Below are 72,089 nucleotides of genomic sequence, written 5' to 3' on the forward strand. Positions count from 1 at the left end.
AAAGTATAAAAAGTATTGTATATCACTATTTTAATAATATTTGAAATTAAATTATATGCAGATATTGATTCGAATATTATTCTTCAACCTATATATGTATCTGCATCAAACTATCTGGATACAGACATGAATTCGAATCTCCAGATGAATAGAAAAATCTCAACCCATATCCAAAAAATCTCGGATATGGAATCACATTGGGATAGATATAATTTGACCCATTCTCGCCCCTACTTTTTGGGTAAAAAAATCAACAATTCAGAAAATCAGAAGCACCAATAGATGGTGAAGCACTAATCAATATTTTATGAAGCAAACTTCATAATCAAGATTTCACTAGGTAAGGCAATGAAGGCGTAGACAACAGAAAAATGAACAATAGCCAGCAAACTAAATGAACATTGAACCAAAGCTCAGAGTTTGGTTTCGTGTTTGGTCTTGGTCTCAGTGTATGAAAAAACTGAAACATTTGAAGTTTCGGTCAGTTTATGTATATTCCATATTGGTTTGACAGCTTCAGTTTTGGTCTTCTTTTTCTATTTAGAAAGATGAAAATAGATTCAGAAAAATCAGAACAAGCCTGGATCATGTAGAGTAGTTAACTATCAATGAATGCAATATTGGCTGACAGAATATCAATAGCACCCAAAAAAGATTTTGCCAAAGCGACATAAAACAGCAAGAAAATTAAAAGTGAAATCTGTAAAATTATATTTCAAGATATGAAGCATGGTCACTTCAAATAGCATGTTGTGTCCGGGTCCATGTCCATGTCCGACACTTGTCGAACACTCGTTGGATACGTGTCAGACAATTCTACAACATATCCAATATTTAAGAAATTATGGAATAAATTCGGACACTCCTTAGACACTTTTAGAGACACTCGAGAAATTTTTTGGACATAAAATTTATCATATGGTATAAAAGTTGATAATATAAATTATCTATTTTAGGAATTTCCTGCATATGCTATAGAAATATAATGCAACAATCACAAGTTAATACATAAAAGAAAATCAATATTAACAAATTATTGTAAAATCATAGATTCGCCTATGCATCTACTATAGTTAAGTAATGGTAGTTAGTTATTTATTCTCAAAATATGAAATTGTATTGTCACATATTAGCATTATCATTTTTGGCTTTCTAGTATTGTGTACATTTTGTTTTTCTCATAAATAATTTATGCATGCTAGTGTATTTATACTATAAGTTTAGGAAAATTTTCTTTAAACATATTGATAACATATATAATGCTTTTATTTATTTATTTTGCCGTGTCCTAAATATGTCGTGTTCGTGTTCCGTATTCGTGTCTGTACTTCTCAGATTCCAAGACAATATGCACAGCATTTTAGTTGGCACAACAATATAGCTACCATCGTTCTTCATTGATTTGGGATGTAAGAGAGTCGATCATTCATTTTGTGGTCCATATTTGGTTGGATTCATGTAAAGAGAACCAAAATCCAACTTAATAAACAAAAATGGACCTAAAATCATTATTTCAGTTGCTTTGACAGATTCAACCAAAAATACCAACACTACAAAAACTGGCAATAAAACAAGCAATTGAGACTTGAAGCCGGCTAAAACCAACAAAAGCCATCCCGAAAGCAATGAATTTACCATATTCAAGGTGAGTTCCCATCAACTATTGATGAAACAGATCTGTTCATTTCTGCTGAAACTCGACGTCATGCATTGAACAAATGAATGAATAGAAGTTTCACCCAAGTGTACTTGTCGGAAACTAAGGCCGAGATTCACCGATCACCAGAATCAAAAAGATTTCTGGTTTTCACTTTGGTTTTGGACCATTTGCGGTTGAAACTGATCCATTTTGGTCTTATTTTTTTGTTTTTCCTAATGGTAAAATCTGAAACCAAAACTTTCAACCATGAATTAACCAGTAGGAACTTCACAAGGGACAACAGAAAGGCTTCATGAGAATAAATTCAAAATTGATAAGGAAATCTACAAAGCTTATATATATGACTATATGGGCATCTTTGGCAAGACCAAAAACAAAAATGGGTTAGATATACATGTATTTTAAGTCATATATGCATACAAAATTAATTAGCACTGGTGCACAACAGGGTTGGGGTGCGCAACGTCTATGTAGCCTTATCGCATAGCTAGAGAGATTTATTCCCTCGCTTAAACCTGCACTACTAAGATATGTAGTAGCAAGGTATACAGTCACTACAAGTTATGCTCTCTAAAAGTAGATTCACAACCATACTATTTCCTCTATGAGAAACAGCAGATACTGACATCCAAATGTGAATAGAGAATCAATTCAGCAACATCCAAATTGAGAAACCACAACCAGCAAAAGAATGCTATCAATTTTAAAATTAGTTTGAAGAAATTGTACAAGAAAAATCAATCTTTCAATCGAACCATCAAAATGGTAATAACCAACCTAATTATGGATACCTTAAAGAAAGCTGATTAGCAGTAAAACATATCAATCAAGGCAGCCTTGTACAAATCAGAAGCTGTGGAGGAGTTAAAAGAAAACAACACATATAGACTAAACGGACCTCTTTCTCGTCTTTCCACAGCTTTTATGCGAACCATTATATGTGCATCCCTTGAAACAGATTCTAGAAGCTCCTCATATGTGCTATATAGCTGAGCTCGGCATTCCTCAAAAAGCAAAGGCTCAAACACTCTGACATACTCCTCGACAGACTCAAAACTTCCAGGAACACACTGAAGTTCTGTCTCCTCTGGTAAAACACAAATTCTTGTATTATATTTCTATCACAAAACAGAAAGGTTGAACAATAATTCCACAATGTAGGGAAAAACACAAATGGAATAATATAAATTTCAGTGATTATCCCCGTCGAGTAGCTGTTACTGCACAAACTAGGAAGTAAAGATGCGCAGCACGATAAAAATGTCAAAACAACTGTCAATTTGACACAAACGAATCCAATGAAGGGAGACAGCTTAGTTCTTCCTCCATAACAGGTGGATAGTACACCAGGAAAGGATTCTTAACTACAAGGCCAAGTTGCTTGCAAAGAACGACGTCATTACAAGGTGATCCAAATATTGATTAGTGGATTACATGACAATATATTGCTTAGGAAACAGGTTAAAATTTCTTTTTTCTTCATAGAAACAGACTTAATGAGTATTTGCTTAGTTGTAATCCAATATGATGAATTCAAATTCTGATCATCATAACCATGATAAAGATTGTGCAGATGCTAGTAGAAAATTGAATGTCAAATTCTGCACAACGTACCATATGAGATACTAAAACTTTTGCCTGGTTACCACAAAAATTCAAAAACGTTATTACAAGTAACTTAATGATAATTACAAGATGGCTACCAAGTGACACTGAAAACTAGGAATCCTATAATCTAAAAAGGAGTAACAGACCCCATTATTTCAAAGAAGTGCTAACCTGGATGGTGCCAGAATTTATCGTTTGTCACCTCCCGCAGCAGCCGTTCCACTGATGTATCTTGATATTGTAAGTTGCTTGGAGCTTGCTTTTTAGCAGGAAGATGCTTTTTATTTCCCAATTTCTGATCTGCATTACTTTGACCTGCTACCACTTGTTTCCGTGAAGTAAATGGAGGATTCTTGAACTGTCTAGAGTCTACTGGCTGCTTCCATGAACCCTGTCTTGGTATCGGTGGTGGGTACCCTTCAGAAGTAAATTCATTATTGTTTACCTTCTTGGAGCGAGTTTGGGATCCAGAATCAATATAATCACCATTTGATTCAGCTTTTTGTTCAATAGGATCTGGCAAACTACTTCCATCAGACTCCTTGCTTATTGGTTGACTCTGCCTTTCTGCAAAACGTTCAACAGCAGCAGCACTAGCACGAGAAGCATCTTTTACAGTACGTGTGATAATGGGGGCAGGAAATGATGTTGGCCTCCTTGGCATTGAAGTTTTCATAGTGCCTGCTTGTTTAGCATCCTCAACATTAATAAAAAGTGTCTGCCTAGCTCTTTTCTTCCCCAGCATTGCTTCCTTGTGCTCATCAAGTTTAGGCCTCTTTGCAGGATTATGTCCAACTTTTAATGCATAACTAGCTTCAACCCCTTTCACATCTTTAAACTTTGTGGTTGAAGGATGTTCCTCTAGGCCATCTGCAGATAGACCTTTAAATTCACACTCTAAATTTCTGTTGCTCTCTGATCCTGATGGGCCATAAACTTTCTCATCTGTATAAGTATCCAAAACTTCACTGTTGGTAGGTCCAAGAAGAGTATTGTCATCCTTATCAATATCATCAGACTTAACTAAACCAGTTTCACTCTCTTCAGTTGCTTTTTGCTCCTGAGCAGCTTCAGTGCTATCTATCTCATCTTTATCGCTAGGATCAGTCCCCACAGTGTCAGAATTGTCGGCCACATCAGACCATTCACCTTCTTCTCTTTCAACAGCTTGGACATCCTGCCCTGCAGGCGGAAGTCGTGCACCTTTAGTATCATCTGTGTAATTAGCAATTATAGATGTAGAGGCTCTATTAGCATTCAAGTCAACTCCCTCCATCTTGCATTCCTTTAAGTTCTGTGAATCTTTATTCCTAACAAAAGGTTGAAAGACTGAACCAGAAGAAGCATGTGTAAATGCATTTATTATTCGTTGACAACCTTCAGGTGGTGGAAGTAAATTGGAGGTCCGATTACTCAAAATAGGAAGAGACTTTTGGGGCTGTGATACGACAACAGTATTTTTCTCATCTTCCTCCTCTGTCGGCAGTTCATTAAGGTCAAATAATAGCTTTCCACGAGATCCCATTTCATATGTAAATGCATATAAGATGAATAATTCTATTATAGTATCCTGAGGGCCTTTCGCAATTTTCTTTCAGATAGAAAAAGAGCATGTGATATCAATACGCCAGGTCAACATTGATAACTTGAATAGACTCTCAAGACTTTCCAAGCAACTGATTTCTGCAACTATTTTCACCAGCATGATCAATCAATGAGAGAAACGAAATATACCAACAAAAATAAAAATAAAAATAAGGGATGTTTGGATGCTCCATTCCATAGGCTGTAACCTTTGGAAAAGTGAGAAGGTTTAAAGAATAAAAAAAGAGAGAGGGAGAAGTGAGCCGGAAAGGAGAACTGCTAGAGCAGAATCCTGAGAAAGCGACTCGGATAAAACCATTTCAATCAGGTATATTATCCCCAAAGATCTTGAATAGAGAAACTAGTCATCGCTTCTAGCCCTGCCCACTTCTTCCTCTCCCAGTCCACTTCTTAGGCATGAGGATGTACAAATCGTATGGGACTCGGCATCCAGACAGGCCCCTTAATAAATAAAGGAAATAAGTAACTTAGGAGCAACACATCAACCTTTGTCCACAGATCCAAAACGAAAAGAAAATAGAGAGGCAGAGGAGAAGGAAAGCTCGATCCAAAAAGAAGAAAAGAAAAGAGAACATTGACACTTACTTATAGCTCCTTCCCCCGGCCTTGGATCGTCGGCTTTCTTCTTCCAAGAACCGCCTAAAAGAGCTGCCCTCGATCTTTTCCTGGCAAAGATTCCGCACCTAAACGAGCACTCTCCTTCGCAGGATCCGACCCTAATCTACGACCGCAAATACTCTGCTCCTCATCGACGACACCCCGATCTGACGCAAGAAGAGAAAAATAAAAATCCTCCTCTCTCCCAGTTCGCATCAGACCAGAATTGGGGAAGTAAAAGATTTGGAACCCTAACATCTGTGTGACATATTTATTAACTTTGTAATGGGTCGGGTTTTATTCGTTCAAATACGATCCGCTTCGTACGAACTAATTGAAGAGATATAAGCTGACCCGGTATCCGAGTCAGACCTGCAAACTCGAACTCCGCCACGCGTCCTACTCTCGACGCACTAAAGCAACTTTAACAGGAAAATTCTGAAAAACCCGATTCAAATAATACTCTGGGATCCAAATTCTAAAACCCCAGTTCTCGAAAGCTCGACGCCGAGAGGAAGATTCAATTTTAACGATAACTTGGCTGGGTGGCGAGTGGCCTAGGGAGGGTGAGAATCTCCCAAGCAGCGAAGGAATTTTATTCTTTCTATTATTATTTAATTTGTTTGGCAATTATGAAAAAGCTGTACTGGTGTTAATTTTGATTCTCCTTCGGTTACATTGTACGCATGTTGGCATAACATATAGTCACCACGACTATAGACTACTTTAAACATTCTATGGAAAGTATTCAAGAAAACCATGTTCCTCCCCTCCTTATTGGGTGTTCACCCTGATACAGTTGGATTAAATTAAACTGTGACGACCTGACGGGTCATTTATTCAGGGAGGAGGAGGCTAGCTTTTTAGAGATGCTGACTCTAATATTTTGCTGGTAGGTAGTGCCCCAGTCCAATATGGTACGGCATTATTTACGAAATCCTAGGCTGAAATGCCCCTATTCAGCACGGGCACGTGTAGGCCCATACGCCCACACGGCACACGTGGCACATGCGACAGGTCGGACGGGCCCGTCACGCATAGATACCTGCCCATATTATTATGACATCATCAAATAAAACCTACTAATATATCCATCACCAAATAAATCATACTATCAATCAGATAAATTTGTTAACATATAAATATCCAAGTCCATAATAATATACATTAGACCACTACATAAGTATAATATTATCCGACTAGTATTATACAAATCATCAAGATACGACTTATAACCACTAACACATAAGTATAATATTATCCGACTAGTATTATACAAATCATCGTTTGGTACAATAAAGTATAAATATAGAAAACAACGATACAACTTAATTTCTATACAAATTATCATCTATACCGTCTCGCACTTATAACTCACCTCATTATTCTAGAAATATCTTCTCAGAATACCTCAAGTCGCTATTATGCACCACATATCTGATAGGGTTAAAAAAGAAATAAAGAGAGTCATGAGCAAAAGTCTTAGTGAATAGATCTTACCCCAAATTAGTGATGCTAAACAAAGAGTAAATTATGTACTGGATAATATAAATCACATAGGATTATGCCATGAATGAGTACATAAATGTATCCTCAATAATAATATATAAATGAAATTTAGATATCATATCATAATTAATCACATATATAATTCTCGACAATGTATAAATAAATCTCCATATCATACTATCATCATAACTCTCTCTCTCTCTCAATATGATGCATGCCGATCATGACCATACTATGATATCAAATGCAACAACATATGATACATATTGACCACTCGATAATCACGTATATCAGGATAATAAAATCATATGCATTTCTCAACATCACAATCATCAATGTCATTATTATATTAGACCACTATGCACAATCAACACCTAGTATCCGGTCTCAACATCTTGCTCGTAGGCTCAAAGCATACAATATCATATGCTAAAGTTATTTTAGTCATAATCATACATTGTCATACGCTAAGGGTATATCAAAATTCATCCAGATCGAGTACCCCACCAGTTAATAGAAATCACATAAAGGTAACTCGCCAACACACATGCCCTAGCGAATAGTAGGTGTTCGATTGTTTGTGCACACAAACTCAACTGACCTCGGATATGTGCCACGAGATATTACATATTAGCGACCATAATTATCAATCCAATGACCCTTGACCCCAGCGCCTACTCGGGTACCCACATGCCTTTTCTATTAATTTTCTTATTAATGAGATTTAAGCATTTCCTTATATATGATATATCACATGTATATATCTAGTACTATAATAAGTCATGCATATCAAGAATTTAGATGGTAAGAAAGTCAAGAGGAAAATAATGTAATGCAATTTTGAATCATATATCTAACACATACATATCCCTACTAGTTTATCACATGCATACTTATGCTAGGGATCATCTCGACATAAAGTCATAACAATAAAATTATCTCCAATTATCTCTATATATATCACCAACATACTCATATCCAAGATCAATCTAATCAAATGAATGATAAAATATGCTTGACTGATATCATCTCTAGATAAGATCATATAATCATGATGAAAGTTAAAATATCATATACATAATTATATAATATATCATAATTGAGAAAGACGTCTAGGAGATAAGACTACTCATATCTAATAAGAAGACATAACCACATATCCTTTGTAACAACCCAATCTATAAAAAAATTAAAAAAAATAAAAAAAAATTTCTGGGCACGACGCGACCGGCCACACTGTGGCCGGCCTCGTGCCCATGCAAGCTGCGCATGCAGCTTGCGTGGTGGGGGCGCCACGTGCCCGCTGCCGCTGCCGCAGCCAATGGGCTGCGACCAGCTGACCGCGGCGGGCCCCGGCGCCGCCGCAAACCGCCCCCCCTCACCGCCTTCCCTCTTTATCTTTAAATCTCTCTCTCTCTCTCTCTCTCTCTCTCTCTCTCTCTCTCTCTCTCTCTCTCTCTCCCGGTTGGTCTCTCTCTAAACCTCTCTCTCTCTCTCTCGCCGAGGCCGGACTATCGCCACCGCCGCCACCTCCACGAGCGCCGGTGAGCTCTTTTCTCCTCCTCTCTCTTCTTCTCTCTTCTCTCTCTCTCTCTTTCTCTTTTTCTTACCTTGGGCTCGGGCCCGTCGCAGTCGAGCCGCCGGCGAGAGGCCGGCAGCTGGCTGGCCACCAGCTGCCGGTGCCCTCCCCGCCGGCCCGGGTCCACACCTCCCTCACCTCCTTTCTTCTCTTTCTCTTCTGTTCTTCTTCTTCTTCTTCCTCTTCTTCTTCTTCTTCTTTCTTTCCTTCTTTCTTTCTTTCTTTCTTTTTCTCCTTCTTCCTCAGCTCCTTCTCTTTCTTTCTGCACAGTGTTGGGCTCGGCCCAGCACTGATGGCAGATGTGATTAATTTATTAATTAATTAGTTTATTTAGGTTATTTATTTAGGTATTTTTCTTCTTAATTAATGTAAATAGATTATTTAGACATGAACTATTTTAATAATATTATATATCCTTCAATATAATTTTATTAATGATAATTTTTATCATTAATGATTAATTAGGTATAAATATATGTAATACTTATATTTATTTATTTATTTACATATCTATTAGATTAATAGATAGATTTGTAAATTATAATTATTAGATTTATATTCTAATATTCTTATGATCTACATTTTAAGTAATTCTATTAATTTATTATACATTATTATTTTGTAACAAATAAGATAATGACTACATAGTCCCTAATTAATCAAGATATAATTTAATTATAATTAGGTTTTTATCTATATTTATATTTTATTTATAATTAAAATCTAGTCAATCATAAAAATAAGTAGAAATTCTAAAATCTAATAAATCATCATATTTTACTCGAACGGATTATAATGGGATAAACAACTAACTTTATGTTACTTAAACATTTTCAGATCCCGAACCCCTTATTTGAGACCCCGTTGTCCTTGCTAGCGAGAAGTGTCACACGGTTGATGGGCGGATGTAAGGGATACGTGGTTTGTATCTTCTGATCAGTGTGAGTAGTCTTATCCCCTAGATCTCTTTCTCAAATTAGGTTATATTATATATTATGTACATGCATGTTTTGGCCTCCAGCATGATTATATGACTTTATATAGAGATGATTTCAGTCGAGCATATATTTTATCATGCATTTGATTAGACTGATCTGGGATATGAGTACATTGGTGATATATAGAGATGATTGGAGATGATTATGCTATTATGGTTTTATGTCGGGATGATCTCTATCATGAGTATGCATGTGATAGATTAGCATGAGTATGCATGTGTTAGATACATGGTTGGAGTTTGCATTACATCATTTTTCTCTCGGCTTCTTTACCACCTAAATTCCTGAGTTGTATGATCTGTTGTCGTACTGAATATATGCATATGATTTATCATGTATAGGAAATCATAAAAGTACATGTGTATATGATGTGATGTGATGTGATGGCTGGAACGGTATCTGATCCGGACTGGTACTGGACATACTCTTAGCGTATGGCAGAGTATGGTGATGGCTGATAGTTGTACTCTTAGCGTATGATAGGGTACAACTATCATTGATATACCCTTAGCGTATGGCAGGGTATGATTACTTTCTTCAGAGATACCCTTAGCGTATGACAGGGTATGATTTATCTACAGAGATACTCTTAGCGTATGACAGGGTATGCTCTGAGCTTGTGACATGATGTGTATCGAGTTTGGGGCCGGGTACCGTAGTCCAGCATGGTGGATGATATTCAGAGTTGAGACGGATTATTGTGATAGTGAGAGATATGTGAATTATATCTGGCTCTGACATATATGATTATCTAGTAGTTGGCATGCATCATGCATCATCATTGTTATGACTAGTATCATTGGATCATAATTGTTATACATGATATGGTGTTATAGTCGGTGATGTTATATGGTAATTTCATCATGTTATATAATTTCGGTTGAGGATATAATATGGTCATTCATGAGAACTGATTTCATTCATATATATGTCATTGGGGATACATATATATATATATATATGTGTTCATACATGACATCATACTGTCTTCTGATTCATATTATCCAGTACATGATTTACTCTCTGTTTGGCATCACTGATTCGGGGTAAGGTCTATTCACTGAGCCTTTTGCTCATGACTCTCTTTATTTCTTTTCTAACCCCTCAGATTTGTGGTACGTGATAGCGACTTGAGAAGATATTTTAGAGCGATGATGAGGTGAGCTATAGATGCGAGATGGTATAGATAATAGTTTATATAGAAATCAAGTTGTACCAATATTTGATATTTGTACTCTTTTGTATTAGACAATGATTTGTATAATACAGGTCGAATCATAGTGTACCCTTGTATTAGTTATTTTAGTTGTATCTTGATGGTTTGTTGTGGCCTGTGTGGGTCCTGCCAGATTATGTGGCGGTCTAGTGTATATTATTGTGGACTTTGATATTCATATACTAACAGGTTTATTTGGTTAAGAGTATGATTTATTTGGTGATGGATTATGTGATCATGGATATGTTAGCAGGTGTTATTTGATGATGTCATGATTGTATGTGCACAGGAGTGTATCTGTACGTGGCGGTCCCCGCCCGACCTGTCGCGTGCGCCGCACGTGCCGTGTGGGCGCGTGTGCGTGCACGTGCCCGTGCCGAGCGAGGGCGTTACATCCTTTATATCCATCAACCGAGAGTCAACTCATCGTTAGCAGGGTCCACGAGGTCTCAAATAAGGGGTTCGGGGTCTGAAAATATTTAAGTAACATTAGTTGGTCGTTTATCCAATTAGAATTAGTTCAAATAGAATATAAGTGTTTATTAGGTTTAAAATCACTTCTTTTATTTTGTACATAACTGGATCCACATCATATGTACGATTAAAATACTTTAATTATACTATTATCATAAAATACTAGTTATAATATAAGGAGAAAGATTTGTTTCATTTTATATAAAATATTCTAAATATATAATTATAAAATAAAAGCTAAATAATTATAAATAAGATATAAGTATAGACAAGATCTATTTTTTTATAATAAATTTTATAATTCTTACTCTATCTTGATTAATTAGAAATTATATAGTCTTTACTTAATTATACAAAATAATAAATTATTTAATTAATAAATTAATAAGACTAGTATCTTATTCTACAAACAATAGTATATAATAAATTGCTAAAATTACTTTAAATGTATATATTATGAATATTAGTACATAAATCTAATAATTATAATTTATAAAAATATTTATTAATCTAATAGAAATATAAATAATTAAATAAATATAAGTATTACATATATCTATGTGTAATAGCTTATAACCTAATTAATAATTAACTATACTAATTATAATTAATAATAATCATATTGAAGAATATATATCACTATTAAAATAATTAATATCTAACTAATCTATTTGCACTAATTAAGAAAAGAAATATCTAAATAAATAACATAAATAAAATATAAAAAAAACAACAGTGCTACAATGCTAGGCTCGGTCCAGCACTGTTGTAGAAAGAGAAGGAGAAGAAGCTAAGGAAGAAGAAGAAGAAATGAAGAAGAAGAAGAAAGGAAGAAGAAGAAGAAAGAAGAAAGAAGATAAAGAAGAAGAGAAGAGAAGAGAAGAAGAAGGGAAGGGGGCACTAGGCCACGGGGAGGGGCTCGGCCGCTGTTGGCCAGCCTGACTTAGCTCCGACGAGCTCGAGCCCAAGTGAGAGAAACAGAGAAAGATAGAGAGAGAGAAGAAGGAAGATGATGAAGGAGGAGGCTCACCAGCGGTAGCACGATGACAACAGTAGCGAGTTGGCGGTGGTAGCAGTGAGAGAGAGAGAGAGTTTAAGGGAAAGAGGAGAGAGAGAGATAGAAAGAGAGACCGAAAGAGAGAGTGGATAGAAGAAAAGGATAGAGAGAGGCGGTGGGGAGGAGGAACGACAGTGGTTGCGGTGGCGCCGGGGCCTACCGCACCAGCTAGCCCGACTAGGTTGTCTGGGCCGACAGCTAAGGGCGCGTGGCACCCTTAGCTCGCCCGCAACTTGCATGGCACAAGCTCGTGCCATGCAACACAATTTTTTTTCTTTTTGTCTCTTTTTTTATTTAATTGAATTTATATATCATTTTTTTATTTTTTAATTTTTTTATTTTTTATTTTATTATTTTATTAATTTATTAATTTAAATCTGGGTTATTACATAGGTGCTCCGTGAAGCTCTCGAGCAAGCTAAATGACTTTCAATCCAAAACCTAATGGTGGAATCTAACTCAATCCAACTTGTTCATTCCCTTAAATCTAATAAGTGCGAAAAAAACTCTAAGAAATATCTTCATGGATATTCATCATCTTCTCAACTTCAACAAAATCGAGGATATCTCATAATTTTCAAGAATCAAACCGAGCTGCTAATTGCTTGGCAATCAAGGCTGGAAGACTTCTTTTTGTTAGGAAGGCTTAGGGATGCTTGGGTTAACCTCTATTTTGTGTAGTGATGCTTCCGGCACTCTACATGTGCGGACCATTATTATGTAATTTTGGGCGCCTTGCCGTTTTTTCTGATTAATGCATTCTTAACCTTACCCAAAAAATAAAAAAATAGGAAGGGCACCCGTTTCCTCCTCTTTAGTCCACACTAGGAATGCCCCAAGGAAAATGGATGACACCCCCTTTTCGGTGGCGTTTGGTTTGAGTTCAAGGTTGGTCTTAAACTTGATTAGGGACTCTTAATTATGTTCAATAATTAAATACTATTTTTTTCCAAGCCAATTTTAAAGATTTTGAATGATTTACAGTTTTTAGTTTGCTTATTAAAATGATAAATATTAATATTATTACTAATAATATATTCTATATTGTATGTAGATATTGATTTTACTAAATTTTATGTATTTGACATGCAAACTATTTATTTATTTATTTGAAACTCTTTTGTGTTAATTGTCTTTAGAAGAAATGTCATAATTTGTTCAAAATTTGATTCGCATCCGTTTAGAATCCGATCTTCTATCTGAAAATTATCTAATCTGTATTAAAAATTATACGTATTCATTTAGTTAGGATATAGTTGATGTGATTCAGACCCCACTGAGTCATCTCAAGCATGGATACACCCTATGGGAGTCTACTTTTGTAACAACCCAATCCCCCCCCCCCCCAAAAAAAAACTAGTTACATGGCACGACGTGGCCGGCCACAGTGTAGCCGGTCTCGTGCCATGCAGTGGCAGGAAGGGAGTGTGCCATGCCCCCCTCGCGTCGCCACAACCAACTGGCTGCGGCCAGCTGGCCGCGGCGGGCCCCAGTGCCGTCGCAGCCACCGCCAAGATCCCCCACCGCCTTTCCTCTCTCTCTCGGTCACTCTCGCATCTACTCTCTCTCTCTCTTTACTCTCTCTTGCCTTCCTCTCCTCGTTGCCGACGTCGGCCCGCCGCCACCTTCCCGAAGCCGCCGCCGGTGAGAAGCTCTTCCTCTTCCTCTCTCTCTCTTGCCCGAGCTCGGGCTCGTCGGAGCCGAGCGCCGGTGAGAGGCCGGCCGCTAACTGGCCAGCAGCGGCCGATGCCCTCCCTGCCGGCCCGGGTCCGCACTTCCCTCCCCTCCTCTCTTTCTTCTCTTATTCTCTTCTCTCTCTTCTTCTTCTTCCTTCTTCTTTTCTTCGTCTTCCTCAACTACTTCTTCTCTTCCTATTTTTCTGCAACAGTGCTGGGCCGAGCCCAGCACTGTAGCAGGCCAGTGTTGGGCCAAGCCCAACACTAGTACTGGTAATCCATTAGTCTTTTTAATTTTATTATTCATTCACTTAGGTATTTCTGTCTTAATGAATACAAATAGATGTAGACATTATTTATTCTAATAATAATACGTATTCATCATTATAATTATTATTAGTTAAAGTTTATTGATGATTAATTAAGTTATAAACTATTACACATAAATATAGGTAATAATTATATTTATTTATTTATTTACTTATATGTATATTAGATTAATAGATAGATTTGTAAATTATAATTATTAGATTTATATTCTAATATTCTTATGATATACATTTTAAGTAATTCTATTAATGTCTTATACATTATTATTTTTGTAACAAATAAAAAACTAGGCTTATGCATTTATTTATTATTTTATAAAGTAATCTCTAATTAATCAAGATATAATTATAGTTAGGTTTTCATCTATATTTTTATTTTTATTTTTATCTGTAATTAAAAATCTAACTAGTTATAAAAACAAGTAGAAATTCTAAAACCTTAAAATCAACATATATTATATGAACGGATTTTAATTAAATAAACGGCTAACATCATATTACTTAAATAATTTCAGATTCCGACCCCCCCTGTTCAGAATTCCGTGGACTTAGCTATCGAGGCTTGATCATTGTCATAGCAACGTGAACGAGTGGTTGTTTGGTATTTGCAGTGGTGGTGAGTAGTCTTATCCCCTAGATCCCTTTCTTAAATTAGGTTATATTATATATTATGTACATACATGTTTTTGCCTCTAGTATGATTATATGAATTTATATAGAGATGATTTCAGTCGAGCATATTTTATCATGCATTTGATTAGGCTGATCTGAGATATGAATACATTGGTGATATATAATGATGATTGGAGATGATTATATTGTTCTGATTTTATACCGAGATGATCTCTAGCATGAGTGTGCATGTGATAGACTAGTAGGAGTATGCATGTGTTAGATACATGGTTGGAGTTTGCATTATATTATTTTTCTCTTGATTTCTATTCCACATAAATTCCTGTTATGTATTGACTTGCTATTGTACTGGATATATGCATATGATCTTTTATTTAGAAGGAAAGCATGAAATATGATTGATAGGATAGTTAATAGAAAGCGTGAGGATACCGGAGTGGGCGCGATGGTTAGGATGCGCTTAGTGGATGATTGATTGCTCGACATAGTCGCGATCCTGTTGGCCTTACGTTTGAGGTCGTTAGTCTGTGTGCGCAGCAAACATTTGGACACATGCCGTTCGCTAGGGCATATGTGGCGAGTTATCCTCACGAGTTTCTATCAGCTAGAAGGGTGCCCGGTCGGGATGGATATTGATACCCTTAGCGGATGGCAAGGTATGGTTATATTTGAGATACTCTTGCGAGTGGCGGAGTATGCTCTGAGCCTTCGGGCATGATGTTGAGACCGGGTACCTGGTGTTGACTATGCATAGTGGTCTAGTATGATGATAACATATAGAGATGACATTGATGATTGAGATGTTGAGAAATGCATGTGATTTCATTATCATCGGATTACCTGATTATCGAGTGGTCAATATACATCATATATGGTTGCATTTGATTTCATAGCATGATCATGGTCGACATGTATCATGTGTCATATTTGATAGAGAGTTATGATGATCATATGACATGGAGATTTGTTTATTCATTATCGAGGATTATATACTTTTATCAGTATGACATATTATCTACTTTTCATTTATGTATTATTGAGGATACATTCATATACTCATTCATGACATGATACTCTTTCTGACTCATATTATCCAGTACATGATTTACTTTTTGTTTGGTATCACTGATTCGAGGTAAGGTCTATTTACTGAGCCTTTTGCTCATGATTCCTTTATTTTTTTTTTCTAATCCCTCAGATATATGGTACGTGATAGCGACTCGAGATATCTTGAGAAGATATTTTAGAGCGATGATGGGGTGAGCTATAGATACGAGACGGTATAGATGATAGTTCATATAGAAATTGAGTTGTACTAGTATTTGATATTTGTACTATTTTATATTAAACGATAATTTGTATAATATAGGTCGAATCATAGTGTACTCTTATATTAGTTGTTTTAGTTGTATCTTGATGGTTTGTTGTGGCCTGTGTGGGTCCTGCTAGAGTAAGTATGGTATAGTATGTATTATTGTAGACTTGGATATTCATATGTTAATAAATTTATTTGATTGATAGTATGATTTATTTGACGATGGATTATGTGATCATGGATATGTTAGCAAGTGTTATTTGATGATATCATGATTATATATGCATAGGAGAGTATTTTTGTGTGACGGGCCCTGCCCGACCTGTCGCGTGCGCCGCGCGTGCCATGTGGGCACGTGGGCGTGCACGTGCCCGTGCTGAGCGGGGACGTTACAACTTTTATTATTGTTTTAGTTGTTTCCTTCAGAAAATAAGGATTTTGTATGTTGCGTTCAAACGCAGAAGGGTTGCGTTTGAATACCCCTTGCGAATGCCTATAGGTGTTCGCATCGATAGAGAATGCGATTTGTGTGTTCGAACGCATTTGACCCCATTCGAACGCTCGCGTGCGAATGCTTGCATATATTCGCATCGGCAGAGAACGCGAATTCCACGTTCGAATGCATTTGACCCCATTCGAACGCGATCGACGAGAATTCATTATTTGTTATTTTGGCTTATTAGTTAGCCTCTTAAGATGTGGATGGCAACCAAAATGAGGATTATGACTGAATATTGATTTCTATCCCTTCCCTTCCTCTCTATCTTAATCTTCTTTCCTCTTTATTGAAGTCCTAGCCGTGCGCCATCTCGACACCGGTAACCCTCTAATCTCTCTCATCTGTCAAGTCCTTCCTTCTCCTTGGGATCTCGACCGCTTCTCTCCTCTCATCATTATCCCCTTAACACCATGATCCATCCATCCCATCACCATTATCATCCCTCTCCCCATCATCACCATCACCTGTCATCCTCACTATCACTTCCACTTTTGCGTATTTTTGTCCTATTTTTAATCATAATCTGCAAAGGACGTAAAAACCAAAAACGTAGATCAGGAAGTTACGGATCAACCGCCCTTAGTTTTGTAATTTTTTGTATATGGTAAAATATTCGATGATATTTTCCTCTGACTGCATGGGTTGCCTTCCTACATTCGACCTTGATCGGGTAGCGGACGCACGGGCTATTACAAGTGGTATCAGAGCCACCGTTTCTCAGCCACCATGCTAACAACTAGATCTATAGCATCGAGACCCAATGAAGGCACCTCCGTTGAGGGAGAGACCACGAAGATTATCAAATCGGAGGCCAACCCTAACTCACCGATCGAAACATCTCCAACGACCTCTATGGTCAACTCAGATCTGATCAAGATATTTGTGGATATGATGTAGACACAATGAGCCATGCAAGCATCAATGGAAGCCATAACTCAAGTCCTCTTAGGCGCACCAAGGGGTATGGCGGCGACTGAGTTTTCTACTCGAGCCCGAGCTGCAACACCAATGGAACCACATTTTCACCAAGGGACATCGCCTCCACCATTCCGTACCGGACGGGAGGAAGATCATGAAGATTCCATGGATGGTCATACTAGGAGGCCCTTGTTACCCACACCGGCCGAAAGACGCAACGTACCACCACCCGTTTTTCACCGTGACATACCACCATCGGTTTTTCACCGTGACCGAGCACCGAATCCACCACTCCACGAGGACGATGACGAGTGGGCGGATTACGAAGAACCAAGAAAGGATTTATCAGTGAGCAGTGAGCTCTGGCGATTAGTGGCGATTCTTTAAAGCCATTTACTTTTGCCCTCTTTAATATGGTTGAAGACGAAGCCTCAGCTTCACGAAAACACCCCATTCCTCTCTCGCCTAATAAACCTGCTCCTTTAGCGCTGGATATAGCTATTGGAAAAGAAAAACTTAGGGCTCCAAAAGACCCAATGAACCTCCTAGTGGTGGAGTGGCCCCAAGGACTTGGGCCTAGGTGGCAAAAGGAAATGGACCAGTAAATCTGCGGGCGCAGCCAAGGAGACCCCTTGAGAACAATCCCTAAGCATATCTTGGACCTGATATCTACCGACTTGAAGGATTGGGTAGAAGTCGATCTTGACATGATGAAAAGTAGCATGGAGGAGTGGAAATTTAACCTGTATGGTAAGTTCTTAGGCAAATCTATGCCCACCGAAATGTTAAGGGGAATCCTGGCCAAAATTTGGTCGGTGACTGCACCTTTTCTTGTTTCTAATATGAATGAGAGTTTCTACCTATTTAGACTTGTTTAGGAAGAAGACATGATCAGGGTCCTAACGAAAGGACCTTGAATTATAAGGGGTCAAATCCCAAACCTCATCCCTTGGAAACCAGACTTCCAGTTGGCGGAGGAGATAATTAGATTTGTGCTTATCTGGGTTAGGTTTGTTAACCTCTCACCTGAGTACTAGAAGCTGGAAAGTTTTACCAGGATTGCTGTCAAGCTAGGTCACCCTCTAAGGGTGACGTGACACTACTATATCAAGGCTAGAAGTAGGTATGCCCGTATTTGTGTTGATTTGGGCTTATCTAAACTCCTAATGTAAGGGATGATGGTTGGTGTTGGACATAAAGTTCAAATTCATTTTGTTTATGAAAATATCCTTGGGCTTTGTTTTGCTTGTGGAAGAATTAGGCACCATGTCTTAACCTGCCCGGATCCTCCTTAGTGCAAGGCACCTTATAGGGAAGATATTCGGTAGGAAACCTTGAATATGACTCCAAGCCATGAACCCTAACTATTTTGTTACTAAGGTACAGGTAAAAGGGGCCAAAATGATACTGATGGTGATGATGACCTGGCCTTTAGGAGCAGAGCAGGAGTGGTTTGATTTCATTGAGCCATGCACATTTGGCGTTACTAGATTTGATTCAGGGAAGGCCTTGCAAAAGGGTGGCGTGTAGCCCGTTTCAAAAACTGGCTCAAGCACTACTATTTAGTCCCATCAAAAGGACGTCTTGCTCCATATCGACACTCGGGTGGTGACACCTAATTAGGATGACTCCTTGGGGATGGGAAATAGTGACTTTGCGATTACTTCTAGGGTTATGGTATTTGCCCAACAATAATTTCTGGCCCTGAAAAGTGCCTCCAGCACCACTCCCCAAGCTGGTGCCTCTATGACTATTTGGGTTAGTAAGACTAATCTGTTTATCTCCCCATTTTGCAAATCACCTCTTATGGTTCCTCTCGGACAAAGAGAGGACACTTTTGATGATCCTCTGTGATGAGCTACTAGAGGATGGGGCAAAGGAAGGAAGTTGTACTTGAAGATCACTAACAGTATGGACAAGGATAACCAACCGAAACTCCCCATCTCTGAGAGAAAGTTTGTAACACCTGCCACCAAATACACATGTCCCTCATGTAGGTAGAACCTACGTAATTATCACGTGACATGCTAGTCAATATTTAAACACAATATACAAGAGAAAACCCATATTTTTATAAATAATACAGACAAAAGAAGCCCATAACACCAAGGCCACTACAAGCCTAAAATACATATCCATAAAATATAAATCAATGCCCACATAGGAGCAATAAGCCATCTAGCTTAATTTATATTAATAAAATATAATAAGAGAGAGAAGACTAAACACTAGTTTTTGTCAAATCCTCCACTGGCCTAGTCATCTACTAATCTGAAACTAATTCCACCAAATAGTAGTGAGCATAAAGCTTAACAAGTATCCACTACTATAGTCTAAAAGTAGTGCAATGAATGATACACCAATATGTGAATATGAATATGTACGTCATGATCAAATTAATGCATCTGTATCACATACTCAACATGGTCATCTAGTGTGCACATACATTATCAATCAATAACCTACCATGCATCATTCTGTACTATTAAGTCATCAAACTTGAGCTCACACCGAGCTTTACATAGTATGCCACACACGATTGTCTCCGATCGTAATCGTATATTTATGAGCGACTTTTGGATTGAGTTTTTTAGATTGCAAGGGACTAGATTGAACTTCAGTTCGGCCTACCATCCACAAACGGAAGACCAAAATGAGGTGGTCAATTGAGGCATTGAGCAATACTTGCGGTGCTTTGTTGGAGAGATTCCGAGACGATGGTTGAAGTTCTTACTATGAGTGGAGTGGTCTTATAGCACCGCCCACCACAACAACATTGATATGACTCTATTCGAGATGGTGTATAGATACACGGCTCCGACATTACACGCTTATGATCTAGTGGCATCTGCAGATCGGACGGAGGTGGACTTAACATTGATGAATAGAGATGCCACATTGAGGAGGTTGCGTGCCCATCTTAAATTTACTCAAAATCGTATGAAGTAAGTTTATGATCGTAGCCATTAGGAGCAGGAGTTCGACATCGACAGTTAGGTGTTTATGAGGGTACAACCGTATCGATAGGTGACCTTGCGTCCGATGCGTAACCAAAAGTTAGTGCATCACTACTTTGGTCCGTTTCAGCGTTAGAGCGTATCAGTCTGATTGCATATCGTTTGGAGCTACCGAAGGGGTCGAGAGTACATTATGTCTTTCATGTTTCATTATTGAGGGAGCGCATTGGAAATCATGAGGTCGTTGGATCAGCTTTACTAGAGCCATTGGAGGAGACAGAGATCGTAAAGCCAGTTCGCATACTTGCTAGGCACCGACGACGTCATAGTACCAGACTAGAAGTGGAGATTCTAGTTGAGTGGCTTGACAAGCCATTCGATGAGGTGATATAGGAGTTAGAGATGGACATCTTGGAGCATTTCCCCGACTTTACATCTTGACGGCAAGGTGGGGGAAGCGTGGTGGGCTGATACATATTGTTAGTCTTTTTTTTTTTATTGTATTAGTTATTTGTTTTTATTAACGTTTGCATCATGTTCACATCTATAGAAAATATCTTTTGTGCGTTCAAACGTGATCGGTGTGACTCAATTAGAATTAGGGTTAATTATTGTTATTTTAGCTTATTGGCTAGCCTCTATAAAGGTGTGAATAGCAGCCAAAATCATTATGTTATTGGAATATTGTTTTGGAAACTTTGCTTTGATATCATATTGTAACAGCCAAACACTACCATGTGACTCTCACAAGGCTTACCCCTCGCCAAGCATCATGCGGGGTTTTAGGAGCTCAACAACATGCCACCAAAAATAAGGAAATCTAAATAAATTAAACGGAAAGCAAAAAAGGAGGTGACAAAGCCCATCACGTGAGTGACACGTGTGAGGGTTTAGGAGCTTAACAATATGCCAAAAATAAAAAAATTGAAATAAATTAAACGGAAAGCAAGTCCGTCGCGTGACGCACATGATCTCCGAAATACATGTTAATAGCCAAGCATATCATCTACATCAATCTCATCTCATGTGTCCCGGACGGCTCTGACAACCGTCGTCGGGCCATATCATCATGGGATGCTGCGGAGAAGACGATGACGATCTCCTCAAACAGCTTGTCACCCCAAATTCTAACACTAGCCCTAACCCTAACCCTAACCCTAATCTCGAGATCTCATTCTCTCCCTCTTCTTCTTCGGAGGTGCTGTCCCCAATGAATTCCCACTTCTCGGCGCTCTCGTCCCGCGACCTCCTCCGCTCAATCCTGGAGCTTCTCCCACCGTCCGATCTCGCCCGGGCGGCGTGCGTATGCCGTCTGTGGAGGGCCGTGGCTTCCGAACGGGAGATGTTTGAGCGGGCCTTCCGTGAGCCGTGGAAGGTTCGTCGCGTTCTCGGGGATCCGTCCTCCTCCGCCTTTTGGCGACATCCCTCCCTCGATCGCTTTGCCATTTCCCATCGCCTCCTGCGTGGCGACAGCGTCGCCGGCCTCGCCCTCAAGTACGCGGTCCAGGTAACCCTTGAGATCCTCCTTCTTACTTCCCTTTCTTGAATTGGATGACAATTGTTCTTGAGTGGTGAAGTATACTTGTTTGATGATAGAAATTATTGGTCAGCGAGATCTTCTGTTGAGTTAACAATTGGTTTGTTTGACATCGACTCATTCTCTGTTGATCGTCCATAGATGCTTTTGCTGTATTGTTCTTGATCAAATCCAAGTTCATTATATCATGTCGTAGTTAGTCAATAAATGGTCGTTGTTTACTTTGTTGAAGAGAGGAAGGGCAAGGCAAGTTCCGAATTTGATTTAGGAGGGAAGGTTCATCTTAATTAAGGGGATGCTTTCCGATAATTGTAGGGAAGATTCAAGAATTATGTTACAGGTAGAGTTTAAATGTTTTTTATGTAGAGCATTAACACTTCAGAGAGATTTAAAAATTGGTGTACCTTCTGAGTTTTTATGGTGTTTATAGCAAAGATGGACTTTAAGGAGTATTGTTTCTCAATTATAATGATGCCATTTTACATTTTTGGCTTTAGAAAAGGGTGACAGTATAATGCTTGCTTTCATTATCATTGCTGAACTAAAAATTATATTTCCGTCAGTTTGGTGGTATTGGGGTTTCATGGAAAGCCTATATTAGGTGAAGTAAACAGACAATAAGTTATAAGCTGAATATTATTAGTTATGGTATGGAATAAACTAATTTTACTTTCAATATGTTATGCTTTGAGGAGCTTTAGGTGTTTCCTGGTTTGATAATTTAAGCAAGGTATACAAAAATGTGGAAGTTCTAAATTAGATTGTAGTCCATCGCTTTTTTAATTGGACAGAACTGAACCGCATAGGCCAATATGGATTAATTTCAGCTAGTTTGATATGAAATACATGTCAAACCCCTAAAGTTGTAAATATTGGATTCTATAGTGGGTTTTGAGACCAACTATTGAGAACATTATATATATATAGATGATTTGCCATTGGTGTCACCAATTGTGTTCATCATTGGCATTGGTATCAAAGCTTGATTGGGAGTGGATTGGATAGAATAAGAGAGCAGAATGTGAGATTGTTTGGAGTTCTGTATCCTCACTTCTCTTTTTCTCTATTTCATTAGCTATCAAATTGAATTGAATGGCCTTGATTGGAGGCTCAAATTATGATCAGAGTATACACGGGAGGTGAGTGGTTGTAGTAGGGGGTGGTATTGTAAAGACAGTAGTCAACCCCTTTTTGTTCCTTTTCATTTCTTTGTTTTTTTAAATTTTAAGGTTTGCTTCCTTGATTCGTCTAATAGAGGGACGAAATCAAACCTCTAGTTCCTTTGTGATATAGGTGGCCCTTTTTGGAAACATGCATCCCTTTTTAATGCAATTCAAAATTTTGGACAAATGTTGGAGAACATGTGATCAACATTTTAAGTTGCATTAATTTTGTAGTAGAGCAAGTTCTATCCTTGGGCTTGCCTGCTTGTAGGCATAGGTTGCATGCTATAGTACTTCTTTTGCATCAAATTGCATAACAGTCTTTTGTCCTACATCTAGGAACATGCATATTCATATGCCTAGAACTTATTTTGTTGCTTAAAATCAAGGTTCGTTAGATCGGCCGATTCCGATCCGCATCGGAATTAGCCGATTTTGATCAAATCGGGCTAGATCCATTATGGATTTGATCCGAATCCGACCGAGAGACATTAATTATTAATGTCCCCAAGCTCTTTCCCTTTCTCTCTTTACTCTTTTCTTCTCACTTTCTCTATTTCACTCCTTTCTGCTTTTATTCTCACTGTCATTTTCTAACGGAGAAATCTAGCTCCAATGGACTCCGACAAACTCCGGTGATGTAAATCTCACTCCAGTGAACTCCAACGAACTATGATTCATTAAGTATTTATTATTTGAAACAATCATATGATTCATATGCTAGTTATTATTCTCCTCAATATTCTTCTTAGTATCCTCAGATATAAGATCTACATATTGATTATTATCCTCCTCAGAGATAATATGATCCATTTGATATGAAAGATATGATGCAATTACTTTTTCGAGCACCAGACCCTAGACATCATTATTTTCAAACTTATGGTGATTATGATGACGACCACAGGAATTTATGAGAGCTAATTTAGTATTCTTTTGAGTAAGTATTTTTATTTAATTTTTAAGGCTCATATGTAAATAACTATTATTTTCTTATTTTTGTCATGTTTTCTAAATTTTTAGAATTTTTTTTGCATTTTATAACAATACTTAGAATTTTATGTAATTAAAAATATTTGATCTGATCTGGGCGATCGATACGGCTAATCCAATAGATATGTATCATTTTCTTGAAAGGTCGATTTCGTTCCTATTTTTTGAACCTTGCTTAAAATCATTCAATAGGTCTAAAGGATGGTTCAACATCATTTGAGAACATGCTTGGTACAAACTCCAACATAGATATCATCGGAGAAGGTGTCACTTCGTTGCAACAGCAAGTGGCACAACTATAACGTAGAATGGATCAAATCTACAATATTCGGTAGAAATCCAAGTGCAACCACCACAACAAAACCATCCTGGTGCTCGTACTAGAGGATCACCCTATGGATAGGAGACATGGATGAGACTATGATAAGAATCCTAAACCTATAGCTAAGTGGGATCATGGCATCAAAATTGACATAGAAGAGTTTGAGGGTAGACTTCTACCTCATGAATTCTTAAATTTGGTTGATAAAATGGGCCAATTTTTGAACGGAAGGAAATTCTAGATGATAAAAGAGTACAATTTGTTAACTTAAAATTGAACGATCATGCACTTGTATGGTGGAAACAAGTCCAAATAGATAGGGTTAGAAAGGGCAAAGAGAAAATAAGCTCTTGGCCTATGATAAAACAAAAACTTCGAGGGCAGTTCCTTCCTAGTGATTACAAACAAACCTTATTTCAAAAATTCACCATCTACATCAAGGGTCTAGAATTGTCCAGGAGTACACTGAGGATCACGAAAACAATAAACAATATTCAAGAAGATGAAGATCAAAAGACCACTAGTTATGTCACGGGACTGTCATTTCATCCCAAGATTGATTGACCATCTATGACTTATCTAGACAACTTATAACAAAGCCCTCAAAGCTTGAGGCAAAGCTTAGACGTCTAGGAGTGCACAAATTTGAGCAGGATAAGTGATGTAGAACAATAGTATCAATGGAGAAGAAGAGGACAAACCATCCACCAATAGGCAGTTGGAATCCATGAACAAAAGAGAAAAAAAAAGTAGATAATCTCAAAATATTCATTAATTCCAAATGATAATCGTAAAAAAGACAAAAGACTAAAAAACCCATCAAGTAAAAGACTAAAATATCCTCATGTAAAAATCTCTCGCTCACGACTTGTGCCCAACTAAAGCGTCACTAGATGGGTTGCCCTCTCTGCGTTTGCGTGAGTACATGTGCTTGAATGTGGTGTCTGCACCAATAAGAATTCTTTGATTTCTTTTGGAAGAACTCATGCTATCAGGCAAGGATAAAATTGAGCCCACACCATGATGTGTTACGGTACCAAAAGATCGGCTACGGAATGATTCCTTCAAGATTTGGATTTATTACAGGAATCAGTCCTCGCAACCGTGAGAAAATATTCACCAAATATTCTCCTGTAGTCAAAAAATTACGAAACCAATTGGATTAGATCTATAACTCCATGATCCACAATTTTTATATTTATGCCCTTCGTAGATTCGAAATATAATTGGGATGAAAACACGAAAGAACACGCGTGATGGTGGTGATGATGGGTAGAGTGGATGTTAAGGTCATCGATGATTATGGAGATGAAGGTGGATAGTGGATGTGGTTAAGGGATAAAGATGAAGGGGAAGAAGTAGTCGAGATTCCAAAGAAGAGGAAAGACTCGACAGACGAGGGAGATTAGAAGTTAGAAGAGATCTTGCCACGGTAGAGGTGGAAGGATGGTGAAGAGGGAGGAGGGAGAGAGAATAGAAAGAAGATATGAGGCAAGAAATTAATAATCCAATATCATAATGAATTTGGCAGCCATCCACACCTTTATAGAGGCTAGCCAACAAGCCCTAATACAATAACTAACCCTAATCCTAGTGCAATCCCGCCGATCGCGTTCGAACGCGCTTGATCGTGTTCGAACGCACAAAAAACGTTCTTTATATGTGCGAACGTGATGCAGGCGCTTTTCGCATCCTTTGTATTTGCGAATTTGATGCAGGCGTTCGCAAAGATGTTCGAACGCGACCCCTTCAGCGTTTGAACGCGACATACAGAAATTTTATTTTAATGAAAATAAATAACTAATGTAATAAGAAAAGACTCTAACAAGGTATATCACACCATTTTACCTTCTAAATAGAATTATGATACAAATGCAAAAAACAAAGGTGTTTTAAAGCCTCCCTTATCTTTCACTTATTTTAAATGCAAAGAGCCTGGGCACCAATCTTCATACTGTCCTTTGAGAAAATTTACACCCCAAGCAAATTTAATTGAATAAGATGAAAATGAAGATGAATGAGAGAGAAAGAGAGTAGAGTGACAGTGAGGTTGACGAGGAGCCATATTTTAAAAGGTGGCTGTGGATAGCGGGTGGTCACCCCAACGCTTAGCGGCAATGCACAAGGCGGATAGCAACGCAGTCTAGCATTTTTATATTAAAAAATGATATATTTGTAATTTTTAATACTAATATAGTATATATAATTGAAGCACTATGCCATATATCAAATAACATAATCATAATTTACAATTCACAACTATAACAAGTTCACAAATATTACAACTAAAGATCTAAAACAAATAACAAGTTGACAAGATTCACAACTAAATAATCAAAAACAAATAATATGATCAACGATTCAAAATTATCAAATTCATAACAAGTTCACAATCATCAAAAGAATCACTTTCATAACAAGTTCACATTTATAACAAGTTCACATTTATAATAAGTTCATATTCAAAATTAGACTTATAGTCTTCTTCACAATTTTTCAGTGGAGCTTTATTTACCAATAAATTATCATTTGAATTATTATCAAGATCTAACTCAACATTATCATCATCATCATCATCATCATCATCATCATCATCTGTTTTCTTATCGAACTGGATCAATTGCTCATCTAGAGAAATGGAAGGAGTGCTACTAGTAGTAGCTTGAGCAACTCTAGTGCTCCTTATTGATGATAAGAATTCTTCCGCACCTGATGCTTTTATCACATCAATTACATTAATTTTCTTTTGAAGCCACACGATCCTTCTCTTTTGCTATCTTTCAATCTCTCATTCTTGCATAAAATTGTATATAAACTGGATTATACAATTTTTTACTTTCAATCTATTTCTCATCTTTGACTGAATATGAAAAGAAAGACCAAATTAATATGAGTCAATTATAATTTAAAATCGGCAACTTAATCAATACAATGATACATTATCTATTTAAATAAGCTCTAATTTCTTTTACATCCAGATGAGCTACATGTCTAATTAAGAATCTTATTTGCCATATTTTTCAGGTACGGGGTGTCAGCTCCATATGCACTCTACCAATGAGTTAATAACCATACAAATTAGAAAGTAACTTAGTAACATATTAACATGACTAAAAGACATTTGCATTATTACATATGTTGAACTATTAAATATCCTAGGTTGAATTCATCATTATTAACTTCTCTTGCCAATCTTGCTAGTGGTCTCCCAAAGTTTTTAGTATGTGCACTTGAATGGACAGGTCTGAATAGAAGTTCTCAATACAACTAAAAATATCATCTATTACATTTAAATCACTCTCCATTTTATTATAATCTCTATAAAAGTAGTATGTATTTAAATAATATGCATCAGCATGGAGATGTGTATCAAGCTTTTTATTTATATAATGATCAATTGCATTGAGGAAAGGCTCGGAAGAAATCTTATTATTATTGAAAACATTTTTAATTTTCTTTTTCAGCATTCTTCAACTCAGCATATATAAATTTCATTGGTGACTTTCTTTCAACATTAACAACTCGAAGTAACTTCACCAAGGGAGTGAATATTTAACTACTAATGACACTTGCATCCAAAATTGATTAGTGAGAAAAATAGAGTAAGCTCTTTTTCTTAGCAGTTTTTGATCATTTGCATATTGAATATTCATTAGAAGTAAGCATAAGTCTTGATTTTTCTTTATTCTCCAAAAGACCCTTTAATGTAAGAAAAGAAGTGGCAAATCTTGTAACCTCGGGTCTCATGATATCCTTTTTGTGTGAATTGACACATCTACTTATTATCTTATGATGTCCATAAATGAATATCATATAAGAAACTCATCTCAGACTTGTCATTATTGTCGATAAGTCGTAATACTTTGACAAGAGGCTCAAATATTGCGGTGGCAATTATAATATCATTCCAAAATGTATTTTCAAGAGCCATATTTTTTAAAGTTTCATATAAAGATTTTTCTTTAGGTTTCATATTCTTAATTTTTATAGATTACTCTTATAATGTAAATATCCGCATAATATTACCTTGTAGCGCATGATGTTTTCCAAGGCTAAAAAATGAGTGGCAAATTTAGTGACGCCGAGTCTGATGATTTCTCTACCACCAGTCATCTGCTTAAGTAAATTAAGAATTCAAGTATAGTTATATATAAAATTTGTCAACATCTAACCTTCATGTATAACCATATCAATTTTAGGCTCTTTTGAAATATCTTCTAATATTAGATCAATATAATGTGCAGCACATGACGTCTAATATAATGAGGTATTTTTATCATAAGTAAATTTCTAGCAGCTTTATAATTGGCTTCATTATCAGCAGCCACTTGGAATACTCTTTTTTCACCGATTTCTTGTACCACCTCATCCATCAACTGATAAATATAATCTATATTTTTGAAATGAGCAGTAGTATCCACAGACTTTAGAACTATTGTCTCTATGCTCGAGTATACTAAGAAATTAATTATATTTGTTCTGTTTTATGTACTCCACTAATCAGTGTACAATCAAATTTATCATAATACCGTTTAAATATCTTAATGTAAGTACGAAGTTTATCTACCTCTGAATCAAAATATTTAGTAGCAATATCATTTGAACTAGGAGGCAGAACACCAGGTCCTACTAATTGTATAGTATCCACTATAGTGTGATAATAAGGACTATTAACTACATTGAAAGGAATATGGTTGTAGACGAAAAATTTAGAGATAGCCTTATTAATGTGTTTCTTTACATTTTTAATTCTTTTGAGAGCTGTCTTGATGGAAATCTGTGTACGACCCTTTTTTTTCAAAAGAAATGTATTCATTGGTCCAATATTTTTAAACTTTGCTATAACACTAGGAGTTCTAGGGGTAGAACTGATGCTTTTATATTCTCTCTCTCTCTATATATTAACCATAGTTCTCAGTTTCTCTCTCTATTAGCCGATCCCGACCGAAACGGGTGGGATAATTGATGTCCCCATCCCCACCTGCCTCTCCCTTTTCTCTCTCTCTCTCTTTCTCTCTTTTCCTCTCTTAGTCTCTTTCTCTCTTTTCTTTATTTCTTTCTTTCTCTCTTTCTCACCGATTTCTTACTCTCTTTCTCCCCGGCGACTGAGTAGGTCTCCGTCTCTCCGGTGACCTCGACCTCCGGCGACGTTCTCCGACGACCTCGATCTCCGGCGACCTTCGGTAAGTTTTTTTTTTCAGTTTTTTAATTTTTTCTCCCCTGCTGCTGCTCACTGCTGCTGCAGCACCTTGCTGCAGGCTGCTGCAGTAGCAGGTTCTCTGCGGCTGTAGTTTGCAGCAGCAGCAAGCTGCAGGTGCTGCTTATGGCTTTATGCAATTATGCCTTATTTTAAATTATTTTATATTTTATTTTGATTTTTGTTTATGTTTTTTTAGTTGCAGTCTTGTAGAGCTAAAATATCAATGGCTCCAAAAGAGAAGTCATATGATACCGATATTGGGTGGCAACATTGTAGCATTATTGGGCAAGATAAAAGGCACGTTAAATGCAATTGGTGTGGAAAGGAAATGAGTGGTGGTGTCAGTCGTTTGAAAGAACATTTAGCTGGAAGACAAGGAAATGTAGCAGCTTGCACTCAAGTGTCTTTGGAAGTTAGAAAACAGATGTTGGCTCATTTAATTGGCAAAAAGAAGGATAAACAATCTGCACAACAAAGAGAGTCAATGATTCGTGAAGAATTGATGCATAATCCTGTACAGATTGATAATGATAGCAGTGAGCAAAGTGAGGAGGATGAGGAGGAGAGACAAATGAGGAGGGCAATGAAAGAGAGCAGAAATATGCATAGAGAAGAGGAAGAGATGAGAAGAAGCACTGGTAGTAACTTTCAGAGATCTAGATCAGTTAATATACGAGGAGAGAGAATATGGGGGCAGCAGTTCTACCCATAGGATTCCTGGTGTTACAGCAGAGTCTGAAAATATTGGACCAATGGATACATATCTTCAGAAAAAAAGGGGTCGTACACAGACTTCAATCAAGACAGCTCTCAAAGGAATTAAAAATGCAAAGAAACACATTGGTAGAGCTATCTCTAAATTTTTCTTTTACAATCATATTCCTTTCAATGTAGCTGATAGCCCTTACTATCACACTATGGTGGATGCTATACAATCAGTAGGGCCTGGTGTTCCCCCTCCTAGTTCAAATGATATTGCTACTAAATATCTTGACTCAGAGGTAGATGAACTTCATACTTATATTGAGACATTTAAACGGTATTGGGATGAATTTGGTTGTACACTGATGTGTGATGAGTGGAGTACACAAAACAGAAGAAATATAATTAATTTCTTAGTGTACTCTGGCATGGGGACAATATTTTTGAAGTCTGTGGATGCTACTGCTCATTTTAAAAGTGCAGATTATATTTGTCAGTTGATGGATGAGGTAGTACAAGAAATTGGTGAAAAAAGAGTAGTCCAAGTGGTTACTGATAATGGGGCAAATTATAAAGCTGCTGGAAATTTACTGATGATTAAAAGACCTCATTTATATTGGACGCCATGTGCTGCATATTGTATTGATCTGATGTTAGAGGATATTGCAAAAGAGCCTGAAATTGACATGGTCATATGTGAAGGTCAGAGGTTAACAAATTTTATATATAACCATGGTTGGGTTCTTCATTTACTCAGGCAGATGACTGGTGGTAGGGAGATCATCAGACCCGGTGTCACTAGATTTGCCACTCACTTTTTAGCCTTGGAGAGCATCATGCGCTACAAGGATGATATTATACGGATGTTTACATCACAGGAGTGGTCTATGAAAATTAAGAATATGAAACCTAAAGATAAATCTTTAGGTGAAACTTTGAAAAATATGGCTCTTGCAAATACATTTTGGGATAATATTACAATTGCCACCGCAGTATTTGAGCCTCTTGTCAAAGTATTAAGACTTGTAGACAGTGATGACAAGTCTGAGATGGGTTTCTTATATGAGGCAATGGACATAGCTAAAGAATCAATAAAAAAAAATGTGGGCCAAAGTTATAAGAAGTGGTGGAAGATGATTGATTCTAGATGGAACAAACAACTACATAGAGATATACACGCTGCTGGTAAGCATGCTTTTAAGTTTTAAGTTTTAATTTACTTTTATTTATGAATATTTAAAAATTTGAATGCTTATAATTTTTAAATTTTTACAGGGTATTTTCTTAATCCAAGATTTCAATTCTCTAAAAATGTCAATAATGATAGTGAAGTTTTGTTGGGGGTTAGAAAGGTAATCAGCAAGCTTGAGCCCGATATTCATAAACAAATCCTGTACGATAAAGAAGTAAGTTATGATTCAATTAAATAATTTTATTATTATTTGTTTCAAGTTTTAACTTTCAATAATCAATATAATCAATAAGCTAATAATATATTTCTGATTTCAGATGGAGAGATATAGATTGAGAGCTGGGCAATTCAGTACTGCTAAAGTTGCTGTAGCTATATCTCATAACACTCCAGTTGAATGGTGGTCTATTTATGGATGGGAGGAGGCACCAAATTTGACGCCAATAGCAAAGAAGATTTTAAGTCAAACTGTGTCTTCATCACAGTGTGAAAGAAATTGGACTACTTTTTCCTTAATCTACACAAAAACACGCAACCGATTGACAATGGAAAGATTAGAGAAGTTAGTTTTTTGTCATTATAATATGAGATTGAGGGAGAGAAATTTAAGAAGAAAGGCAGAAAATGAACAACTGATTGATTTAAATCATGTTTTTGATGAAGAAGACCCCTTGACTCCATGGATTAGAGAAATGGAGGACAAGTTATTAGATGACAGAGATAACCCATGGTTATATAAAATATTGGGAGAGACCACGACGAGGGCAGAGGCTGGTATGAGTCATAGTCCTGATGATACATATGGTGGTGAGATCGTTCCATCTAAATTTGTTGAGGAAAGTCAAGGAGACATAAGGAGTGAAGACAGAGAAACTGAGGATATATATATATATCAGCGACGTCGTTATGAGATGCATTTTGGTTCCTATGATTATGGTACATCGAGTATTTATTGTTTGGAGCCATCACAAGATCCATATGCTAGTTATTATCCTCAGTATACTCAGTATTCTCAGACACAAGATCCAAATGCTGGTTATTATCCTCCTCAAACGCAAGTCACACAACAAGATCCATACAATATGACTAGTATGATGGAATCACTTTTTGGAGCATTAGGTCCCAGACATCAATATTTACAAACTTATGGTTATTATGATGATGAAGACTATAGAAATTTACGAGAACCAGCTCGGTATTCAACAAAGTTTTAAATTTTGAGTAAGTTAATACATTTTTTTAAGTTTTTAGACTTCATATGTGAGTAATTTTTGTTTTCTTATTTTTTGTCATTTTTCTAAATTTTTCTGCATTTTTAAATAATATTTAGAATTTTATATAATTAAAAAATAGTCCGATCCGATACGAACGGCCGATACGGCCGATACGTATCGTTTTTCTGGACGGCCGATACCGATCCCGATCCCGATACTGGGAACCTTGATATTAACTGATTTAGATCTTTAAAAGTTATCACTAGTGCTTCTTTTTATCTCTTCCTCATCTCTATGTATATTTCTGCTCTCTTTTATTGCCCATCTCATTTGTCTTTCCTTATCCTCCCCACTTTGTTTACTGTTACTATTATCAATGTGTACATGATTACGCATCAATTCTTCACGAACCATTGATTTTCTCTGTTGTGTAGATTGTTTATCTTTTTTTTTGTCAATTAGATGAGTCAACATTTGTTTTCTAACTTCCAAGGATTCCTGAGTGTAAGCTGCTACATTTTCTTGCCTTCCAGCTAAATGTTCTTTCAAATAGTTGACACTACCACTTATTTTTTTTCCACACCAGTTGTATTTAACACGTCTTTTATTTTGCTAAATAATGCTGCAATGTTGCCAACTCAATGTCGGTATCATGACTTCTCTTTTGGAGCTATTGATATTTTAACTCTGTAACTAAAAAATATAAATAAAAATTAAAATAAAATATAAAATAATTTAAAATTTACAAAATTAAAATCATCAATTTTTTTTCTTTACTTATTTTCAGTTTCTACCCCTTTCTGCCTCAGCCTCTTAGGTCCTCAGCAGCAGCAGTTGCTGCTTCACAGCAGGATCGGCTGTTGCTATTTAGAAGAGTAGAAGAAGAGGAAGAAGAGTGTTCACATCTAGAATAGGGAGGAATTGGAATAGTAAAACCTAATTTGTTATTCCTAAAATGATGGTTGTATTCTAGGAATAGTTATTCCTATGTTTACCTATATTCTGGAATAAGGGTGTAATAATTATTTTTGATGTGATATAAAGTGAATGAAATGATGGTAAAAATTACTATAATACCTTTTGATTTGATTTAAAATAGATTGATGGGATAGGGGGAGAGAAGCTTATAATATTATAAAAGTATGCAATGCATGCATGAAATATTGCATTATCATGCTTTACGCACCTATCGGCGCGTATTACTATAGTGGGAGCATACATATGCATTCTGTGTTGGTACCTATGTAATGTATTATCTTTTGGTAAGCAATATTAATTATTATTATGTTAGGAGCATACCTATGCATTGTGTACTCGTACGTATGTAATACATTATTTTTTGGCAAGCAATATCAATCATTATCATATTTTACTTATCTACCAGCGCCTATTATTATAGTGGTACATATGTATTGTGTATTAGTACGTATATAATGCATTATATTTTGATAAACAATATCAATCATTAGCATGCTTTACCTATTTACCAATGCCCATTACTATGGTGGGAGTGTACATATACATTATGTGCTAGTACCTATGTAATACATTACATTTTGACAAACAATATCAATCATCATCATGCTTTACTTATTTACTAGCACCCATTACTATGGTGGGAGCGTATATATGTATTGTCTGTTGGTACGTATGTAATGCATGAAAATATTAGTTTATTTATATTAGTTTTTTGTTACATTTAATCCTACATATTTTCTAGTTAAAATAATATTATATTTTAAATATTATTATATTTAAAATATAAAATATTAAGATTTTATTTTACATTGAACATATATTTTTTAATAATCTTTGCAAAATGAGATTATTAATAATATTAAAATATTTATATTTTCATATGTTTTATTTTAGCTTAAAACATCAGATTATTAATAATATTATATTAATTTTTCCCAAATTTTCTATTTTTATTTTTTAAAAAAGATTTAATTAGATTAATACATAGTTTAAATAGTAAATATATTATTTTATCTATAAGTTAATATTTAATTTGATAAGATATTAGTTTATTAAAATTGTATTTTTAATGTTATTAGTACATATAAAAATTATTTAACAATATAATTTTTAAAAATAATTATTATATCAATTAATACTATATTATTAAGAATTCCATAATATTGATATTTACAAAAATAATATTTAATAATAGTAATACTTTTTAAAATGTGTTTATTTTTATGAAATATTAAATTATTGACATTTATGCTATTTAAATTAAATTTTATTTATTTAGTATAAAATAAAAAAAATATGATAAGAGATGAGAGAGAGTAGAGAGGAGTGATAAATTATGATAGGATGTTGATATGATATTTAAGAGAGAAGAGAGGAGTAATGAATTATAATAAGATGTTTGAAAGAGATAAAAGAGAAATGATAAATTATAATAATATTTTAAAAAGAGGTTGTAGTCAACTCAAGGGTAAATTGGTAATTGGGTTAGTGTGTGGTATAAGATATAATTTTGATAAATAGTGTTTATATTCTGGAATATGGCTATTTTGATGTTTAGCTGTTATTTTAGAACAAGAGGTTGTATTCTGGAACAAAAATTTTTGTTATTCCTGAAGTGAATGATTAGAGGTTGTATTCTGGAATAAATTTTTTTGTTATTCCTGAAGTGAATGAGGGCTAAAGGTCTAGGGGGATAAGCCAGTCGAGGAGATTAGAGGCGGCGTAACCGTGGTAGGAGAGAATAAGAGGAGAGGAAAAGGTTTAGGGAAAAATTGAATTCTTCAATAATGATCATAAGGTTGCTTTCTACATATTTAAGGGCTAACCTAACAAGTAAAATAGTCAAAAGACAACTCTAGAAATAGTGCAAATTCGTTGATTACTTTCGAATGCGGTCGAACGTGTTCGAACGCTCTAAATACGTTCTCTGTATTTGTGAACGTATGCAGGTGTTTGAACAGGGGCGTTCTAACGTGGCATCGAACGCTCTAAACACGTTCTCTGTATTTGTGAATATATGCAGGCGTTCGAATGCCCCATTCGAACGCGACAATCATAAAAATTTTTTATCTCAGAAAGAAAACAAAAGAAACTCAGCTTGAGATAACTAGGTCCAATCCCAGTCAGATCAATCCACCATGCTTCCGTTACCTTGTCCTTAAGGTGTGAAATGAGGGAAGCGATTAATGATGTCCGACTCAAGCTCCCATGTAGACTCGTTGGACGGCCTGCCAAGCCACTCCACCAGGATCTCTGTCTCTATTCGTCCTGCTCGCCGTCTCCTCCACCTAGCCAGCACACGAACTGGCTCTAGAACTCTCATCTCTTCAATCGGCTCTAGTATATCCGATCCCACCATCTAGTCAACGCCTACTCAAGCTCGCAGCAAGGACACGTGGAATATGGGATGCACTTGCTACCCCTTTGGAAGCTCTAATCTGTATATGACGTGGCCAACTCGCTCCAATACATGAAAGGGCCCAAAGTAGCGATTCGCTAATTTTTGATTGTGCACCGGTCTTAGCATCACTTGTTGATAAGGCTGAATGCACACAAACACAAGATCTCTGACCGCGAACTCCAACTCGCGGTGTCGGTGGTCGTAGATTTGCTTCATGCAGTTTTGTGCCGCTACCATGTGAGTCCTAAGCCGTAAGGTCGCGTCTTGACCAATCAATTCTAGATCTGCCTCTGTCTGCACTGCAGTAGCCTTTGGGTCATATGTTCGTAGGGAAGGTGGGTGTCTGCCATACATTGCTTTAAAGGGTGTCATCCCTATGCTGGTATGAAATGTCGTGTTGCATGACCACTTTGCGCAAGGAAGGTAATCACGCCATCTCCTCGGATGCTCTCTGACGAAGCATCGCAAATACTACTCAATCCCCCGGTTAACCACCTCGGTCTGGCCATCCGTCTGAGGGTGCTAAGCCGAACTAAGGTTTAATTGGGTCCCCTAAAGTGTGAAGTACTCCGTCCAGAAGTCGCTAATGAACTCTTATTATGGTCGGACATGATCGAGCGCGGCATGCCATGAAGCTTGGCCATGTCTCGCATGAACATCTCTACAACTACCTTTGCCGAATATGGGTGCGTTAGGGCTAAGAAGTGAGCATACTTGCTCAGCCTGTCTACCACGATGGAGGTGACAAAATACTCTCTCACTAGCGGTAGCCCCTCAATGAAGTCCATAGAGATATCTTCCCAAATGCGCTCCGGAACGGGCAAAGGCTGTAGTAGTCCAACCGGTCTCAAGGAATCGGTCTTTGCTCGTAGACAATATCACAATTCTACACGAATCTCTTCAGTTCTTTCATTTTAGTCCATGTATAGCTCTGGGAGAGCCTCTTGTAGGTCCTCAAGAGGCCCTTGTGTCTCACTTTCGGTGTGGAATGGAAGAAATCCATGAGTCGTCTCCGCAAAGCATCATCCTTGGTACTTGGGTGTGCCAGCGATCCAACAACAGTCCTCTACTCTCGAGCTCAGGGTGACTTGTGGGGTCACACTCCAGCTCACGTATCAACCTGGACACCTCTGGATCTGTGGCGCCTGCAGTCCTCAAATCAACAATAAATGGAAATACGGGTGCCGAATAAGCGCAAGCTCAGCGGGTGCGGGTTGCCGTGAGAGCAAGTCCGTTGCCTGTTTTTCGTTTCCTTTTTTTACTGCAACTCGTAGTCGTATTCTCTCTGTTGTGCCGGAGTGTAAACCCGCTGCCTCATGAAGAATGGCAAACCCTACTAGTCCTTTTGGATTACAAACAGTCGTCCGATTAAGTATGGTCTCCACTTGGTTGCCGCATGCAGGAGAGCGAGCATCTCTCGCTTTTATGTAGAAAGTTGCTGCGACTTCCCTGGTAAGGGCTTGCTGAGATAAGCAATAGGTCTCTAGACTGCATAAGAATAGCTACAATACCCCACCCGGATGCATCACACTCGATCACAAATGATTTTGTGAAATTGGGTAGCCCCAACACTGGTACAGTCTTTATGGCAGTCTTTAGCTCAAATGCTTTCGTTGCTGTCTTGGTCAACTGGAAGGCGTCCTTCAACAATGAAGTGAGGGGTGCTGTAATATTCGCATAGCCTGCCACAAATCTGTGATAGTACCCTGTCAGGCCATGGGACCTTCGTAGCTCACAAACCGTCGCCGGTTGCGGCCACCCAGGCATACAGAACACTTTGCTTGGTCGGTTGCTACGCCCTCTGCTGAAATGATATGGTCGAGGTACTCTACTCTGTGCTCTCTCTAAAGGCATTTGCGTTTCTTCACATTTAGGAAGTGATCCGCCAACAATCCCAACACTGAGCGTAGGTGAACTAAGTGCTCCTCCCAGGTCCTATTATACACCAAGATGTCATAAAAAAAATACTAACACATACCGCCTAAGGAGTGGGTGGAATATGTCATTCATTAACCCTGAAAGGTCGTTGGTGCGTTTGTTAACCCAAACGACATTACCCAGAACTTGTAGTGTTTGTTGTGAGTCCAGAATGCTGTTTTGTGAACATCCACCGCTCGCACATGAATCTGATGATACCCAGCGTGGAGATCAAGCTTATTGAAATATGATGCTCCTATCAACTCGTCCAGCAGCTCCTCTATGACGGGTATCGGGTATCGGTCCTTGACGGTGATAGCGTTCAGCATTCAGCGCGCAATAAGCCACGCAAAAATGCCAACTCCCGTCCTTCCGCACCAGCAGCACCGGCGATGAATAAGAACTCCGACTAGGTTGGATAATACCTTGTTCTAGCATCTCAGCAATCAATCTCGATATCTCCTCTTTCTAGATATGAGGATAACGGTACGGCTGAACGTTGGCCGGTTCCGCCCCTGGAATGATCTCAATCCTATGATTGGTGTGTCTCACGGGTAATACTCCCCATGGAACCTCAAATAGGGCAGTAAAGTCGGTCAACACAAGCTCTAAATCATTACGTGTACTTGAGCTAGGAAAGGTCTCAGGTTTGGTTGATGCAATCTGGAGAAGTACGATGGCTTGCCAGCTTGCGGAGCTCTAATCAATGGCTGAAGAGTGGGGCTTGGCTGTGTCTGAACCCCGTCAAGCTGTACTTCCCGTCCGTCTAGCTAATAAGTGAGCCACATTTGCGAAAAGTCAAAGGTCACAGGGATAAGGCTCTACAACTATTGGGTACCCAAGACCACATTTGCTCCTCGAAGAGCCAATAGATATAAATCCACAATGAAGTTGTGGCCTTGCAGTCGGATGGAGACACTCCTACATATGCTGTCAGCTTGGATTTTGGTGTTGTCGCTGATAGTCAGTTCGGACCCTAGGGTTGCTCCACCTGTTCATACTCCTGGTACAAGCCTTGGAGCGGCCTTCGGCTCTATCGTGGCTGCTGGTGCTCTCAGCCGTACTCGTCGCGCCAATTGCCCCCGCCGCCTGTGGCGTAAATTTGTTGTTCTAGCCTAGCTTAGTAGTATTCTTCAAGGCTTGATGCTTCTAATCTATACTAGTTGCGTCTTTAAAAGCCTCACTCAAGGTCCTAGGTCGTAGAGAGAGTACATCAACCCGGACCTTCTTGCGTAACCCAGAAATAAAAGTGCTGATTAGAATTTCTTGCGGCTATTGTGATCGGCACCGACTACTGATTCGCTCAAATTCTTCCTGATAGGTAGCAACTGATGCCTTTTGGACAAGCTTTGATAAAGTGGCATTGTAATCCTCAAAGCCTGTGGTTCCAAAGAGCCTAGATAGGGCGTTTACGAATGTCGGCCATCCATCGAACATCTGGTGGGCGCTCACGGATTGATACCAATGTAATGCCGCACTCTCCAAATGGAAGCTTGCCAATAACACTTTGGCATCTTCCATTATTTCTTGATACATAAAAAATTGTTCAGCACGAAAAATCCAATCCAAAGAATTACCTTCTTGGAACTTAGGGAGCTCGAATGTCGCCATTCTTCCGCGTATAGGATTGTTGCCCTATATCATACGCGAGTTCAGGTCCAATGGCAGGAGGATGTAGAATCAGTACATTGTTTTCTCGGTGCCTCCGGTCATCTCTCTCGTGGCAGAAACCGGGATCATCCCGATTCGACTATCCCGCGGCTACCTCGGTGTGGTTGGAATTTAGATCTGGATGCGCCCCTTCACCTCTTGGTAGATCATAGGGGCCTTGGTAAGGTCCTCTAGGGCCCGTTGGGTGGTGGCAGCAAGGGTTTGTTTTGGACAAGGGCTGCTTTAGCTCCCAGTTGAGGTAACACTGTCGTCGTTGGATCTGTTGATGCTGGAATTTTTGGCATGCGCACGCTGGCTGCAAGGTTCAGCAACTCTTCCCTCGTGCCTCTTATCTCCTCCTTTTGCGTTCGTTGTAGATTCATCATTTGTTGGAAAAGGGAGACCAAGGTTGGATCCACATTAGGCGCCGAACCAATCGGGGTTGCGCTATTGCTCACATTTGTTCTACCCGACGGCGTCAAGAGTGTATTAGGCTCGATCTCTGTGGGTACCTCCATGGTTCGTCGATTAGCCATTGCTCTTGTGGTGGTGATGTGGGTATCATCTTCAATTTGACCAAAATAGAATTACTTGAGTCCAATTTTGGTCTAATTATTGATTTTTAATTCAAATAATCAATTGAATTAGTCAATTGACAGATATAGTAGCCTATATGCGGGGGATGTCCGCATTGAGTTATTACCAAAATTGGGTTAGTCAATTTAGGTAAGACTTAATCAATTAGGATCCTATTAGGAAATGAATTCCTATTAGAATCTCAATTGATAGTTATGGTAAGCTTATATGTGGGAGATGTCTACATTGATTTATTACCTAAATTGGGTCAATCAATTTAGGTAAGATGATCAATTAGAGTTTTATTAGGAAATAAGTTTCTATTAGAATCAGCTAGAATCAAAGTTGTTAACCTATTTAAGGGTTATTGCATGAGAAACAAGGACAAGTTGGAATAAGAATTATTTGAAATTTCTCATTTTCTCTTTTGCGGTCTTCTCTCTCTCTCCCCCTTTCTCCTACTCTATCTTAAAATTCTTCTCTAATCTCTGCTACTTCCTCTCTAAACCTCTCTTCTTCAATCTCTACTTTTTTCATTGGTTACTGTTGTTGTCCAAAATATTCTAGTAGTGAAAGAGGATCTTTGGGTGCCCGAACGTAGCACCTAGACGTGAAGAGGACTTGGTTTCAAAGTAAAAGCACTACTATTCCATTTATTGGTAAACCTAAACTCTAAAGTCTTTTCTTACACCATATTTTAAGCCTTTCTACTATCAACGTACCTATTTGAGAGTTAAGGAAGCTACTGCCTTATCTGAGTGGTTTTCTATCCTTCCATCTAGTAGTGATCCTTTTAATTAATTAACTTCTTATAAGTTATTGCTTACTATATTTTACTTTAGTTACGTGTTTGGGTTGATTGTTCTCCAAAACATTGCATTCATACTAGAATTGCATCAGGTGGTCATGGGTCCGAGAACCTGTGGCTCTGATACCACTAATGTGATTTTGATTTCAATGAAAAATATTTGGGTGTAAAGGAGAGTAGAAGAAGAGGAAGAAGAGGGCCTTTTTTAAGGGTCTAGTAGGATAAGCCAGTTGAGGAGATTAGAGGCGACACAGCCGTGGTAGGAGAGAATGAGAGAATGAGAGGAAAAGATTTGGGGAAGAAACTTAATTCATTTAATAATGATCATAAGGTTGCCTTCATATATTTAGAGGCTAACCTAACAAGCAAAACAGTCAAAAGACAGCCCTAAAAATAGTGCAGATTCATCGATCGTGTTCAAATGCACTAAATATTTGTGAATGTATGCAAGCATTCGAACGGGGGCGTTCGAACGCGCTAAACACGTTCTCTATATTTGCGAATGTATGCAACCGTTTGAACGGGGCATTCAAACGCGACAATCATAAAAAAAATTTTATTCCAGAAAGAAAATAAAAGAAACTCAGCTCGAGATAACTAGGTCCAATCCCAGTCATATCATGTTGCTGCTTAGGTTCTGCTGCTGCAGGTGCACAGTGAAAACAAAGCAAGAAAGGGAGCAATTAGATACTGAAAAGAAAACCCACTCGTTTCGGTCGGGATCGGTCGAAACTGAGTACTTTATTTTAAACTCACATTTAAGGTTATATTATGATTTTGTATTATACTATTTTTTAAATATTCTTTAAAATAAAATTTTCTAATTTTTTTAAAATATTAATTCTAATATATTTTAAGAATTTGGTTGTATTGTAAACTTTTATTAAGAAAAAGTGAGTTATTGTGGGCTTAAAAGATATAAATTTGCAACTACTCTACAATTTATTATGGACTTAGTAAATTTTAAATTTTTTTTTGAGGGAAATGCGTTTATTATAGATAGATGAGAGAAAATTTGAAATAGGGTGTAATTATTACTTTGATGTGACATAAAAAAGTAAAAAATATTTATTTTTCTAGGGAAATTGAGTATGTGCTTTGCAGATAGTACTAAAATATTAATATTAAATTTATAAAATATAAATGCAAGTGAGTCTTTTTTAAACTCATATTAAACCTATCATAAAATTATATTAAATAATAATTTTTTGAATTTTTACTTGTGTGTACGATTCCAATGATATTTTTTTTGTGAGCCGTTGTGAAAGCTCTTTTACAATAAAAAACTATATTTTTTGGAAGAGAGGAGAGAGGAAGGAGAGAAGAGAGAACATTGAGAGGATATCAAAGTGATAGATTTAAGGAAATTTTATAAATAACACTTGACATTTTATCTATTTTGTAATTCATACTCCATTTTTGAGGTTACAACTTTTTTTTAAAAATTTTTATTAACACCCTCCGTTAATTTAAACGGCAAAGAAATATTCCGTTATAATATACAAAATAATTTTAAATACCTAAATTATCCATGCTTTTTTTAGAGAACGGGCAGAGAAAAAAAAATAGTGGTGAGGGTATTTTAGTAATTTGGTTGATATCAGTTAGTGAATATAACGTTGGAGTGTTAAATGGGGATTATAGAAAAAAAGGAGAGGTCGGGTTACAAAATCGTTAAAAACGGATTGTGAATCACAAAATAGATAAAATGTAGGGTGTGATTTGTAAAATACCCTAGATATAAATCGTGTCAAGAGTAAAATTAGAATCAATTTAAATTTATATTAGAAACCTTATTTTATTCATTAGGAATTGAATTTGATTAGGACAAAAAAAAAAAAGGTTAACGGGGTGTTTGGTTACTAAACTTTGCTAGGGCTCCCTAACCAAGTTTGGGGATCCCCTGAACTCGAAACAAACAGGGGCTTAAATAGCAGGATTTTGATAGAACCAAGGTAAACAAGGAAGAAATAAGACTTTGAGTTTCAACATGAATGCACTAGCATTTCAGTAAAAACAATTTGAAATTTTCCGTCACATCACTCTCTACTGTCTTGTGTAGTTGTGCCCAATAAGGATCAGGGCACCTCCCCAGAGGTGCACAAATTTTATCTGGGACTATGTAGTTTGTGAGTCTATAATACTTGGTTGGTATGAAAATCCTTGTAAATGTCTTGAAGCTGCCACAAGGAAGTGGATGACTGGTTTCTTGCTATCGGGGAATCAGTAGTTCCTCTGCGGAATGTTTCTTTTTCCTTATCTCAGGAGACAAACTTGGCTTGGATCGTCTTGATAGTGCAACAGATTAGACAGTGAGCATCTAGTTGGCAGCAGCAACATGAAAGTTCCCTCATGGTTATAAAGCTTGGCACTGAAGAAAAACCTATGAGCATGGGAAGCAATGTACCGTGGGTAAAGGTGCATTTAAAACTGGTATGGTGACATTGCAACCTATGAAGGTATCTTCATGGTAATAAATCACTGAGTGTCATTAAGGGTTAAGGAGAACAGTTGATCTAACCAATGATGGCCATGTCGACCACCGGCCGGCATGCCACAGTGTGGCATGTGCTGTAAGAGAGGGAGAGAAAAATGTAAAGGACTACTCACCTTCGTTGTCACTATTGCTGCTCGCGCCGTTGCCACTCGCTGAGTTGCCGTCACTTGAGCTTGCACTCCTGTTGGGTGCCCTAGCTCGAGGGGGTGCAAGTTTGGGCGATGGCGACTCGACAAGCGGCAATCGGCAACGGTAAGTTTGACGACGAGGTTAATGACGAGCGACAAAGCTACTAGGAGGGGTGCTGTGCGGCACCCCTCGTGCCACGTGTTGGTACCCCGCTGGCATGCCCCGTGTCGGTCGGATCCATGTATCTAACTAGAAGAAAATTAAGAAAATGAGAGACCAGAAAGATCATTTATAGTTGAACAAACATCATGCAAGCAAAGGTAAAGAATGTGAAGGCAACTAAGGCCCAAATATAGATAATAAGGATTGCGGGAGAAATAGAAGGGAATTTATTTCACCAAAAAAGGGTGTAAGACTGGACCTCATATTTGTTTAACACTTTCCAATATGGACATCTACTGGGACTTGAAGTATGAGGATGAGCATCTGATCAACGGTAATAACAGCAACAGCCTTTAGCAGCAACGACTGTGTCCTAGATATCCTTTGACTTCACTTTAGTGCTCCAACGAACATTTATCTGCTGTAGAAACTTTTCTAATATCCACAATACTTGAGAGCAACAATGAAGGGTCGGGTCAAGAAATAAAAGGTGGATTGAAGAAAGGAATAATGAATTTAAAGGGGTATACTGGGAATTTAATTGGGATTCAGTTGGGAAAGGAAAGGAGAAGATGCTCTTGGCAGAAAAGGAGAGGAGAAGAAAGGGATAAAATTTTGACTGGGCTTATTTAGGTGCAGAAAAATTTGCATCCAATTGTTGACATCTATTAATTTATAGTGAATCTACTCATTAGTGGTTTTGCTTGAGATGGAACAGTATTAGGCGAAAGTTAGGCAAAACTTAAGGCTGAACTTATGAACGAATGCTAAAAATTACAAGATTATTTATTTTTTACTTTTGTTTTGGACCACTATTGGTCAAAACAGATGCACTTTGAAAAGAATTTTTGCTTTTTCAAGAGGTCAAAACTGAAACCAACCAAAACCAAGACCAAACTCTGAACCATACTTTCAATTTAAATAAATAAGGTTTAAACATCATAATAGTTGATTTAAGTGGGATATGTTTTTAAATAAGATAGGGTTTTGTTTATTTGAATTCAAATGGGATTGATTAATCATTATCTTCTGTTCGACATGAAGTGAGATGTCTAACTTCTGCAGGTCCACATCTTAATTTGATCCTAAGGTAGCTTAGGATGATCTGATTAATTCATATATGGTGTTGATATCCCCACTCCCTAGGCTGACCCATTATACTAACCAGTAGATAAGTCAGAAGAAACTCAAGTTTGATGCAATTATGTCTCTGCAAAGCCTAATTGAAGTAATGGCCTTGCAATTTATGATGCGAACCGAGTCAGATCAGATCACATCAAGAGGAGATTGGGTTCAATAGATTGAGTCTAGTTATCTTATCTGCTTATTTGCTTTAATTAGAGTCTTATTAGGTTAGAATTTATTAGTTAACTAATTCAATTATGCACAATTTTGGGAAAATATTCAAATGATATTCCACAGACGACCAAATATTACGAAGCCACCTGGAGAAGATCAAAGACGTCCTGATCTACAACTTTTGTATTCAAGGTTTCTCCATATTCAGACTCTATCTGTGGCAGAACAAAGAATCAATCCGAGAAGGATAAGGAGGGTTGATTTAATTAAGTCATGTTTATTTCTTATATAAACACTTAAGGCAAGTTTAGTTAAGTAATGTAAGCCATAAGACAAGTTCAATTAAGTCATATAAGTCTCTAAGGCAAGTCCTAGTTTGAGTCATATAAACCTTTAGAGTTAGTTTAAGACAAATCCTAGTTCGAGTTATATAAGCCTTTAGGGCTAGTCCGAGTATGACTCATTGTACCCAACCTTTATATATAAAGAGGCTGGGCTTCTTTGTTTAGGCGTGGAATGGAATGGAAGGAATATTGAGTTAAGTTTATTTTTCTTGTATTACTTATCGTCTTTATCTTTTATCGTAGTCGTTAAATTGTCGTTCTCTTTCTAGGAGTAGATCTAAGTTAGAAATTCTAATTCTACCTCCAACCTATAGCCACCATTATCTCCAGCAGCCACCCTATTCTACGGCCATCCACCACCACTTTTGGCCGTCCGCCACCCTCCGATGAAGCGCCGCAACGTCGGATATTTACTATTCTGTCCCGTTCTGACCTTGCTCTACTATTTTAATTATATCTTTCCATCCAAACATCTGATTGATGTGAAATCAAAGCCATTAGAACCCTATCTCGTGGGGCTACCATCACCTAAATTTTCATAATTTTTTTACGTCCAGATCAGTCCAGATCTGATCCGTAACAATTTATCTAGTTGAAGATTCAATTAAATCAGATTTATTTCAAAACTCAAACTGATCTAATTTGGGATCAGTTCGACCCGATGCTCACATAAGTGAGAATGGTGATGGTTGGTGTGCAACCTTCAAGCTCTTCTTGGTGCATGTCCATGGTGGAAATGTGTCCAAGACTGGTGATAATGAGCAGATACAATGCGACTGTTGAAGGGATCTATATTCATGCTGCCATGGCATCCCAGAATTGTCTTGGGCACTAAATTGTGAACTTCAAAGGCTTGGCGAGTGGCCTAGGCTAAGACTATATTAAGAATGAGGAGCATGGTGCTCCACTTGACCATTTCTCTTGATATTATGTCTTGTCTTCTGTTAATCTGATTGGTTTTTAGGCCTACCAACCATGCTCTTACAATTATGAATTTCAACTCATGCATATAGAGGAAACTCCTGCACACTAGGATTTTCTATCATGTCTGCTCATGCACCAGGTTACTTTGTCCGGAAAGATATACAACATTTGTTAGGACACTGAGCTTATGAAATTCTTTTTGAAATGCTAAAAGTTGCATTTGTAGGTGATGGACATAAAACGATTGAACTACATGATGAGTGACCATGGTATATACTCAAGAGAGAGGCTTCTCATACCAATAAGCAACTCAGAACTTCTTTTTGGTAGCACATGCTACATCGAATTGGATGAACATGCAAAACGAGAAGTTGCTGTACTGTATTTGGAGGGTGGCCCGAGTGCAAAAGAAGATTATTTGACAAACAATGCCATTACTAACAGACACAGAAGGAAAGTACTTGATTCGGTGAAGCGAAGCATGCAAGTTGATGATGGTACTGCTGAATACTACTTGTCCGTTGCAAATGGTGATCCAAGGGCTGCTATGTTGCAGTTCTCTGAGGATCTGACGTGGGAGCAGCAGACAGGAGGCCCATAGAAACATTTGGCTGCGTAAACTGTCATTTGATCATGCACATGCTTCTGTGTCTGTAATAAGTTGTACTGTTGATTGATACATGATATGTATGTATATCATACATCAAAATTAAACTTGAAGTATATATACCTTTGTAAGTGTTGTCAATGGCATGCGAAATTGTGACTTGAGTGGCTTATATGTTGAGATTATATCAATTTCTGCAACTACGGCCTGTTTATAGGAGCAATATTTGATATCTACGGCATGCTGTACCTGCCACTATTCCTGAAATGAATAAATATTTTGCTGCCAATTTTAAATTGACTGAACATTAATTTTATTAGAGAATATTTTATTCAAGGTTCTAGTTGTTAGCTTCTTTACCGTTAAGACGTCCGAAATGTCTAGTAGATCTGAATTGTTATAATACTAGTTGCAAAAGGATTAGATGGCAAACCTCTCAGCCGTGCAAGTTATGGCGAGTCTTCTGGTGCATCATGATCATTTATGGAGGCATGGTTTTAAACTGATTGAAATAAAAGATTGTAATGGTGTTTTTTTACCACAGTAGCCATATTCCAATCTTTATTTATCAAAATAAACCATATTTCAAACTTAATACAAAGAAGGCTTGTTTTATTATAGCTGTCACTAAAATGCTTATCTTATCAATATTTTTATTAAAAATATATTAAAGGTTCAACGTTTTACTAGGAAAAGAAGATTATATCTTTTTAATATAAAATGTTAAGTTTATTATTAAAAATACTAAACTACTCAGTATTTTATTAAGACATTGAACTACTCAGTTTCAAAGAGCATAACTATATATAACCATTGAAACTGTTTAGATATATTGAAGTTTAATTGGACCTTACACGAGAAAGATATAGTTTTACAATATAAAGAAAAAGTATATAACATCATCACATTGTGCTTAGTTATCTATTTTGGTCGTAAAATATATTGTTATGAAAATATGAAGAAGATATTTGGTTGAAGATATAGAAAAACTAATTGTGCTCAAAATCACAAAACAACGATAATAGCTCTAAATTTTACTTTTAAATACTATCCATCTTTTTGTTGATAAAAAATAATTCCTCAAATCTAGGTGCCTCATGTCTTTAGATCGGCTGTTCTCGAATCGCCTGCAACAAAGTAGCATTTTGTTGTGTGATTGTTTGACTTAAGGTTCTAATAGTTTGGGTAAGGATGGTGGAGAAGGTTTGTCCCAAAGCTTCAATAGATATTGGTAGCATCTCCATATTTGGAACGATTTGAGATTCGAATATGTTGTTCCTCTAGAAGTTAAGAATCCAACGTAACTGAAATCTCGTCAATCGGGTTAGTAGATCGAAAGTTATATAGAAAATAATGACCGAAGATCAAGAGGTGACGGGATGGACATGTATTATTTGGTTAGGGTTATGGGAGATGATGATGGGTTAGTGCTTTGAATAAGATGAGCTGGGAGAAGGGAGCTTTCAGGTATGGTTGGTCGCTAGAGAGAGGAGGGAGAAGCGATAAAGGATTAACCTCGGCCGTAGATAAAAACTCGAGTTGTTCGAGGGGGGCAAGGAGAAGGGAGAAGTTGGCTCAAGCCTAGATGCATACAAATTCCAATAATCAATAATTCAAGTTGACTGCTTTTTCACATATATGGAGGCTAGCCAATCATCCAAAAACTTTAAACAAATTCTATTATGACTCGACTTATCGATTGTGTGTTCGAACGCCCCTTGATCGCGTTCGAACGCCCAAAAACAGGGCCTCGAATGTGCGAACGCCTTATTTTCCTAAAACATAAATAGAAAATTATAAAATTTGAAGCGGTTTGATCATGTCCAATATGTATCTAAATCAAGAATCATAACAGATTCAATAATATGATTGGAGGATGCTTTTGTGAAACAAACTGGCCTAGTGGATGGGTACGACTTATTGGATTGGACCGACAAAAGGAGGTCAAGTCCGCAACTTCGACATTGGCTAGTTATCTAGTTAAATTTATCATTTTCTTCCTTTATAATTCTTGCTTGAGTGGACATTATTTGCTTATGTGGATTAGTCGGACTCGAACCTGTTTGACCCGGCTAATAAAGTCAAGTTTAATTGTTATTAGAGTTGTAATCAGTTTGGACTATAGCCTAATCTTTGATTGATGTATTAAGTTGGTTTGAGTCAGTTGGGCCTAAGCCAAAGTTAGCTAGGTTGACCAATTTTAGACAAGTTAGCTAACCACTAAACATGTTGTGGTGTGTATGATACGATCTCCCCTAGATTAAGGTTTGATCTATCACGTTTTTAGATCTGGACAAGATTTTGTACAGAACTTTAGAAGAGGATTCCTGGAAATACAGCCGTCGGATCAATGTAAAATTTTGATAGGTCGTAGACCTGGAAAAGAGCTTTCCAAAATCTAATTTCAGGTGAATCGGATGGCGGGATCTAGAGATATCTTTGGATAAGTGGGCGGACGTCAGGGAGTCCGTTCTTTAGATTCGTGGATAGGGGCACGGAACCTTAGGTGGATTATGGAGATGGTAGGTCGGTGGTAATGGGGTGGCATTGGTAACAAAGGTGGTGGTGGAAAGACTATGGATGGTGGAAAGGGTTAGGGCGAAGGTAGAGAGATTTGAAAAAGGGGGAGGAGTGGGACTAGGGTGAGTGGTCGATTGAGGGAGGCTAGAAGCGGCGGAGCCATGGGATGAGGGAACGAGAGAGAAGGAGAAGAAGAATATTATGGCAAAAACTCAATTCTTTGATATCCTCTTTTTGGTGCTATCCACACCTTAAGAGGCTAACCAAATAATTCAGAATTGACAATCATTAACCCTAGAAACAGTGGATTTTTGTCGACCGCGTTCGAACACACCAAATGCATTCTCTATATTTGTGAACGTCTGCAGGTGTTCACAAGCGCGTTCGAATTCACCCACCTGTGTTTGAATGCAACCTACATAAATCTTATTTTTCTCTAAATAAAATACTAAAACAATAAAAAAAAACACCCATAAGGTGTATCCATGCTCAAGATGACATCATTGAAGTTCGAATTGTATGAATTCATCATGCTTCCTCCACCTTGTCCTCAAGGTGTGAAATTGGGGAAGCAATCCATAATATCTGACTCGAGCTCCTCCATGACTCGATCCTCTGCACTGGCTCTCCGCAGATTTGAAAATAAAGGGAAGGTTGGTGCTGAAAAGGAAGCGAGTTCGCTTGCGTCCGATTGGCGCGAAAGGGCATCTATGGCTTGGTTCTCGATCCCCTTTTTGTAGACTAGCTCGTATTCATACCCACGGAGTTTTGTGACCCACTATTGTTGTGCCAAGGTGTGCACATGTTGCTCTATGAAGTAGGGTAAGCTACGCTGGTCTGTGCAGATAGTAAACCGTCGACCAATCAAATAGGGTCACCATTTGGTGACGGCGTGCAGAATTGCTAGCATTTCGCGCTTGTAGGTGGATAATTGTTGCGACTGGTTCGACAATGCCTTGCTCATATATGCCACGGGCCTGCCCTCCTGCATCAGAACAGCTCCAATGCTTTCACCCAAGGCATCGCATTCCACCACGAAGGGCTTGCTGAAATCTGGCAAAGCCAAAATCGGTGCGGTAGACATGGCTGTCTTCAATGCTTCGAAAGCCACCGTCGCCTTGCTCGTCCATTGAGACCCTCCTTTTATGAGTAAGGAGGTTAGCGGGGCAGCGATCTTACTGTAACTGGCAACGAATCGCCGATAGTACCCCGTCAACCCAAGGAATCCCCTCAATTCCTACGAAATAGTGGGTATCGACCAGCCCACCATGTGTTTGATCTTGCTTGGATTGGCTTCCACCCCTCTCGCTGAGATTATGTGACCCAAGTACTCCACTCGTAGCTCACCCCAAAGGCACTTGCTCATCTTGACTTTCAACTTGTTTAGTCGCAAGAAATTCAACACCTTACGCACATACGCAAATGTTTGCTCCAACTCCTATTGTATACCAGAATATAGTTAAAAGACGAGCACATACCGACGTAAGAGTGGACGAAAAAGTCCTTCATCAGCCTTTGGAAGGTCGCCGGTGTGTTGGTGAGCCCAAACGGCATGACTCAGAACTCGTAGTGGCCATCGTGAGTTCGGAACGCCATTTTGTGTACATCTTCCGGGTCGGTGCGGATTTGATGGTAGCCCACTCTTAAGTCAAGCTTGCTGAAATAAGCCAACCTAGTGAGTTCGTCCAGCAGCTCCTTGATCACCGGTACTAGGTACCGATCTTTTACGGTGATTGCATTCAAGGCTCTATAGTCGACGCAGAACCGTCAACTCTCGTCTTTCTTTTGAACCAGCAGCACCGGCGATGAGTAGGCGCTCCTACTCGGCTGGATGATCCCTTGCTCTAGCATCTTGACCACCAATTTGCTGATCTCCTCCTTCTGGACATATGGGTACCGATACGGCCGAATATTGACTGGTTCAGCTCCTGGGATAATGTGGATTCGGTGGTCATGGTGGCGGGTCAGCGGTAGTCCTCAGGGCTCTTCGAATAGGTTGCTGAATTCCTGCTGCAGCTCCTTCATGTCAGCGGGTATTCCATTTGATGGTCGATGTTCTAGTTCAGCAATAGCCATTTACAAGAGTAGAGCTCGGTCCCCTACACATGGAAGTCCCAGCAGCAGTTGCAACGCTGGCCCTTGCGACGCGGCTGGTTTCCATCCAGTGGCACTCTCCGGCCATTCCTTCGAAATATCAGTATGAGGTTTGTAAAATCAAATGTTACGGGCCCCAAGCTTTGAAGCCATTGAGTCCCCAAGACGATGTCGGCATCCCGCAAAGCCAACAAATAAAGATCTAATGTGAAAGTTTGGCCTTGCACCTTCAACTCCACACCTCCGCAAATAAAATCAACCCACAATGTGGTGCCATCTCTGATCATCACATTGAACTTGTCCGTGGGTTCCGACTCGATTCCAATCTTCCTAAGAAGCCTCTTGTTAATGAAGTTATGAGTGGACCCGGTGTTGATCAGGATTCTTACTGTGGTCTTCTTGACTACACCGTTCACCCACAAGGTCTTTTGGCCATAATGCCTTCCACGAGGTGCTCCTCCACTACTTCTTGTTGTTTAGCTACACCTTCATCTTTAGCTGCAACGTCATCCTCAGCTTCCTCCAATCTATCTATTAGCATCACCGATCCTATCGGTTTGACACAGCGATGTCCAGGCACGAACTTCTCATCATAGCGAAAGCAAAGGCCTTTGGCTCTTCGCTCCTCCACTTGAGTAGGTATGAGTGCTCGACCTGGACCTCTAGGTACATACTTCACATCATGAGAGGGCCTCAGGGGTGCTTGAGGAGGCACCATTGCAGTAGCACCTCTTGGTATGCCGGCTGCATTTCCTATCGCTATGGTAGGCCAAACCGGGTTGCGACTATCTTGGCTTGTCCAGTTCTGTTTGATGTGCATCCTTGATGCTCTATGCTTGTCTTCCATTAGTACCACATCCTCGAAGGCCTACTTTAAGGTTCTAGGCCTTAAAGCCCTCACATCGCCTTGCATTTCTCCCCGCAACCTTGATATGAAAGTGCTGCGAAGTTGTTGATCGGTCTAAGGAGGTTGGCAACGACTACTTATTCTTTCAAATTCTTCTTGGTATGCTCCATTCGTGGTCCTTGGTACAGTCTTTGAGAGGAGAGCATCAAAGTCTTCATACCCCGACGCTCCAAATCGTCGTGTGATATCGGTGCAGAAATCAGCCCAACTTTCAATCGTATCACGTGCATTGGCTACCCGAAACCAATGAAGTGCCGCATCTTCAAGGTGGAAGCTCGTGTCACCTTATACTCTTTTTTGATGTACCTTGGTACGCAAAAAATTGTTTCGCCCTATACAACCAATTAACCAGGTACCCGTCTTTGAACTTCGGAAAGTCGAGACGCACGGTTTGCCCACGAATACCGTTGTCTTGGTGTAGATCATATACGAGCCCTTGTCTAACCTGAGGAGGATGCTTCATGAATGGTGGATGATCCCTCCTTCGGTTTATGTTAACTCAACGTGGTTCGAGTTCATCTTGCTCTGCCCAAGAGTCTAGACCTCCAAGATGATCTCCATTTAGGTTTGCCCGACGGATAGGCTCACCCGCAACTTGGCTTGGGGGAATCATCCTTGCTGGCCTCTGCCCATAGGGTTGTGGCAGCAAGGGTTCTTGCTGGTGAAGGTTCTAAACTGGTGGCAGTAGGTTCATGGTGGTAGACTCGTGTCAGGGAGTCGTTGGTGCGTTTCTGATCGCCATAGCTTCTCTTGTTGCCTATATTTCCCGCATCATCTCCATCATCATCTGATTATTGATGGCCATATGTTCGGAAAGAGATCCAATCATGGCTTGAATGCTAGGCTCTTCCGTATTCAGATTCGGTCGGGTGGTTCCGTGGGTGGAAGTTTCCGCAACCATTTCCCTCTCCTCCATTGGGGGAATCTCATCCTCTTTGTTTCTCCATGCAGCCATGGCTCTAGTTGTCGTCATAGGAAGCGCGTGTCTGAGAAACGGTGGCTCTGATATCACTTTTGATATGATCTCCCTTAGATTAAGGTTTGATCTATCTTGTTTTCAGATCTGGACAAGATCTTATACGAAATTTTAGAAGAAGATTCCTAGAAATATAGCTATCGGATCAAGGTGAAATTTTGTAGGTCGTAGCCTTGGGAAAGAGCTTTCCAACGAATCTAATTTCAAGTGAATCGGACAGCGGGATCTGGTGATATCTTCGGATAAATAGGCGGACATCAAAGAGTCTGTTCTTTAGATCCGTGGATGGGGGCACGGAACCTTAGGTGGATTATGGAGATGGTAGGTGACGGTAATGGGGTGGCACTGGTAATGAAGGTGGTGGTGGAAAGACTATGGATGGTGGAAAGGGTTAGGGCGAAGGTAGAGAGATTTGAAGAAGGGGGAGGAGTGGGACTAGGGTGAGTGGCCGGTTGAGGGAGGCTAGAGGCGGTAGAGCCGTGGGATGAGGGGACAAGAGAGGAGGAGAAGAAGAAGATTAGGGCAAAAACTCAATTTTGTGATATCCTCTTTTTGGTTGCCATCCACACCTTAAGAGGCTAACCAAATAATTCAAAATTGATAATTATTAACCATAGAAATAGTAGATTTTCGCCGACCGTGTTCGAACGGGGTCAAACGCACCAAATGTGTTCTCTGTATAATCTACAGAAATCTTATTTTTCTTTGAATAAAACACTAAAACAACAAGAAAAGACACCCATAATGTGTATCCATGCTCGAGATGACATCAGTGAAGTCCGAATTGTATTAGTGCACCTAATAGTAATTGGGTTAGGATTCCGTTCAAGTTAGTATATACCTAAGCTAGCCTAGCTAGGCCGACCTAATCAATTAGGGTGTCACTATATAATATACGGTACGTCATTAATGGGGGATTATTGAATGAATTAAAATTTGACCTAGCTATTCTCCCTCGCTCTCTCCCCATCTCTTGTCGAGCTTCTATCTCAATCATGGCCTGCCGCCACCATTGCCATTATTTTACGTTCGACAGCCCCCTCTCATCCCTAAGAGTCTGCCTCCTTCTCCTTCTTTGTCAAGCTTTATACTTTATCCCACTTACCATAGCCATCCTCAACCTTATATTGTCCTAACCCTATCCATATCACCATTTTCCTCCATCCACATCTCGCCACCATTGACTTTGGTCATTCTACCCATCATAACTTTTGATCTCATCCAATAGATGAGATCCCTGACTTCTAGAGGAACAACATATCCGAATCTCTGGTCTTTTGGACGCTTAGAAAGATCAACATTGCTCTCCAAAGTTCAATGCTAGATTTGTCCAAACTTGCACCTTATTACGATCCAATCTACCCGACCGTTATCATAACAACTTGGTGTTAGAGAAGGTCAATCCTTGGACCACACACAAAGATGACGACCACCAAATCTATGGCCTCAAGGCATGGGTACTGGAAAAATCGGTGCGCAATAAGGAAGGGGGAGCTATCCTCGAAACTCCTCAATGCTTGGGTGGCCAACTGAGTCTAGATCTACCCTCAACCAAGGAGACTCTTGTGCTATGAATGATTAGGACCATTGAATCGAAACCATGAACAACTAGTCTAGCTCCTCACCCCATTGCCACTGCCCGGATGGAGGCCACCTTAACCACGCTCCAACGTTGTAGTAGCCAATCCTGCCCAGCCCTACGGAGCTAAGGCCCACGGCTAGAATGTGGCTAGGGTTGTACAAGGTAGACGATGCATTTCTGATGAACCATGATGTTGACCCGTGGGATGGGCTCGAGCTTGAGATCGAGCACGAGTTGGAAGAATTGCGACAATGCACACTAGGTCTAAGGCAACCGAACTAGCAAAACAAAGTGCACCCACTCCATGCATTGGTTGGGTTTTGGCTCAACCCAAACTGGGAGAACACCCTCAAGGGTCAGACCACAAGGCTTAACTTCCCAAAGTACAAAGAGGGTGATCTACATGAGTTGATCTTTAAGGTGGAGCAGTTTTTCTAGTTTCAAAAGGGATGCCTAAGGATCACAAGGTGGTGATGGCATTGTTCCACCTTGAGGATACCCTACTGTGATGGTTTTTCTCGACGAGCTCCTATCGTCAATTATAGACTTGGCTTGAGTTCACCGAGGCCTTGTGCAAACAGTTTGGTTTGGCTAGATACGATAACTTCCATGCTATGCTCAGCAATTAATTACGGATTAAGCACCAATTCTTGAAAAAGTAGTGTGCCAAAAGACGATGGTGAAGGCATACGTGGAAGAGTTTGAGCACATCCATAGCCATTTGATACCCCATGGTTCAATCTTCACCAAAGGTGTGCCTACCTTCCTCTTAGGTCTTCATAGCGACATCCAAGTTGTAGTAAAGGCCCTAAGGCCAAGTACTATAGAGGAGATGGTAGAGGATGCATTGCTCATGGAGGAGAAGCATCACGAGGTGAGGATGCACCAGCGAGCTGCGTGGACCGGATGGGACACACGCCAAGCTCCTTGGCTAAGCACTGATGCAAACTGGGTTAACTCGGATCATATTAAGGGGACTTCTGCTCAATGGGTTGAGTTATTTATCTTATCTGCTTTTATAGTTTAGTTAGAGTCTTAGGAGGTTAGAAATTTACTTAATTAGCTAAATTCAGCTGCCCGTAGTTTCAGGAAAATATTCAAAAGATATTATTTAGGTATTTGCATATTTTGAAACCACATGGATAAGATCGGCAACCTTAGAAGCTATAACTGTAGTATTCAAGGTTTCTCAAGATTAGAATTCTAAAACAAAGGGCTAATTTGAGAAAGATAAGGAAGACTGGTTTAGTTAAGTTTGTTTAGAACTCCTTTTGATTTAATCTCTATAAATTTGGCCTTTTGGCTTGTATCTTATGTATGAATGAATAAAAAATTAATTGGCTTTTGTCCTTGCATCCCTAGTATCTCCCCTCTCAACTAGGACGCTGGCCTCAATCTCCCTCCTCCCTCTTTACTAGCCACGCCGCCTCTCCTATAGGAATGGTATCGTCTAGCTTCTAATTTCCCTCGTCTGCCAATCTCTCTAGTCTCATAGGGTAGGCATACTTCTCCCCCTTCTTCTCCTCTGAACTATCAATACCTATCCACTACCACCATCATCCACCATCGACGCCATCTCCATTATCATCTACAAGCCGATCCACACCCGCCACCTACACCACTATGATAAGCTTTGATACCAAATTGATAGGATCTGATACCAATTGATAGAGATCTGGAACTAAAGATAGGCTACGCTAAGATTCCTTTAAGATCTGAATGTATTACATGAATCAGTCCACGCAACCGTGGGAAAATATTTGTCAGATATTCTTTGGTAGTTAGAAAATTACGAAATGAATTGGGTTGGATCTGTAACTTCTTGATCTACAACTTTTGTATTTACGCCCTTCACAGATTCGAACTATAGCAGGGACAAAAATATGGAATAACGTGGGTGATGGTGGTGGTGACGGGTGAAGTGGATGTTAGGGTTATGGATGGGTATGGAGATGAGGATGGATTGTGGAAGTGATTAAGGGAAGTAGACGAAGGGAACGAAGTGGTCGAGATCCCAAAGAAGAGGGGTGACTTGACAGACGAGGGAGATTAGAAGCGAGGAGAAATTTTGCCAACGGTAGATGTGGAAGGATGGTGAAGATGGAGGAGAGAGAAGTCTAGAGAGAAGATATGAGGCAAGAAATCAATAATCTAATTGCATAATGAAGTTGTTTGCCTTCCACATATTTATAGAGGCTAGCCAACAAGTCCTAAAACGATATGAAACCCTAATTCTAGAGGATTTCCGTCAATCGTGTTCGAACGCGCCCGATCATGTTTGAACGCACTCAAAAAGCCCCATCTCTGGATGTGCGAATGCGATACAGGCGTTCGAACGTGGGCGTTTGAACTCGCCCGACCGCGTTTGGACGCACTATATGCGTTCTCTGTATTTCCGAACCTAATGCAAGTGTTCACAAGGGCGTTTGAACACGACCCCACCTGCGTTCGAATGCGACCTATAGAAATTTTATTTTAATGAAAATAAACGCCTAATGCAATAAGAAAAGATCCTAAGTGTATCACACTATCGATTTGTTATCTAGATTAGACTTCGATATCATCCAAATCTGAAAAGGGTATGAATATCAATAACCTAGAATGGAAGTTAAAAAAACTATTCCAACTAGTTTCCTAATTTTTTGGTATCCATAGAATATTTGGTGAATATTCGTTCTCAACTGTGCAGAACTATATATGATTCGGATCAACCCCAAGTCGATTCGTATCAAGCACATTCAAGGGTGCTGGACCAAGAGCACCCTTGAAGCTCTCCAATCACGTGAACATCCACTTAGACCCCCTAGATGGACTCTCAACACCTGCTTAGGTAGTGGAGCAATGCTCCAAGGGGCTATGCTTTCATGTGACAGGAAGTACGTGTCTGGGCATTGCTGCTCACAATTGAAGGGCGTTGTTCTACTTCTCAATTGTCCAAAAGGTGAAGGAGAATATCATGTCGGTCCTAATGAAGAGTCTAAGGAATTAACAGTGGCAAGGTGAAGGAGGAGAGCCAAGAGGAAATGGTGGCTGAACTCTTACTGCACATAGGCATGGTTGTGCCAAAAGCATTGTAGGGTGAACGGGATGACTCAGCGAGCCTTGAACGGTTCAGATCTTGATAGACATAGAAAGTACCCACAACTTCCTATATGAAAGCTCCTAGGAAGAGTTGGACTTGAAACGGAATTGATGATGGTCTTGGAGGTGATGACAGGCGACAGCTCAACGCCCATGGTTGACGAAGTGTGTCGAAAGGTGTAGCTGCAAGTGCAAGACTCCATCGTCACCGTGGACTTGTACCCACTACCTCTTCGAACGGATGTCATCCAAGGAGTCCAATAATTGCAGAATTTGGGACCAGTCACCTTCGACATGTAGATGGCATTTTGGAGAGATAGACGAGTAGTACATATCGAGGGCGCGAAGATGAGGACGAACCCCACCTTACACTCCATGGTGGGGTTATCTCAATTATTGAGGGTAGAGATAAAGTTGGAGAACAAGTTGGAGGTCTCGCATGAGCTCAAGCTAGACACTGTTCCATGGGAGCATGAGGTGGACTCACAACAAGTTGATATAGTGGACTTGATTAAACATTTGCTTCCAAATTTCTGTGTTTTAGACTTGAAAAGTGGCCACTTGGAAGGACCAAAGTTGACTAAGCTCGGGCTAGAGAACGTGTATACGGAGCCCTTTGGAGTGATTGACAATTTGGCCCCACATACTGTAACTTGAACATAAAGGGATCAAATCCACCGAGTTGCATCGAATTGATGTTGAAGAATTTTAGGACATAATTTGGTGGATTGAACCCGAGCTAAGTTCGAAAGTGTCATGCGAACCGAGTTAGCTCGGATCACATCAATGAGATATTGGACACAATTGGTTGAGTCTATTTTCTTATATGCTCTTATAGTTTAGGCAGAGTCTTAGTAATTAGAATATTATTTAATTAGCTAAATCCATCTTTGCACAATTTTAGAAAAATAATCAGAAGATATTCCTCAAACGTCCGAATATTATGAAACCACTTTTATAAGATCAGCAACGTAACTTTCATATTCGATGTTCCTCATATTCGAACTATATCTATGGTGGAATGCAAAAAAATATTCTAAGAATGATAAAAAAAATAAAAAAAATAAAAAATAAAATAAAACTAAAAAAAATTGTGGGCACAACTATGGCCAACCTCATACCCATGCAGCTTGGCGTTGCATCGAGGTGCCACACACTACAAGTGCGGCCAACTGGTGTGGTGGGCCCCACCGTCGCCACTGCCATTCCCCCTCTTCCACCACCCTATCTCTCTCTCTCACACACTCTCTCTCCTCTCTTAAACTTACTCTCCCACTCGATATGCCAACGCCGCCCACCTCCAACTACCGCTGTCGCCTCCATCGCCGTGCAATTTCAGTGAGCCTCTTTCTCTCTCTTCTCTCCTCTATTCCCTTTCTCTCTCTCTCTCTCACTCTCTTTCTTGCCCTTGGGCTTGGGCTCGTAGCGGTCGATACCCTCCCAACTGGCCTAGTTTCGCACACCTTTCCCTTCCTTTCTTCTCCTCTTCTCTTCTTCTTTCTTTCTTTTTCTTCTTTTCTCTCTCTTCTTTAGTTCCTCCTCTCTACAGTTGAGGTCTAATTCCTTCTTCTTTTAATTATTCCTTTGTTAATTCTAATTTAAATAGGCAATTAAATTATCCAATAAAGCATACTCAAAATAATAATTTTAATAATAATAATATAATAATATTTGTTACCAAAGTAGTAAAATGATAATTAATTTTAATCATAAGTATATTTGTAATGCCCCCACTCGGCACAGGCACGTGCATGCCCATGCGCCCACACAGCACGCGTGATGCAAGCGACAAGTCAGGCTGGGCCTGTCATGCACATATACACTCTTGTACACATATAATCATGGCATCATCAAATAAAACCTGTTAACATATCCATGCTCACATAATCAATCACCAAATAAATCATACTATCAATCAGATAAACCTATAACATATCCATATCTATATTCACAATAACCATACTAGATAGCTACATATCTGGTAGGGCCCACACAGGTTACGACAAACCATCAACATACAACTTATAACCACTAATACACGAGTATAATATAATTCGACCTATATTATACAAAATATCATCTAATACAATGGAGTACAAATATCAAATAATCGTACAACTCAATTTCTATATAAACTATCATTTATACCGTCTTGCATCTATAGCTCACCTCATTGCTCTAAAATATTTTCTCAAGATATCTCAAGTCGCTATCATGTACCACATATCTAAGGGGGTTAGAAAAGAAATAAAGAGTCATGAGCAAAAGGCTCAGTGAATAGACCTTACCCCAAATCAGTGATGTCAAATAGAGAGTAAATCATGTACTGGATAATATGGATCAGAAGGAAGCATGATGCCATATATGAGCATATATATATGTATCCTCAATGACATATATATAAATAAAATCAATTCTCATGAATGAGCATATTATATCCTTAAACAAAAATATATCTTATGATGAAATTACAATATAACATGAATATAACAACATATCATGTATAACAATTATGATCCAATGGTACTAGTCACATCAATAATGATGCATGGTGCATGCTAACCATTAGATAATAATATATGTCAGAGCCAGATATAATCCACATATCTCTCACTATCATAATTATCCGTCTCAACTCTAAATAGCATCCACCGTGTTGGACTACGGTACCCGGCCCTAAACTCGATACACATCATGTCATAAGCTTAGAGAATACCCTGTCATACGTTAAGAGTATCTCTGGAGATAAATCATACCTTGCCATACTCTAAGGGTATCTCAGAAGAAAATTCTATCCTACTATATGCTAAGGGTATATCAATGATAGTTGTACCCTGTCATACACTAAGAGTACAACCATCAACCATCACCATACTCTGCCATACGCTAAGGGTATATCAATGATAGTTGTACCCTATCATACGCTAAGAGTACAACCATCATCCATCACCATACTCTGCCATACGCTAAGAGTATGTCTAGTACCAGTCCAGACCAGATACCATTCTAGCCATCACATTACATACACATGTATTTTCATGATTTTCTATACATGAAAGATCATATGCATATATCTAGTACTACAACAAATCATGCAACTCAGGAATTGATACGATCTCCCCTTTTGGCCAAGGTTCGATCTATTCCGATTTTCAGATTTGGGCAGGACTTGACACGGAATTTGAAAATAGATCCCGAAAGATGCCGCTGTCGGATGGATGTGAGATTTTGATATGTTATATTCCCAGAAAAGAGCTTTCCAACAAATCAAGTTTCAGGCGAATCAGATGTTGGGATGTTGAGATATCATCCGATTAGTGGACAAATATCGGGGAGTTTGTCTTATGATCCGTGGATGGAAGCACAAATCCTTGGTGATGGTGGAGGTTGGTGGACCGGCGTTAATAGGGTGGCACCGGTGAATAAGTGGTGGTGGAAAGGTTATAGGTGATAGAAGGGTTAGGGCAAAATGATAGATAGATTGGAAGAAGAGGGAGGAGTGGGTTGCCCCCTAAGGGACTAGGGTAATTGGCCGGTCGATGGAGGCTAGAAGCGATGATGCCGGGGAACGAGAGAACGGGAGAGAAGAAGACGAAGGAGACAAGGCAAAACTTAATTCATTCAATAATTATTCCATGGTTGCCATCCACACCTTTTGAGGCTAACCAAACAATTCAAAAATGGCAATAATACCCTAAAACAGTAAATTTTCACCGACCGTGTTCGAACGCGCCCGATCGCGTTCGACCGCACATATTTCACACTCTCTGGATGTGTGAACGCGATGCATGAGTTCGCAGGAGCGGTCGAACGCAGCGTTCGAATGCACATTTCGCACTCTCTGAATGTGCGAACCTGATGCAAGCGTTCACAAGCGCGTTAGAACGCACTCCACTTGCATTTGAACGCGACATATAGAAAACTTATCTTTTAAGATTTAAACACTAAAATAAGAAACAAAGACACCCAAAGTGTACCCATGCTCGAGATGACATCGGTGAAGTCCGAATCGTATCAATCCAGCACGTTTCCACAACCTTGTCCTCAATGTTTGAAATTGGGGAAGCGATCCATGATATCTGACTCTAGCTCCCAGCTAGACTCGTTAGTGGGCTTGCCTAGCCACTCGATCATCCGTCTCTAACTGTATCCATGGCGTTTTCTTCTATAGCCTAAGACTCAGACCGGTTTAGTTGGGCCATCTTCCTCCATTACTTCAGGTAAGGTCGAACCCACTACATGGTTAGGCCCGATCTGGGCCTTCGATGCCGATACATGGAAAACCGGATGGATCCTGGTTCCCTTTGGTAGGTCCAACCGGTAAGCTACTGGACCGATTCATTGTAGCACTCGGTATGGACCATAGTACTTGTGACCCAACTTCTGGTTCAAAATTGGCCTCAATGTGGATTGCCGGTACGGTTGAGCTCGAAGAAACACCAATTGATCCACCTCAAACTCTCGCTCACGCCGGCTTTTGTCATGAGTTTGCTTCATGTGGTTTTGGGCTATTGCTAGGTGAATCTTGAGCCATCTCAAGGTTTCATCTTAATCAACAAATTCCAAGTCGAGCTCGGTCCTATTCGCTGCCGCGAATCTATCGTAGGCATGCAAGACAAGGGGAGTACACCCATAAACTGCCTCAATGGGTGTCATGTCTATGCTAAAGTGATGAGTGGTATTGTATGACCACTCGACCCATAGAAGGAATTTGACATAATCCTTTAGTCAGTCTGCCACAAAGCATTGCAAGTATTGTTCTAGTCCGCGATTCACCACCTTGGTTTGGCCATCCGTCTCGGGGTGATAAGTTGAACTATGGTTGACTCAAGTCCCTTGCAATCTGAAAAACTCGGACCAAAACTCGCTGATGAAGATACGATCCTAGTCTGACACAATCGTCCTAGGCATCCCATGCAAGCGTGCCACTTTTGGAACAAAAATTTCAGCAACCATTTTCGCTGAAAACGGGTGCGCCAATGCTATGAAATGAGCATATTTGCTTAGTCTATCCACCACAACAAACACCACCGATTGTCCTCGAACCTTCGACAACCCCTCGATGAAGTCCATGGAGATGTCCTCCCAAATATGCTCCGGTATAGGCAGTGGTTGCAACAGCCCACTGGGCTTGAGTGTCTCCGATTTGACTCGTTGGCAGATTTGGCATTCACGGACATACTTCTTCATGTCCGACTTCATCACTGTCCATGTATAGTTTTGGGCCAACCGCTTGTAGGTACGTAAGACCCCTTCATGGCCTGCTATAGGAGTATCATGGAAGTGTGCTATCAATAGTCTTCGTAGCTCTTCGTTCCCGGGTACCTTGATCCGCCCGCGCTCGAGTACTAACCTGTCGTGTTCCTCGTGCTTGGGGTGGCTTGATGGGTTCTCTCTCAGCTCCTCCATGAGTCGGACCAGATTACTATCCTCTGCGTTGGCTCTTCGCGGATCTGAGAAGAAAGGAAAGGTAGGTGCTGAGAAAGAAGCGAGCTCCCTTGCGTCCCCTACGTTTGGAAGTTCAAATAGCGGTTGACTTCCATCTAACAGCACTCTCTGGTCATTCCTCCAAAATGTCAATGTGAGGTTTGTAAACTCAAATGTCACGGGCCCTAAGCTTCAAAGCCATCGAGTCCCCAAAACAATGTCAGCACCTCGCAAGGCCAACGGATAAAGATCCAATGTGAAAAATTGGCCTTGCACCTTCAACTCCACACCTGCACAAATGAAATTTGCCCGCAATATGGTGCCGTCTCTAATCGTCACATCGAACCCTTTCGTGGGTTCTGACTCAAGCCCAATCTTCCTAAGAAGCCTCTTGTCAATGAAGTTGTGGGTGGACCCGGTGTCGATGAAGATTCTCACTATGGTTGTCTTGATCACACCGTTCACTCACAAAGTCCTTGGTATGGTTGTCCCGGAATAGGCGTGGTGGAAGATCTCGGTCATCATGTCCTCCAAAGGTCGCTCCTCAGCTACTTGTCCTTGTTGTCCAACCACACCATCATCTTCATTTGCAATCTCATCCCCAGCCTCCTCCAATCCGTCGATTAGCATCACCGATCCCATCGGTATAGCGCAGCGATGCGCGAGTACAAACTTCTCATCACAACGAAAGCATAGGCCTTTTGTTCTTTGCTCCTCCACTTGAGCTAGTGTAAGTGCTCGTCCCGGACCTCTATGTGCGTACTTCACATCTTGGGATGGCTTTAGGGGTGCTCGAGGAGGCACCATTGCAACGGTTGTTCTTGGTACACCGGTAACATTTCTTGCCGCTTTGGTTGGTTGAGTTTGATTGCGGCTTCCTTGGCTCGTCCAGTTCTATTTCAGATGTAATTTCATGGCTCAATGTTTGTCTTCCATGAGCACCGCATCTTCGAAGGCCTCTTTTAAGGTTCTAGGTTTTAAAGCCCTCACATCGGCTTGTATGTCTTCCCGCAGTCAGGAGATGAAGGTGCTGCAAAGTTGCTGATCCGTCCATGGGGGTTGGCATCAGCTACTTATCCTCTCAAATTCTTCTTGTTATGCCCAACCATAGTCCTTTGCACCTCACCATCTTTGAGAGGAGAGCATTGAAGTCTTCATACCCTGACGCTCCAAATCGCTGGGTGATATCGGCGCAAAAGTCAGCCCAAGTTTCAATAGCCTCATGGGCATTGGGTGCTTGAAACCAATGAAGCATCGCATTTTCAAGGTGGAAGCTCGCAAGCGTCACCTTATATTCTTTCGTTGTACCTCGGTATGCGAAGAATTGCTTCGCCCTATACAACCAATCGATCGGATCGCCATCTTTGAACTTGGGAAATTTGAGACGTACGATTTGCCCACGGATGCCATTGTCTCGATCTGAATCATATCCAAGTCCTTGTCTAACCGGAGGAGGATACACCATGAATGGTTGATGATCCCTCCTTCGATTTTGATTAACTCAACGTGGTTCCGGTTTGTATTGACCCGCCCACGGATCTAGATCTCCAAGGCGATCTCCATAGTGGTTCGCTCGTCGGATGGGCTCACCTGCAATTGGGCCTGGTGGAACCATCCTTGCTTGTCTCTGCTCATAGGGTGGTGGTAGCAGCGGCTTTTGTGGTTGCAAATTCTGAACCGGTGGCGGCGGGTTCATGGGAGTGGACTCGCGTCATAGGGTCGATGGTGCATTCTCATTTGCCATGGCTTCCCTTGTCGCCCGTAATTCCCACATCATCTCCATCATCATCTGGTTGTTGATGACTATTTGTTCGAAAAGAGACCCCAACATGGCTTGAACACTAGGCTCTTTCGTATTCTAATTTGGTCGGGCAGTTCTGCAGGTGGAAGTCCTGCAACCATTTCCCCCTCCTCTATTGGGAGAATCTCTTCTTCCTCATCTCGCTGTGCAGCCATGGCTCTGGTAGGAAGTGCGTGTCCAAGAAACATTGGCTCTAATACCAGCTTGATACGATCTCCCATTTTGGTTAAGGCTCAATCTATTCTGATTTTCAGATCTGGGCAGGATCTGACACGACACTTTGAAAATAGATCTTAAAACTTCTGCTATCGAATTGATGTGAGATTTTGATATGTTGTAGCCTCGGAAAAGAGCTTTTCAACAAATCAAGTTTCAAGTGAATTAGATGTTGGGGTCCCAAGATATTGTCTGATTAGTTGACGAACATCGGGGAGTCTATCTTAGGATTCGTGGATGGAGGCATGAAATCCTTGGTGATAGTGGAGGTTGGTGGACTGGCGTTAATGGGGTGGCACCGGTGAATAAGAGGTGGTGGAAGGGTTATTGGTGATGGAAGGGTTAGGACAAAGTGATAGATAGATTTGAAGAAGGGGGAGGAGTGGGCCATAAGGGACTAGGATGATTGGCTGGTCGAGGGAGGCTAGAAGCGGCGACGCCGGGGAACATGAGAATGGGAGAGAGAAGACAAAGGAGACAAGGCAAAACTCAATTCATTCAATAATTATTTCATGGTTGCCATCCACACCTTTAGAGCCTAACCAAACAATTCAAAATTGGCAATTATTAACCCTAAAACAGTAGATTTCGGGCGCGTTCGAACGCACATATTTCGTACTCTCTGGATGTGTGAATGCGATGCAGGCATTCGCAGGCGCGTTTGAACACACATTTCGTACTCTCTAGATGTGCGAACCTGATGTAGGCGTTCACAAGCGCGTTCGAACGCACTCCACCTACGTTCGAATGCAACATATAGAAAACTTATTTTATTAAGAATTAAACATTAAAACAATCAACAAAGACACCCCCAAAGTATACCCATGCTCAAGACAACATTGGTGAAGTTCGAATCGTATCAGGAATTTAGGTGGTAAAGAAGCCAAGAGAAAAATGATGTAATGCAGACTTCAACCATGTATCTAACACATACATACTTTTGCTAGTCTATCACATGCATACTCATGCTAGAGATCATCTCGGTATATAATCATAACAGTAGAATCATCTCCAATCATCTTTATATATCACTAATGTACTCATTTCCTAGATCAGCCTAATCATATGCATGATAAAATATGCTTGACATCATCTCTAAATAAAGTCATATAATCATGCTGGAGGCCAAAACATGCATGTACATAATATATAATATATCCTAATTTGAGAAAGGCGTCTAAGGGTTAAGACTACTCACCGTCTGATCATAAGACCCAATACACGTATCCCTCCCGTCCATCGATCAATCGTCACAAATTACTAGCAAGGTCCACGAGGTCTCAATAAGGGGGTTGGGATCTGAAAATGTTTAACTAATATAGAGTTAGTTATTTATCCAATTGGGATCCGTTTGTGTAACATATGATTATTTATTAGGTTTAAAATTCCTTTTTTTGCTTTTATTAAATAATTTGATCTATATCATATATTTAATTATAATAATATTAATATGTTATTATTCTAATTGTAGATTTATTTATAAAACCATAGTTTGCTAATTATATATTAAGTATATAATAGTCAATCTCTTTTGATAAAAAAGAAACATAAAAGAGCTACATGTGCAATAATATAATTTAAAATACAAGCACCTAGATTATATAATATTATATAATTATACTTTAATTATTTTGTCACTACTACCCTTACTAAACAAATTAAGAGTTGCATATACAATAATCTTTACTTAATCATGTAATATAAACATTAAGTAAGCCTACAATTATATTACATGCATAATAATGTATAATAAGTTGTACATATATATATATATATATACCTAATTATAAAGACATGTATTAATCTAATAAAAATATATGAAGTTAAAAATATATTTATGTACAAATATTTATAATTATAATTAACTAAAATTACACTAATTATACTTATCTAAAAACCATGTTACTAAATATATCTATTCTTGAAAAATTAAATTAAAAATCTAATTTAGATTAAATAAATAAAACAAGTGATTTAGATAGGTTCCTTATTGTCCGAGAAGAAGTTAGATCGATGAAAGGAAGAAGTAGAGGAAAAGAAGAAGAAGAAGAGAAAGTAAGGGAGGGAGGCTCACCTCGATGGTGGTGGTGGCGGCGGCAGGTTGGCATCGGTAAGAGGAGAGAAAGAGAGAGCTCGAGAGAGAGGTGATTGAGAGAGAGAGAAAGGGATGAGCGTGAGAGGGAGTGAGAGAGAGAGAGAGGGAGGAGGGTGAGAGGGAGTGAGAGAGAGAGAGCTATAGGGAAAGAGAGAGAGAGGCGGTGAGGAGGGTGCGGCAGCGGTGACGACGGCAGCGATGGTGATGGCGACGGCAGCAAGCCAACGTCGGTAAGAGAAGGAGAGAGAGAGAGGAGGGTAAGAGAGAGTGAGAGAGAGTTAGAGAGAGTTGGATTGAGAGCTATAAAGAGGGAGAGAGAGAGGCGGTGAGGGGGGTGCGGCGGTGGTGGCAGCGACCGTGGCGGTAGGCTGGCGTCGACGAGAGAGGAGAGAGAGAGAGAGACCGAAAGAGAGGGAGAGAGATTTAGAGGGAGAGAGAGAGGCGGTGAAGAAGGGGAAGGGCGGCAGCTGTGGCGGTGGTGGGGCCCGCCACAACCTAGCCAGGCCAACGGTTGTATGGAAAGTGTTGACATCAATTAATTGCATCATGTTATACTCCAAGGTACCTAAGCCTGTCCAAATGTATCACTTCTCCTGCTAAACTGCAACCATATAATAATGAAATAACATAATTACCTATATTAATACAATACAACTTATTTAAATAAATTATCTCTAAAATCTACGGAATATATACTCTGATCTCAAACATGCATTAAACTATTATCCCTCAATACTATCACTAATATTGGGTAGAACGATAAATACATGTTATTTTAAGAACATCTAAAATACTTAACTCATATTTCTCTTTCTAGACAAATTATGTCACTAACCTAAACATACTTACCATCAATCGATATCCTTATAAAATTTAGGCAATAGTATAAACTCTCTTATTTAAAAATGTATTGCTCAGATGCTTAAACCATTATACCAATTATTAAACAAATCAATATAAGAGATCACACCTATCCATATAAGACTATAATATCATTTGTATTCATAATACACTCCTCAAAATAACATTCAACACATCTAATCCAACCTGTTAATACTAATCATATTACAACATCAAATAGCATTTACACAACCTTCTGATTCCCTACATTATCTTCCTTCTTAAACTGTAATACTTGAATGGTTAAATTCAATCTACCTCAAGAAACATACATGATAAAATTTATAATGATCTCTCTATCGATCATTTCCTGTATCCAAATTATTTATTCCTCGATTCACACAATTCCAGTTTGATCATTATCTATTTAATTACTATCACTACTAATATATCCACAAAAATATCACTTAACGATAACGATATTCAGATCCAAAGATTATCTACTGAGTTCTACTAAGTAATCCAATAATCTCTTCAATATCTCGACAGATATAATACTCAATTCTAATATTAATCCATTGCTACACAATTATTTACTAATACATCATATCTGATCTTTAAGAATACATACATATAACTTAGATAAATCCAAAAGAGTACTATCCATGAACTAATAAGCTACTAAGATCAATCTCCCGAGTTATTCATACTATTACAATTTGTCAATAAAGCATCTGAAACCAATTAATTCATATAAATAATAAGACGTCCAAAATACTAACTATCTAACCTTTATAATATATCTTCTCTTATTTTAGATCAATTCACATCCTTAACCTTACAATTCATTAGAAATCAAAATTTCACAACTATAATGGAATTATCAATCCTATAATCATTAATCAGATATCTTTACCTTAAAATTCAAATACAAACATGTAAGTCATTACAATTATTAAGATCAATCTCATCATTCTAAAAGGCTTACTCAGAAACTACTAGTAATAATTTAACATATAAGCCAACGGTCAATTCTAATATAATCACGTTCTAAATTAAACTTACTATCATGTCATCTGGAAATACATACATTAAGTCTCAACTACTGAAATCATTTATAATTCAATAACAATATCTATGTCATATTTCTTATCTCATTACCCTATTTGGTAATCAACAACTTAAGAATTTAGACGCTAATCCTCTAACTATATTATTTAACAAACATATTCATATTAAATCATCCATCTATTAGTACAATTAACAATTATCAGTATCTTGCAAAAATAATCTATCACACTAATTTCTAAATTTTTTTTTTATATTTACAATCCATAATCATCTATCACATCATCTCATATCTTTTTCACCATATAAAATCATCACTAGTCTTATTCTTACCTAGAAAACATATTAATCATCCATCTATAATCAATATTATAACCCTCATAAAGAATCAACATAATCTCCCTGTACATATACCTTTTACATCATCTTCTAATCCCAAGTGTATCCATAAAAGAATCAAAAATTTAAAATATGCAATATCTGTTCGGAATAATCTTAAATCTACTGATAATAATCTTTCTGCACAAAATACATATCTCCACATGTTTATAAATTTCTACACTTTATCACAACATATGAACATGTCTATATCTCCAATATTATGCTCCACAAACTATAACACCTCAACGTCAATAACATCAATACATGATTTTGATAATATCTCTTCCTATTCATTAGTCGCTTAGATAAATTCTCAGTATACCAATATCTCAAATTAATTCTATTAATATTGTCAAATATCAAAACTTAATAATCTCAACATTACAACTTTGACATCTATCTCAATCAATTAATATCAAACTCATCGAGATCGACTACTAGCGCAACCCTGAACAAAATCGATAACTAGTGTAATTGATGGTTTGCCAGATCATCCTTAAACCTATGCTCTGATACCGCCTGAATTGTAACACCCCCACCCGGCACGGGCACGTGCATGCCCACGCGTCCACACAGCAAGCACAACGCACGCGACAGGTCGGGCGGGGCCCGTCACGCATAGATACACTCCTATGTAACATATAATCATGATATCATCAAATAAAATCTGCTAACATATTCATGCTCACATAATCCATCACCAAATAAATCATACTATCAATCAGATAAACCTGTAATATATCAAATAATTGTACAACACGCGCGACAGGTCGGGCGGGGCCCGTCACACATAGATACACTCCTATCCACAACAACTATATTAGACAGCTACATAATCTAGCAGGGCCCACACAAGCCTCGACAAACCATCAAGATACAACTTATAACCATTGACACATGAGTATAATATAATTCGACCTGTATTATACAAATATCATCTAATACAATGGAGTACAAATATCAAATAATCGTACAACTCTCAATTTCTATATAAACTATCATCTATACCGTCTCACATCTATAGCTCACCTCATCACTCTAAAATATTTTCTCAAGATATCTAAAGTCGCTATCATGTACCATATATCTGAGAGGGTTAGAAAAGAAATAAAGAGAGTCATGAGCAAAAGGCTCACTAAATAGATCTTACATCGAATTAGTGATGCCAAACAGAGAGTAAATCATGTATTAGATAATATGAATCAGAAGGAAGCATGATACCATGTATAAGCATATATATACCCTCAATAACATATATATAAATAAAATTAATTATCATGAATGAGCATATTATTTTCTCAATCAAAAATATATCTCATGATGAAATTATAATATAATATCGCTGAATATAATAACATATCATGTATAACAATCATGATCCAATAGTCACATCAATGATGATGCATGATGCATGCCAACAACTAGATAATCGTATATGTCAGAGCCGGATATAATCCACACGTGACAGGTCAGGCGGGGCCCGTTACGCACAGATACACTTCTGTGCACATACAATCATGACATCATCAAATAATACCTGCTAACACATTCATACTCACATAATCCAATACCAAATATATCATATTATCAACCAAACAAATCTGTTAAAATATGAATATCCAAGTTCATAATGATATACACTAGACCACTACCTAATCTGATAGGACCCACACAGGCCACAACAAACCATTAAAATACAACTAAACAACTAATACCCGAATGCACTATAATCTCACATGTACTATACAAATCATCGTCTGATACAATAAAGTACAAATATAACAAACAACGATACAACTCAATTTCTACACAACTATCATCTATACCATCTCGCACTTATAGCTCACCTCATCCAA

General features: G+C 38.8%; 2 protein-coding genes across 5 annotated transcripts in view; one reads left to right on the forward strand and one right to left on the reverse strand.

The window, feature by feature from the left end:
- Positions 1-5,706, reverse strand: part of LOC140773841 (uncharacterized) — a 12,253-nt gene extending 6,547 nt beyond the window's left edge. The window contains exons 1-3 of one of the 2 annotated variants that reach the window (XM_073116611.1): positions 5,459-5,706; positions 3,440-4,957; positions 2,559-2,747 (exon numbers count right to left, since the gene is read on the reverse strand). In XM_073116611.1, coding sequence (XP_072972712.1) covers positions 2,559-2,747; positions 3,440-4,793 — 1,543 coding nt within the window. In that variant the 5' untranslated portion in view covers positions 4,794-4,957; positions 5,459-5,706. Of the gene's footprint in view, positions 1-2,558; positions 2,748-3,439; positions 5,315-5,458 lie in introns of both variants that reach the window. The other variant, XM_073116610.1, reaches the window with a different exon arrangement.
- A 15,918-nt stretch (positions 5,707-21,624) lies between these two features.
- On the forward strand, positions 21,625-47,445 carry LOC140773495 (F-box protein At1g55000). Of its 3 annotated transcripts, none has more exons than XM_073116087.1 (5): positions 29,062-29,828; positions 30,042-31,732; positions 31,823-31,953; positions 32,057-32,960; positions 46,865-46,986. In XM_073116087.1, exons 2-4 carry the CDS (start codon positions 30,598-30,600, stop codon positions 32,951-32,953), a joined length of 2,163 nt encoding a protein of 720 aa, XP_072972188.1. In that variant the 5' UTR covers positions 29,062-29,828; positions 30,042-30,597; the 3' UTR covers positions 32,954-32,960; positions 46,865-46,986. The 3 variants fall into 3 exon arrangements, with proteins under 3 accessions (XP_072972190.1, XP_072972188.1, XP_072972189.1); XM_073116088.1 differs by having other exon boundaries at positions 30,048-31,732; XM_073116089.1 differs by lacking the exons at positions 29,062-29,828; positions 30,042-31,732; positions 31,823-31,953; positions 32,057-32,960 and adding an exon at positions 21,625-22,137 and having other exon boundaries at positions 46,865-47,445.
- The last annotated feature ends 24,644 nt before the right edge of the window (positions 47,446-72,089 follow it).

This window comes from Typha angustifolia, chromosome 13 (genome assembly GCF_048772165.1).
Source record: "Typha angustifolia cultivar Huaian chromosome 13, ASM4877216v1, whole genome shotgun sequence".
Lineage (NCBI taxonomy): Eukaryota > Viridiplantae > Streptophyta > Magnoliopsida > Poales > Typhaceae > Typha > Typha angustifolia.

Bases quoted from the DNA above. Each gene is read 5' to 3' on its own strand.
- LOC140773495 (XM_073116087.1), top strand. From the start codon at position 30,598: ATGGATACATATCTTCAGAAAAAAAGGGGTCGTACACAGACTTCAATC. The intron at 31,733-31,822 runs GTAAGCATGCTT...AAATTTTTACAG, and splicing joins TAGAGATATACACGCTGCTG to GGTATTTTCTTAATCCAAGA. The intron at 31,954-32,056 runs GTAAGTTATGAT...TTCTGATTTCAG, and splicing joins AAATCCTGTACGATAAAGAA to ATGGAGAGATATAGATTGAG.